The sequence below is a fragment of the Augochlora pura genome, chromosome 3, assembly GCF_028453695.1.
Source record: "Augochlora pura isolate Apur16 chromosome 3, APUR_v2.2.1, whole genome shotgun sequence".
Lineage (NCBI taxonomy): Eukaryota > Metazoa > Arthropoda > Insecta > Hymenoptera > Halictidae > Augochlora > Augochlora pura.
In genome coordinates, this window is record NC_135774.1 from 13,258,934 (window position 1) to 13,331,022 (window position 72,089).

A 72,089-nucleotide genomic window follows, 5' to 3' on the forward strand; every position below is an offset into this window, starting at 1 on the left:
CTATCGCAACACTTCGTGTACACAATGCCGGCACGATTGACACCGAGTGTATCCTGTTCTCCGATTCCCAATTACTCTCGGCTAGTGGGAACTGCCCCGCAGAGAACCAGCCGGACTTGTCCGATCGGAATGCCCGACTGTCATAATGCTTTGACTATTTCGCCCCGGCGCTCGTAAAACAACGGGCGCGATCGTGGACTGCGATTGTTTCGCCGATGCTGAATTATCGTACGTGTAACTGGCTCCAATTTCATCACCTTGTTCGTAACAACGTTTTATTTGCCGAATCGTTTTTAACGCTGTTACGCTCGGCATTCCGCGTGCTCTTATTTTAGGGGATGATTCGGGATTTTCTTTTCCGTGGAATTGTGAGACTTCTTTTGATAGACGAATTTTTTATTGAAATAAGGTAGTTAATAGGGTGCTTTGCAATTTGAGAATTTTTTATTTAAGAATTTGTGGACGGTTTAATTATGGAAAGATATCGTTATTTTTTCAAAACTGTAGGATTTGTGGAAAATAAATTTTTATTTACGGTGGTGTATAATGAAGTATCTTTTTATTGATTGAAATTATTTCCATATATATATATACTATTTACTCTATATTTTCTATTATTTCTATATATTATGTATATAATATAGAATATAGTATACAGTATAAAGTGTAATATAGTACATATAATAATTATACATTAATATAGAAATATGCGAAAACAATTGTCAAGTTTGCGTTTAAATACCACGAAAAATATGAAAGCAGCTCGCAGCCCATAATTATTCACACAACAATAAACCCTTCGATTCGTCATGGCCCTAAACGGTCAGGGCCCTTCCAAATAAACCCAGAGTTCGGAAAAAACGCCGGGTCTCCAGAATACAGCCAATGGTATTCGGCAAGTTGGAATTCCACGGTACCAGGAGAGCAGATCCCGCAGGATGCAGCCCCCGAATGGAAAACTCTTTTCAAGAGTTTCCACGATTGCCACGAGCCCGAGCAGCCTGGAGGAGGTCCGCGCAGCTCGATAGCACTCGAGACGTTTGTGAATCAGCGCGGCGGAGCGCAGGGTGGATCTGTCATCGAGGATCTCGGCGTTCGAGTGTCGGGGGCGAGTGCTCGAGGAACGTTCCGATGACGCAAACTGGGATAAGGCGCGTTGATGGCGTTTTTCGAATTGATGTTCTTTTTTGACGCGATGTTTCCTTTTGGGAGCGATGTTGGTTTTTCGCGACGACGTTTCTTTTTCGAGTCGACGTTCTTTTTCGAGTCGACGTTCTTTTTCGCGTCGACGTTTTTTTCGTGGCTCTCACGCGTTAATGTTCTATTTCGCGTTGACGTTCCTTCTTGAATCGATTTTCTTTCTCGCGTCGACGTTTCTTTTCAAATCAATGTTCCTTCTCGACTTTCCTTTTCGAATCAACATTTCTTCTGGAATCGACGTTCCTTCTTTTTATTGATGTTACTCCTCGCGTCGACGTCCCTTCTTATATTGACGTTTCTTCTCGCGACAACGTTATTTCTTGCGTCACCGTCCTTTCTCTCGTCGACCTTCCATCTCGCGTCAACATTCTTTCTGCCGTCAACGACTCTTCTCCAATCGTTGTTCCTCCTCCCGTCAACGTTCCTTCTCCCATCGACGTTCCTCCGTCAGCCACCCGAGATTCCCAGATCCGAATCTCCGAGCCGCCGCCGTTAGTCACCGCCCTCTCCTCGCTCCGTTTACGCGTTCTCTTTCTCCGCTCTCGTCTCTTTTTTTTCTACTCTCATTTTTGTCGTTCGGCTCGATTTTCGCAACCGACAATTTCACCCGTCGACGCACGCCGCGGCGTACGCAACTCGCGCGCGCACTCGCATGATCGAGCCCGCGGAGCCATTGTCTCTGCCGCACGGAGAAAGTGTGACCCTAATAGCCGCGGGAATGATTAGAGGAATCGCTGTGCTCCAATCAGCATGCGCCGTCGCACCCACTCGCACGCACGCGATACCGAATCCTTTCTCTGAAACCGCGGCCCGATAACCGTCGACGATCTTTTTCACCGTTTCTAAGCTGTTCGCGCGAAATAAGAATTATTTGGGTCGATTACAGGAGATAGGGATCGAGAATAGTGATCTCTCGATTTTTAATTATTTTTGTTGATTGGAAGTAGTGTGTTCGAATTTTCTAATTTATTTAATTTTGTGGTATTTTTATGGTATGATTATTCGATGAATGGATTAGATTGGCAATATACTCATCGCTGTATGATTTTTGTGAAAATAATATTTTTTGTAGTTTATTAAATCTAAGAAAATATCTGACAAATAACACATTTTCTTCATACAGATATTTTCGAATTTTTGAGATAGGTATAAATTTTCTATTGAGTAGATATAACTTAGATATAGTTCTTGTAGCATCACGTTAATTTCTGATAAGTATTATGATAATTTCTGATAAATAATTTTGACAATATGCAAAGATTAAGTAGGAGAAACAAAATTTATTAATTCTATTTTAAGATTGAGATATATGTAACGCAATAATACGTTTTAATTTTATGTAGAATTAATTAAAATAAATATAGTATAGCTTTGGTAACTGAGAGAACAGATATGCGACAGCAAAAGGCTGAGTATAATCATAAATTATATTATAATAATTGAGACGTGATAAAAATTAATTTTGTTAACTAGGATCTCCTACAAAGGACATAGAAAATATATAACATTAATTCTCGTAAAACCTTCTACTTAAACAAATTAAAAAAAATATTACAAAGAATGTTAACTTAATTCTACAGGTACAATTATTTTCTTTACCTTCTTGATTTCGATTAGGCTCGTTCCAGACTGTTCCATGCAGCATCGATCGTAACCGGCGACTTTTTCCTACACCGTGCACACTTTCTACGTCCCCCGTGTATGGTGGACTAAAACGGGCACCTCCAATGAATTTGAGGGCGTCGTTTTCTATGGGTATACTGATTACGAAAAATCCTCGGCCGCATTGTGCATGTGACACAATTCCGCGCGCGGTGTCATTCAGCTTTTGTAGTAACGCGGGCATTGTCGCGAAGAAGGATAGGATCCTTTCTTCGGCGACGGCCAAGAGAATGCTAAAGTTGATCTTTAATCTGATATGACAAACGAAACACCGCGTGCAAATCGTATATTACTTGTTCATGTAAACATTACGAAACACGGTATATCTGTCGCAATCGAACACTTACACGAGTGATTCTCATGCGCTCCCTACCCCTCCTACCCCCCCTCCGGCCCTCCCTTGGTAAAAATCGATCCTGTGAAAATCGTGTTTTTCAAGCCTCGTCGCTAACTCCTTTCATACGGTATTATTATACGATTCTGTTGTGTTATGCGTATAGGCTGAGTCATAGGACAAGTCACTCCGATCGCTCCTACAACTTTCCAGGTACGAACTTTTAATACCAACGGAGAGATGATTTATTATGTTATGGTGATCGGTTTTAGTGAAATTTTTCATGTCTTTAGAAAATTTCAGAATTTTTTTCGTCGACTTCAATCTATATGGATTTGAAGATCGAAGCTTTCTTTGTAAAATTAGGTGATTGAAATTTGTGAGCAGATGTTCGTTCTTTATTGTTTTATTGTATTTTAATTGAAACTCTGCAATTAAGTGCAGTGTCAAAATCACACTTTTAATAGGTCATATTTTAGCAACTGTATAAAGCTGAAAAAATTTTGTATCAGGTTCAAACTGTATCAAATATGAAGATTGAAGCCTCTTTTTTAAAATGAGTTAAACAAAATTGATATACAATTTTTTAGCATCATTTTACAATATTTTAAATGGAGCACTGAACAGTAGCAAAAATTCATGATAAAATAATCCGCACATAATATTTCATATTCTGGCATCTATATAAAACTGACAAAATTTTTTTACCAGATTAAAATTATACTGAATTTACAGCTTGAATCCTCCTTTTTAAAATGGGTTAAAAAAAATTGGTATACGATTTTTTAGCATCATTTTACAATATTTTAAATGGAGCACTGATCATTAGCAAAAATTCGTATCTATGGTATCTTCTAGTATCTATATAAAGCTGAAGAAATTTTTCTTTGAACTCAAACTGCAGTAGATTCGAAGACTGAACTTTCCTCTTCAAAAAGAGTCGAAAAAGGTCGAGCTACGATTTTTTCTTACCGATTTACGGCACTTAAAACATGCCCCTAAATCTAGTACTCTTGCTGCATACTTTTTTCGCTGCATCCACGCGCATCCTCCAAAATTCCAAATTAAAATCTTCCCCAACAACATCTCGCTTTGAATCTCTTCTTCAACGAACTCTCCATCAACAAAATTCCTACACAATTCAATAAAAAAAGCTCCTCTCAATTAAACCAGGCAGACGCTGCAACTTTCTCGAGGCAGGCACGCGCGTCGCTGGTAAAAATCAATCACGATGCCCGCGAACTAATCTAAACAGCGTGAGCGCAGAAACAGAGTAGAAACGAGTACGGGTAGATGTCGTACGGTCTTGTAATTTTGTTTGGCGCTGCAGAAACGTCGGTCGCGGAGAAAACTGCTCCGTTTCCGTCCAATTAATCGCCAGGTTGGCCGGCGTTCTTCGCAGCACGGCCGGTTGATACGTCCGAAAATGAAATTAGTGCGTGAGCACGCGGGTGGGTAGCCGAGAAGCGCCCCCACTGCTTCTGCCGGTCGGTGGTCCCCGGCGGGCATACATTAAATAAATAATCTCGATCCTCTCTCGATATAACGTGACCGCTTAGAACACACCGGCGAGAAGGCTACCGGGGCCGGGGTCCGGGGGGCCCAGGGCCCACCTCCTTGCGCAACTGTCGGCCGGTCGTTTCAATTAATTAGCATCGCGGCATAAAAGACGAGTCTCATCATCTTTTCCTGTTGCTCGTTTCGTGCGGCCTGCGCGCAACAGCCACGGTCAGATTATTCAAAACGACTCTCGCGTCGGGGGAGCGGCACCGGCTCCGGTCTACGCTCCGGCGCGCACAGGCTCTTCTCCTGACCGACCCGCGCCCGACCCGGCCCGACCCGGCCCGCCGCGTTATTCATCCGCGCTGGTATCGTACGTGCGTGCTCCACGTCCTAGAAAACTTATTAGTAATTCATGCCGTTGTCCAGTTCGTAGATTTCACCGGGTGCGTCGTTTATCCTGGCGAACGTCGCCGCGACGCACGACACGCGGCCATTCGGTGTTGAACGCCCGAGACCGGTACTCGACGCCGATCGCGACGTTTTCGCGGCGGAGGGTTGTCTTATTAGGCGGCGGCCGTGTCTGACTCGGTGCACGAGCGCATCACTCGATCACTCGGTTCACTCGGTGATCTTCGTTGAAAACAAAAATTCTCTGCATCGAATCCAAAGGAATGTGACTGTTAATTATCAGTATTGATATAATTGAAGTGTTACTAAGGGGGCACGTTAACGTAGTGCAAGGGATTGATCGTCGTTTCTTTGTATTTTTGGCACTGCCATTTTATTTGTAACTTTCAAGTGTCGGTGACAGAGAAATTAAAGCGTTTGGACAAGATTTTATTAATTCTTTGTATTTATCGTACATTCATATAAATTTTAATTCTTAAATATCGAAAGGGTGTAATAGAGATCTTTACTATACGTCACGTTTTTATAGTACAGTAATAATAATTACTTTACAATTACATTTTATATTAATAGTAATTACATTTAGATAGACTAGATCCTGTATTAAAACAATTTTAATAAAATTCTATTTTAAATACCGCGTGATCCAAAAATCGTTCAAATATAATCTACATATACATATATTTGTCTTTATTAGAGATTTTAACCATTTTAACAATTTCAATAAAATTCTATTTTAAACAGTGCGTGATCTAAAAATCATTCAAATATAATCTACATATACATATATTTATCTTTATCAGAGATTTACAAATCAGAAATATTGAACATTCGTAGACTCGCGAAAAATAATCTCCTCGTATCATCCATTGAAGCTGCCCCCAAGAAATCCTTCAAATCGAGAAACCACCGATAATCGTAACCGGGAAGAAAATGAGACGACGGCTAAAATAATGGTCAGATCGACGTCGAAATGCATCAGAGTCCTCGGATCGTTTCGCGCGTCGCCGCGCGCAATGTTCGCGTCTACCGGTTTCTGGTTCAACGAATGTAAAACGGGTAGAACCGTATCCCCGTCGGATTCGTCGTCGCTCCGAGGAAGTCCCTGACTTATGGAAATGAGAAGGCGCTTCTCAATCCACGGGGCCTCGTCCCCGTGGGCATATTCTAGCGCCGATGTAAACTTAATGAGTTATGATTCCCCCGGTGTTGTACGTTATAGGAAGTTACGGTCGCCCCGTCTATTTCTGTCGTGGCTGTTTAAAAATAGTCCCGGCGAGCTCGGAATGCACCATCGAACGGTGAATATTAATAGTGACACTCTCGCATCGTGGAATATCATTTGCCCCGGGGGCGTTCGCAGTTAATCCGTAACACCGCGCGCGCTCGCGCGAGGGACGCTGTTCCTCTTTCGCGCCGCGCGAGGCGCGCACCTATCAATTTCGACGTTTTATGGTCACAGGGATAATATCGATCGCGTTCAATAACGACTCAATTACCGCGGGCCTGACGGATCAATCCTGTTCCAATCGGGGACGGCTCGGCACCGACCGCGATACAGTCGTTAGCGTGTTCGCATCGTTCGTTATCATAACCAGATTTTCTAATAACACGTATCCATAGCGGGCCCGAGACGCGCACCGACGAGCTAGACGATAATGGCCGTCAATTTCTTCGCCGTGTGCAAACACCTGCCGCGGTAACCGGCTACCAGGTTGTCTTTAAGTAACTCGCGATCCGGATCGACCGATCTCCAATCAGCGTGTTTATTTTGGCGATCGATCCCGGGGTGGGTCGATCGTTTGCCACAGGAGTCGATCGTTTGCCACAGGAGTCGATCCTCTTCCACTGGACATTGTAATTTGTTTAATGCTCGACCTGGATTATGATGTTTAAGCAGCCGGTTTGAACTGTCGGCTATTTGCATTACGTTCTATGAGGAGTTATAATGATCTTGGAGGGAGGGGGGTATAAGATAAATTCCTGTTCGATTTTATCAACGCTCGAGATTATATGCTTTTATTTATTTTAATTTCTTTTTGTGGAAAAAGGACTGTGTTCGAAGAGAAACTTGTTCGGATTTCTTTATCGATGTAATGTGTATCGCGGAAGATATTGAGTTACCACACCCTTAAATATAAGTGTAGTAGAGAAGCTGTACGATTTTTCTATACAAAGTAGAACTTCGAAAAGTCGATCATTTTTAAGCTCAATATCCTTCAATTTTAATAAGTGCAATAATATCGTGTAAAATAACACGGCAGACAAATCGTCTCTAAATTACATCAACCAAAGGAAGCAATTAATAAGTCCAAAAACGGAAAAAATAAAATAGACACAACAAACACAAAAAATCGACTAAAAATAGACACCTTGTCCTTAAAAATAAGCATAAAAAGACCTTCAAACGATATTCTTACACAAAGTTATAAAATAACAAAAATCGACTATTTTCCAACTGCAGAATCCTTGAATTCAATCAAGTACAATGACGAAATATAAACCAACAAATCATGGTTGTTTTTTTTTTAAAGAACATTATGCTATTTAACAGGAAATGCGAGCAGTATTTCAGCAGATGCCTAATGTAAACGGCGTACAAATCGTTTCGTTATTAGATTAGCGAGAGGTCTTCATCCAGGTCGGAGGGCGTCGACGAAGGACGACGGATCAGGAGGGGAAGTACGCGGAGGAGGATGACGGCCGGTAGAGGGAGCAAGGTAGCCCATAAACGACGGGGCGACGGGTCGATCCGCGGAGGGATGGGTAGCACGGTAGTTGGCGGGCCGCGTTGACGGCAGCATTTTTTAAGGCAGATGATATCGGCCCCCGGGGGACCAAAGACTAATGCGTCGAGATAGCGGCAGTAAATCAAACGGGAATTCCAGGTCGTACGCGTACGGATGTTTATGCTCAGCTCGCGACCTCGCGCGGCTGCTCGCCTCTCCTCCTGCCACCGAGCGGAGATTTACTTTCTACTGGCCCCTCTCGAATCGAAGAGATAACTGCGATCGCCAGCGCCCGCGCGATAAAATATTAACGGCCCTGGATGCTCCACTTATCCTTGGTCCACCGGCGTACAGCCTTCCTTTGATTGCTATTGCATTAGGCCGTGCCTCTGCTGCGCTTTCTTCGACTTCCTTTGCCGCGTGGCAAAATTTATTATTGAAATTGTTTATTAACGTAGCTACGTTCGTGGATTTATTCTAATGTGTTTGTCTAGTGTTACTTTGTAAATCGGTTAAAAAATCGTCCTCTGTATTTTATAACACTATCATATATGAAAATACCAGAAATGACTAGGAGATTCTTGTTTTATAATATAAATATACAACATGTTGCACAAATCTCTTGCAATAGGGAATAAACGGTGCCTGAGGTGATTTTAAGTAACTCTTTCCTTTACAACAATTTTCTCCGAGGCATCATTAAGGAATTATTAACGAAAAACATCAACCAATGACAGACGAGCTTGGCGGACGTTAGTTAGATCTTATCTCTCATTGGTCAGTGTTTTATCTTAATAACTCCTGAACGAAGGCGCGGATTGCAATTTCGCTGAGGAAAAATTTATTTGAAATCCTGACACCTTGTACATTTCCTGTCTTAAAATATAGTCAAATGAAACATCTTTACCAATAACAATAAATAAACCTTCTATGCAAAAATGTATGTATTTCACAATAATAAAATCGACTTAAAAATTTCTGTCCTTCTCCACTAACTTTAAAAAGTAAAATATAATGTATACCATCCAAATTTTCTTAAATTAATTCTAATTAAAAAATTAATACTACAATTTTCATTATCAGTAGACAATCACCGATAAATAAGAACTCATTCGGCAGAAAATTGAATTTATATCGATTCCTTTAAACCAAGAGCTGTCCCCTCTGAATTTATTCGAAGGAACACGAGCCCCCAACGCCGAAAACTACAAAGTCGAGCAGTTTCAGAGGAACCGTGTTTTCCTTACAAACAATCCCGTCAATGGCCCAGACACTTTGGCTCCGCTGCGGCTTTGTAAAGTCGTGTGATAGCCGACAAGCCTCGCCGCCACCCTCTTCCGTTCTTATTTCTGAAACTGGTCTCCCTCCCCTCCCTGTATCCAGCAGGAACAAAATCGTCCCGAGACGTGCTCGTCCAGTCGGCGATCGTCTTATGCTCGCGACGATGTGAGAAAATTCGGTAGCCTGCCCCTTTCAGGCCAAATCCACGAGGATGATTCCCTCCCCTTTTCTCTTTTTTTTCCCCGTCTTTCTTCCCGCGCATTAACCGGGATTCCTAGCTGGCCGAGACGTTCCTGAATCGGGAACGAGTCCGGTTTACCTTCTCTCAACCACCTCCGCCACCTACGCCGGTGAATTCTGTGGCCGATCCTCACGATCCTGCGTGTTTTTCTCTATCCGCGCCTATATACTGCGTGTATCCTCCTTCATCCTCCTTCATCCTCCTCCTTTTTCCTCCGCCTTCATCCTCCGCCTTCTCTTCCTTCGCGGCGTCGCCTTCCTTCTTCCTTTTCTTCGAACAGTGCTTCTTCACGAGGGCCAGGGCTCATTGTACCATTGACGAGATGCGTGTACGCCTTGTCGACGCTGATTATGAACGCACCCGTAAGCTTCGCCATCAGCGTGCACACACGAGACGCGGAACAGAGCCGATGCATTTTTTTCTGGACGGTGAAACGGGCCTCTGCACTCCTTTTAGTGCACGATGCAACGGGAGCTGCAGTTCCTCTTTGCCGAGTTGTGATATGGTAGATTATTTTTTCTAGGACGAACGGCGATAGGGATGTCGATTGAAAAATTCAGGTGTGTGGGTGAAAGTACATAGAAGTGATAGGAAAATTGTCAAATTGTTGCTTTTTGTTTTTAGGTGGAAATATAATAATTATTTGGTAGTGGTTCGAAACGGTATGGATATTGCATTACGATGTACTTTGGTGTGTAAGGATAACAGTTTTTCTCTACGATATAGTATGTTACTATTACCAACGAAAAAATTCCTGTGGACAGTTAAAAGTACGTATATTGTTCACAAAAATCGTCAAGCAGTGATACTTTGTAGTTCTTTGTTAATAAAATAATAATGTCGCCCCGATATTGTCACCTTGCGTTACGCTTCAGTCAATCATGCCATTCGTGCTCATATACATACAATTATTCCCTCCACCAACAATGTTACTAACACTAACTAAAAAATTCCTATATAATGTTGAAGGTATCTTCTACCAATATAAAAATCGTCAAACGATTGCCGCCCATACTAACCGCGTAAAAAATGATTAACGCCGCCGAATTCTGCTAGGCGTAGAAGTTCGAAAATCGCGACGTTAAAGCGCGCGGCTGTGAACGGCACGGCTGCGATTGCGTTGCGGCCTGGTCGAATAAAGAACCGATCGTAGTCACGATATCGGAGCGAGGGTGATCGGTCGGTCGCTCGCGTTCCAGTTCGTGTCGATAAATCGTTGAAATTTCGAAGCGCGACGCGTAACAGCCCGCGCGAACCGGCCCTCTCTCGCAACGGCCCCGATGTAATACAGGTCCGGGGGCTTTTATGCCGACGCACGTGCACGCACACACCGTTGCACCCACGATCGCCCGCGGCCATCCAGATATTGTTATCAAGCAAACGCGTACCGCGTATCAGATTGAGATAGCCGATCCAGGGCGGCGGCACTGTCGCAACACGGTGAAAGTGTATCGGGTGGCCCCCCCCCCCCCCCCCCCCCACGATACGAGAGCCCAATTGAAATTAATTTAATTAAGCAAGCCCCCACGATCGGCTCCCCGGACCTGCGCCAACGAAGGCGCCTTGCTCCCGGACCAGCACACCCGGTGATTCGATCATAATCGAGGCGGCTCTTACCTGGTCGCCGATCGCAAGACAAAAAAAAAATCGTTGCGTGGTTTCGCGTGTTCTAGGCCAAGCGATTTTTCAGTTGTCCGTTGCCCCATTGTGTTACGATCGATCTTTCTCCTATAGGGAAATGCTTCGATCTTTCTTTCTTATTGGTAGCCAAAGCGTGCTATCGTTGGCTTTGTTTAAATAAATATGGGGCATATGTGAATTTAATAAATATATTGGTTGTAAATGTAAATTAAGATTATTAATTCTTTCGATAATTTCTGCTCTTTTTATTTCGTGTCGCAAGGAAAGGTTCCTGTGGAGATTACTAAATAAATAATAGAAGTTTTATAATTTTTTAAAACAATATATTAAAATATATTGTGCATACTCTATACCTTGATACATTCATCCATTCAAACTTGTTCAATTATGAATTGAATTATTGTTAAATATTCAAAAGCTATGTCCTGGAAGAATTTTTACAGAGACCCTTATCATTTAAAACATTTTATCCTGTCAAGATGCTATGGTTCGATGATATATTTTTTTTAAAAAAACTGTGCCATTTTTTAAAACTTCTAAGTTACTTTAATGCAGTATTAAACTATCGACCAGATTTATTTCACACAGAAAATAACATTAAAGTATGAAATAAAAATTTTAATTACCTGACCTATCAATATCGGAATTATCGTCGACTAACGAGTATGAAATTCTATACAATATCAATCAGTATATTATTACAATACTGCCGTCTCAACAAGCAAAATAAATGGAAAATGTCTCTATTAATTTTAGAATCGCCAAAATTCTATTTTGCCAAGGGAAACTCGAGGGAAACTCCAATTAATTCTCGGAGCAGATTTCAGCCCGCGGCATGTCACAACAATTACCGGGGGACGCGGCTGCCGAGGATCAGATAAAGCGTGGCCTGCGTGAGGTCCCTGTCAAAAGGACAAGAGCTACTTCATCGGCGTTGGCCGGTACAACAATAATGATCAACGTGTCGCGTCCCGTTCGAAGGAAAACAAGAGCGCCGGTCAGAAAAATATAAAAGTCGAAGTCTCTCCGTCCCGCGTGATGCATCGGCCATGGTCCACGTCTCACCCTAATAGCCGATCAGATAAAGGCTGTGCTCGTCCCGGTGGTCCTGAAGAGATCATATCGCGTTCGCACGCTCTCGCACCCTAGGACGTGTCCTGTGATGTCATTATAGGGACCGGCCGATTCGGTAAACGTGCGCTGCCTGAAAGAGTCGCCCGATGTTGAAGCGTTACAGACAGGAACAGAGACGGAGACAGAGTCAAAGAGAGAGAGAGAGAGAGAGAGAGAGAGAGAGAGACAGAGAGAGAGAGAAAGAGAGAGAGATCGGACGCGTCTTAATTGACGACTGACGTGGCACGCTCGAGTGGCCACTTCGTGGGATTTCGGTGTTTGTCCGGATCCATTCGATGCCACTTGGAACGATCGAGATGGCGTCGATCCTGCCGGCTACAGAAATCCTGCACGAAAATTAACAAACCTCTGCTCTGAGAAGTTTGTTTGTATTTTAGAGTATCTTCCGAGATAAATGCAACTCTAACAGAATTTATTGTTCTTGGAAATTGAAATTTTTTGGATAGGGGAGAGTATATTTGTAATTCCTGCGATCAAGAGGTGCATGACGTATGTATATTGCAGTATACAAAGTTGACAAAGAATAGTCTGTCTAACAAAAAGGATATATCTGTTTAATTATATGTTATATTTAGTTTGATTGAGGCACTGTGTTTTAACAGTGAATATTATATTTAATTCTTCAGGTTGCACTGCTACATGAAGTCTACAATAAAACAATTGAAGTATATCAATTTTCGAATCAGATAGAAATTAGTTTAAACATTGATCTAAGAATAGAAATGGCACATATTGATAAAAATATTTCTGCGTTAATATGAGTAATATTTAATACAATATAAAATTTATAAACTAAATCTTAAAAATACAGGTGTGAACTAGAAATATTTCTACATTAATATCAGTAATTTCCAGTTCATTATAAAATTTACAAAATAGATCTCTAGAATGCAGGTGTGAACTAGACATTTCTTTGAAGCCTAAAATTACGGTGCGGTAGGTTTATAATAAAATGTAACATTTCTGAGGTCAGACAAATGATTTTTCGGTGGGTCCAGGCGGGTTTTACGAGCAGAAAGACAGAGGTTTTGGTCATCTGGTCCACTCCGTCACCTGCCCGCCCTTGAAACGAACCCCCCGATGGGCACGCGCTTCCTCTCCTGCCAAAAACGAAAATCGGCCCGGCGAACTGACCATATGCCGTGTTCCCGGAAAAACGATCTGCGGCGGCCTTATCGATACGGATTAACGAGGTCGACTGTTTTCCAGGCTGTTGCTCGACGTTTACAGTCCCTGTTAACCTGGACCTATCGATTCCATCTCGGGACATCAGCTTCTCGAAGAACAGCGGGCCCTTTGCACCCTGGAAATCTGGAGCATGGTCCAGAGCATAAGTATTGAACAGGATAAACTAAATTTTATAGTTAAATTATACGATAGTCATGGAATAAGTTAAATATGATAAATTAAGTATAATGAATTAAATATAATAAATTAAATATAGTAAATTAAATATAGTAAATGAAATATAGTAAATTAAATATAATAAATGAAATATAGTAAATTAAATATAATAAATTAGATATAACAAATTAGATAACAATGCTTACACTATCATAAATAAATTGGCAGTAATAAATCTAATCCTGAGCAACCGAATTTCTTTCTTTTATTTTTACATTTACACCCTTGTACCTTTGCGCCCTTAATCTCTTCTATTTTTAGTTCCACTATACGAACCAAAAATAGTTCTTTTCATTTACATTGTTCGTAAAGTAATGTCACTTTTTAAACAAAAACTTTAGAATTAACTTCATTAAAAATTAACTAAATTAACTCAATATTTCTCTAATAAAATAAAGTACAGAAAAATGTCAAAAACTTACCCAACAATCATTAAACAATATTTATACTAAACATTAAAGTATCGTCTTTCCTTTTCTCATAAGAGAATAAAATTACAACGTAACGTGTCCTTGTTTATTACAGGATGGTGAGGCTCTCGAAGAGATCCCGCCTCGGCAAAAAACAGCTAATGGAAAAGGAAAAGCCGGGAGTGGAAAAAGAAATTTCCAAATATTTGAGAAGAGGAGTCCAGAAGCCGGCCAAGGACAGAGATAGCGCGGCCGCGGCATACGGAGGGCGAAACGTTTTATTTGACGCGCTAATAATAGACTAAACGCGATGAAACGTCCGGTCGGGTAGGATCGCCGGGGACCCCCATGCGTTTCTGGAAAACTCTGGAGAGTTGCCACGCGCCCCCGGTATCAGCTGTCCCGTTCTTCCAGGAGACAGATGTTTGAAGACGGCGTTTGCTACATTCGCGTTCCGGGGATTCGCACCCTGCTCCCGAGAGCTTTTCAAGCGTCGATTTTTCGTCGGCCGCAGGTGAACGGTCTCGTGAACGCGTCGGAACGCAGGTTTTCGACCGTTTAGGGGCACGCGGAAAATCGATATCCTCGTACGGGAGGATCGCAGCCTCCTTCCTCGAACGTTGAAAGGATCTATGGAGCCTCGTCGAACTTTTATTTTGTCCAACTCTTGGCCTTTCTTACCATTTTATAACAAGATATTCTATTTTTATAATAAGAAGGTGAACAAATTTAGACGATGAAATAAGAAGTCTTGTCTTTGAAAATATGTTTAAATAAATTGATGGATATTATAGTTGTCTGTATTATCGTTAAAAATTTGGAACAATATTGTAGAACTTGTCAGGGTTGAAAAATATATTTAAAGGGGATTGTACGCATGGAGTTAGCTCACAATGGTCCTGCGTCACGTGCTGCCCTCTATGACGAGCCACGAAGCTTTAATTCTCGAGGGTCTACCAAATATTGTATCGCTTTAATAAATCAGTACGAGACCCTACAGTAACTGATACAATTTTATTACATCACTAAAATATACTAGATTAATTTTTTTATAAAAATCTACAATTTCGAAGACTTATTTTTGAAAGACTTTTTAACTTATTGCTTTTTTTCAAAATAGCTTGAAATTAGGAGAAAAATAAGTATCTATTTACACTATTAAAAAAATGGAATAAGGTTAAACAAAGCAATGTTCATCCCCTAATTTTAACTCCTACTGTAGGAAATAAATTCATTCAATTTAGTATAAATAAAATTTTGTTTCATAGTGTGGTGTAATGTAGTAATGTAATATGGCATAAAGTATAAAACAGTATAATGTAGCATAATATTGTATAATACAGTATAATGTAGCATAATATGGTCTGGTATAATATAATGTAATATAATATGATATAATATTGGATAATAAAATATAATATAGTATAATAAAATCGAAATATAGTATAATATAACATAATAAAATAAAATATAGTATAATATAGTGCAATACACTATAATTTTGATATTAATGATCCAATTAATCATCGCAACAAATCCACGGGATCATCTAAAATTGCAACAACGAATCAAAATAGTACCACCATACTAATCAGACGAAATCGAACGGTTCCGTTGCAGCGAGAGATGACGTAGATAGGGAAAGTTGGTACTCGGAAGGTAAAAATTGCTGCAGCAGGTCCCCGGTGCACCCGGTTGCACAAAGAACAAGTACTGGGCTTTACGTCCCTGACCGAGGACTTAAAGAGAGCCAGTGATTCTTTGAGATTTCGGCACAATGGGGATGGGGCCTTGCGCTGACTGGGCGCTATTCACTGCGGATCGAAGAAGGAGAGAAAATGAGAGGAAAAACTTCCCATTCACAATCAAACGGAATATCCGACGTCTCCTCTGGGTGCAGTGGCTCTCTGGATCACCGTCTAGGCGATCCCGTGGATCTCGATCTATATATTTTAGGGAGACTGAGAAACCCTGACAATGGGATCAGGACACTTCTGGATGCGTTCGCAGCAAGCGTAAGTGGATTTTATTCACGAAATTACTCGTGTGGATCGAGGTGATCGCTTTTGGTGCTTAAGAAGATGGGAAAACATCGCTATTTGGGAGCTATGTGTCCGGAATCTACAGTGGTGCGTCGAAATGTATTTTTCTGTGGAAGATCATTGCGCTTATTGGGTTTTAACCCTTTATATTTGGATTTACTTTTTTGTGAGACGAGAGCGAAATATTGTGGATAATTGTGGTATTTTCGTGATTAAATATTGTTGTGGGTGATGGTAGGATTTTACTAGTTAAGAATTATTCCAAAAGATTGTTATTTTATAGTTTAGTCGAAGTGTTGTAACATTTAGGTGCTACTTAGCTAATAAATAATTTTTAATAAGATTGTGGAAAATTCTCACAGTGCAATCTTGAATAAATGCTTCTAGACGATTCAATGTACAATGTGCAATATTGTATTTTAACAAACTTTAAATAATTGCCTCTGGATAATAATACTAAGTTTAATATACAATTTTAAACCAACCTCGACCATTCTAATCTGAATTAAATATCACCGAGTGCAATAAAATATTACTAAGTACCCTACCAAATACTCTATTCTAAAGAAGAGCGAAACAATTTTTCACCCAGCATAATTTCATCCATTTCAGCCTAAACATTGCACCACAAAAACTACGTAAAGCATAGGATGCTCACCGAGTTCCCGATAGACATTGCCGTCCCAGCAAAATGGCTTCGATTCACAGTTGTTAACCAGGTCCGAAGAGAAATCTGCACCTGTGCCGGGGTATCCGTTTCGAGGATGAATGACAGGAGGCTCGCGATGATCAGACCCACGTACTAAAGACACTTTAAGGACCTTCCACAGGATCCCCGCGAAGACGCCCATTGGTCACGGATTGCAGGCAATAGGCCAGGCTTCAATGAAACGGGTCCCTTCTTCGCGGACCTGCCATTCTCGTGCAGTTTCTTTCAAGACAATGTTCCGAAGCTGGAGCGGAAGGTGACTCCATGGCGCGTCCAATGGCGATCACCTCGGCACGGTAATTGTGAACCAGGCTTGAACCGCCTTGGTGGTTCAATGGAGATGACTTCGCCGTTCAGTTTCTTCACACTTCGGGAATTGTTATGGGGACGCTTTCGAGGGCTGCTGAAAGGAGTTGCAGAGAATGATAGTCCGGGGAGCATGGTGTTTATGTAGATGGTGTCCTGTAGACGATGCTTCCAGGGAACTGGGATATTTCTGTTATTTAAGATAAAATGTTTATTTCTCTTTATCAATAGTCCTACCTTTTATTTATTCAGCTTATGGAATTTTATGATATTTCTGTGATAAATACGTAAATTCTATAAATCAATAAATATAGAATTAAATTTCTTGAAATTGTGTTTACAAAAATCACCGATTTTTATTATTATTAATGAGAATACTATATTGTTACAGAGGTACCTGCAATTTTATAATTATTAAAATGTCCCCCAGGAAATTTATTTGACAATTCGAACGTCGATTGCTATTTAAAAGAAAATTAATCGTAGTACTCGAGGCCGAAGTAATTTTGTTTGGCCCGGAAAATTGTCTCCGGCAGACGCGGCTAAAAAACAAGCCGGTGAACGTCGAGTTGAAAAATAAACGTCCGCGTGGCTCTCGAAACAGTTGGACGAGGATGCGCGCAGGACAAAAGGATTCACGTAGCCAGGTATCGAATGGAGGACAATGGGGCTGCGGGATCCCGTAGGATCCGGGGAGGCTTTGCCAGTGGGTTGCTCAGGTACTTTGTTTGCAACCTGATTATCTCGGTTGTTAATAACCATGTAAACAAGCCCGGCAAAACAAAAACCGTGGAGACATCGCACACTTGGAAGTGAGACGCGCGCCGGCATTGAAACTTCCGAGGATGCAACCTGGGAGTCATCTGCCAAACGAACGCGTGTCGTACGTACGCTTCGCTGTTTTCATAAACAGTTGTGTCAAGATTATGACGAAGCTCTAAGAGTACTAATAATACTTGTTTTTCAAACAACTATCTCGTGGAAATATTTACCGGGGCAGGGAAGTATCCTTTTATCAGAGTTTGATGTGGAACTTGGATTCTTGGTTGCAGTTTTTGGATTTTGGAGGTTAATATAGCTATTTGAGATCATTTGAGGTAGAGAAGAAAGCGTAAACAATTTTTTAGGACCTCGACTTTGTATAATAATGGAATATTGAATCGTTTATTAGCTAATTAAGAAAAATAAGAAAAATGTATAGTAAATCCTTTTTATTGTCCCACAGTGTGTGAACAAAAATGGACGGATTGAGAAGATTTTATATAGTTATTAAAAATTGGTGGCTCTAAAAATAAACATCGAGACTCCAATAATTGTATCTACATTTCCAAAATTGCCCATTTTTGTTCACAACCTGATGGACAATTAGAGAGAGTATAAACTTAACATTCACTTAACAAACTTAACATAACATAGTTGCCTAATATTCATAAAAAAAATAACAATTTTTGTAGCCGTCATTTTCTCACTGGAATCGAAAATAAAAATCGCAAATAATTTGAGAACGATTTATGTTATTGTTCGATGACGTCACGAGCATCCGAGCACATTTTCTCCGCAAAGCGAGCGGTCGCCGGCGCGTCGGACGAGCCTCGTCCGTGGAAAATTCGAAAATTCTCTGTCAGCAAACACGGAGCCGCGCAATGACGCATCCGGGAATGCACCAGGCGCAACGGTATGCAGATAAGCGGATAGACGGAATAACAAATCCGTAACGCGGAGCGATAAGACAGCCCCGGTGACTTGTCGGCACATTTTGGAGCAGCACCGACAAACAAGTCGACCTTTCCGGCAATTGTCAATACGGCGTTACTCATCGGAGGGAATATCTGCGCTATGATCGCGATACGTGGTGCAACAATGACGCTAGTCCACCTAGGTTCGATCCGAAGCCTAGTATCTGTTGATAAGAATGACGCGAACCTAACGGCGAGGCTCCGAAGGAGGACGGCAAACATCGTTAACAGGCACGGAAAGGCAATATTTGTCTGAAGAAACATCCCTTGCTGTTTTCCACATTGTCCGAAAATTTTAATGAGCTTTCACGTTCACCGAAAATGTGGAAATTGGTGAGCTGTCATTCTGTTAATTGGAGAAGTAATTAACGCATGCTGCTCTAAGTTTAATTTTGTAGGACTTTAATTTCCTATTTCAAATATTGCAAAATTTATTTTGCTGCAGTTTGAGTGCAGTGTTGAGTTCAAGTGTCATGTTGCAAATATTAGATTATAATATGCATTTACTGGAATATTGTTCTTTATGAGAAATAAATAGATTGTGCAGGAACAAAATAAAAATTTAGTTCTTCAATTAGTAATTTTATTATGTTAATAATAATATTCCTTCTTAATCCAAAAATATGGTTAACGCTGTGCCAATATCGTTCTATAGATTTAAATAATAAATGCAAAAGATTAAAAAATAAAATACACAGAGACTGTAATATTTTATATAAAAAATTTTAAATTACCTTATAATATTATATATTTTCTATCTAAATAATATTATATATAAATAGACTGCGAATATAATTACATAAAAACGTATATATTATTCAAATTGACAGCATTAAAATTATATATTAACTGCATAGCATATTTCAATCAACTAAAACTAATTAAAAGAATAACTTAATAAAATTGAAACTTATTATGCGCTAATAAATAAATTATTTAGCCATCAAAAATGTCTCTACTTCAGTTATTCAATGTCATCGTCATTGTCAACTGCTCTCTCCATAATGAATATTGAACTTGGCACAGTCCAAAGATCAGGTATCATAAATATTAATAAAAACGATGAATCACGTACGCAGTGAAAGGAGAAGGTGTGCTTTTCCGTGGTCAGCCAGCTCCCGAGCTATTGTTTCAGTCGCGCGAGCCGGGTTATTGTCACAGCGCGAGGCTTTTCTTTCACGAATCTTCGCGGCTGATGTCACACATTCTGCCCAGTGAATCAGTGAATGACTAAACGTCCCATTCACGCTTGCACGGCAGTACCTGCACGATTGTCCCTAATTAGCCGAGCGCTGAAGAGAGAAAGAGAGAGAAAGAGAGAATGAGAGTAAGAGAGAGAGAGAGAGAGAGAGAGAGCCTTGAGGCAGGGCCATAAATGCAGGTGTTTCGCCATTGTTGCCCTACCAATTTCCCGCCGCTTAAGTCGCTTGCCAAAAGAGGTACCCTCCCTCCGTCTTCGAGGTAAATGACTGGTGGCTGCCCGGCAGCATTCTGCAAAACACTCGTTCATGCTCATTCATTCAGTTTCCACAGTCCATTATGCGAGGGATGGAAGGATGGCCTATGGGATTACTCGGGAAAACTGTGTTAGTCATAGAGATCGCTTTGATGAATTTTGTCGAACGATTTAATTGAAAATGGCGTTTGTATTGTTTAGGGTGAAGAAAAGGTTAGGGAAAATGGAAATTAATGAATCTGAATAATAGCAATAGTAATAGTTAGTAAGATTAGGGATGATAGGGATGTAATAATTAATAGAAGTAAAAATTAATTGAAATAAAAATGAATGAAAGTAAAAATTAATAGAAGTAAAAATAAATGATAGTAAAAATGAACGAAGCTAAAAATGTATAAAACTAAAAACTATAACAAAGTACAGTAAAAATCATAATAACATATACAATAAAATTTGAAACGCTCATGGTCACACAATTCTACAAAAATGACTAAATAAACTATAAAACCAGTACGTAAAAGAGTTGAATAAAATAATAATAAAATACATTTTACATTTTACTATAATCTAATTAGAATTATAATAAATCAACAGTCTCTAAAAATTCTCTAAATCTCGTAAACAATTTCTACAGAAAACAAAGTGATCTTTTAAATAACTACGTCATTCAGGGATATTGAAGAACATGATTCTAGAGGACCCCCAAGGAAATTATCATGGTGTCTTAACCAGCGTAGCAGGATAGCCGAAATGGCAAATAGTCAGTTTTATCGTGGACAAACTGGATGACAAAGGTCATCCCGTGCAATTCATCGTTCACTGAGTCATGTCGAGGATCTGCCGGATATGTATATACATATATACTGTCATCAGGCATTCGCTTCACGATGGAAAGTGTCAATATTGATGCGTTTGTTCAACTACTGATGGACAGTTTAGATTGAGATAAAGGGGCACTGAATCACGTGGGATGAAAGCCAGTGTTTGAGCTCGCATTCGGAGCTAACCCTTGTACCTAAATTGGCTCCGACTGACCCAAAATGGAGCTACAAATCCTTATTTCTCCGTTACGAAGCCATTATTTTATTTTATATTTTTATATTTTAGTAATTGTGTCAAAAATATATTTTTTTTTCTCTTTTTATATTTTCTCTCATTTTTGGTTTTGAAGGCTATAGTTAAAGCTATAAACGTTGTTAAGGCTATAGTTAAAGCTATAAACGTTGTTAAGGCTATAATTTTTGTCATATTAATACAATAAATTACAATAATAATTTTTGACGAAGCTTTTTCATATCAACAAATATATGATAAATATTAACAACGTTTATAGAAAGAAAAGTAATTTCCAATGTATTTTTAACATCAATGATTTTTACTATTGTAAAATATTATATATATAAAATATTATAAATATATAAATACAATATAAAAATTATGAGACAGAATTGATCCACTATAATTGTACAATACCCATTTTAAACTTTGTTACATAATCGTCAAACATGATTTAAATAACATTACGTATATCTAAATTATACTGTATAACCCTGCTACACAAGTAAAAAATAATAAATTGCAACAATTAAACAAATCAAATCTATACCCTATTCCAAACAAATATTGAGTCAACCTGATTTAACTTAACCAATCCTTAACACAAATTATAAAAATATTAAAAAAATCTTCTAACAAATGAAATACAGAATTCCTTCGAAAATTCTATTTTATTTTATAAAATCATAGTAATCAAATCTCAAAGCTAAAAAGTAAAGTTTGTACATTCAACAAAGCCTACTTTCCACGAAAGACGTCCAATTTCCCGCGGCCGAACGAATCGCCGCGTGAATAATGCGACGCGGGCCATGATTTATCGAGACCGCAAGGTAGATAGCGCGTTACCATTTTCGCCGGCGCGTCTCGGGAGTCAAGTACCATCTTGTCCGAAGCCTGCGCGAACAAAGTGACGTGTCCCGCCATTGGTCCGTGGAAAATTCGAAGCCGAGCCCTGTGAAGACCAGTTTCGATGGCACGAGAGAGAAGAGGAAACAGGGTTCTGTTCTCCCTCCCCTATTTGGTGTACCGTGCACATGCCCTAGGGATCGCCGAGGCCCCAAAAATGGGTCCGCTAGTCTCGGTGGGGCCAGTCGCATATGGTGGCACGTATATCTATACATACAAATACACATACATATATACGTATATACATTCATTCATATATACATTTAAACGTATATACATTCATACGTATACACGTTCATACATATGTACATCCATACATATATACATCCTTACATCCATCCGTACATACATACATATATATATAAAACATCCAGTGGTAATAGCCAGGTGTTTCAAAGGTGAGGCTATGGGGCGCCCCTCGCTCCTCGAGGCGGCACAACAAAAAAATAAACCAGCTTCCTTCCGATGGGGCTACCTCGGGCCCCCAAAAGAGGCGGGGTGGGGGGCCACCCGTTACACACGCACGTCGCAATAATTATACAGATTTATTCGGCCGGCCGTAATCGCAACCGGTAGGATACGTATGTATATGAGGACTAGTTAAAAGTTTCGAATCCAACGTCGTCGCGCGACGAAATTCTGGGGTAACACCGGTCACACCTTTCGTTGCCTTTCAACTCGCCCTGTAATTTACAGCGCTGGAAATTTTGTGGAATCGAGGCCGGACGGATTCGCGCGGTCTTCGAGGTGGTCGACGATCTCTCCCAATTAGATCGATTTTATATCGCAATATTTCGAGGTCGGAGGCTATTTTTGCAATCATTGATTGGTTAGATGTTTGTAAAATTTTATAAATTGGAGGGGTATAATGTTTGTTCGGCTGCGAAATTTAATAATTTTTATATAGTTGAACCCTTTGCGGTGTTGTGTTAGGTCAGAATTTTACAGCAGTTGTTCCTTATTTTTCTAAGATTTATGCAAGATTGATGGTATTACCGTGATTCGTTGATATATAAATAAAGTCAATTAGTATCTTACAACTGTGCTATTATCTAATAAGCGATGGAGTTAATGTTAATATCTTTCAACGAACGAATATTACAGCGAACAGTTTTTCTTACTAAAATAAAAAATTCTTCTTTCTTATATTTATTTTATAAACTTACACATATGTCCAATGCACAAAATTTCACTACAATAAATTACATTTATGCTATGTATATTTGCACCTTCCCATATATCTTTTATTTCACATACGAAATTTATCGTATTTCGTAAATGGAATTTTATTCAGCAATAACTGCGCTACACATTTGGTAGCATTATGTTGCAACGAATTAATGCTATAACAAATGGTTTTTAATAATCTAATTACGAACATGGTCGAAGACATTCGACAGTAGCCATACAGTTGCAAAGACAGTTTCCATTATTCCCAGCTAATAAATTCGTTCGAGAGCGTCCACCCGGTGACACTCGACCCTTGCCGGCAACCCTTGAGACCGTTTCGAGGCACGGTTCCCCAAGAAAAGGGTAAAAATAAAACGAAAAATGCTGTCGTAGGATCAAACGAGTTTCCAGGGCAGAGTTCCCGAAGCGAACCAGTGCAAATGAAATCAAAAATACTGTCGAAGAATCAAACGAGTTCCCCCGGAGCCACACGGTTCCCTAATAAGAAGTGTACACACCGCGTATCGGTGAATCGAAACCAGTTTCGAAGTACAGTTTCGGCGGAAAGAAGTAAAAATAACAACAGAAGTGTAGAAGAATTAAACGAGTTTTCCCGTACCGCTTTCCCTCTCTCTCTCTCTCTCTCTCTCTCTTTGCAGGGAATCGGCGAATCCGTGTACAGTTTCCGATGCAAGGAACAAAGAAAAATGCTCGTAATCTTAAGTTGAGATCAAAGGAGTTGGGAAGTATGGTTGTCGAAGGGACACCGGGCGAAGAACTGTCGAAAAGTGAAACGAGTTTCGAAGTACATTTCCTCGAGCTATTGTGTAGAATGCTTGGAAGCGTGGTTCTGGAAAAATGCCGTGGAAATAAAATGTAAAACTAAGAGGACAACTTATATCAATATACTATATTAATATACTAAAATTTATTTATATTAATATTTTCTCAAAGAAGAAAACGGAATATTTCTAGGCACAATTATGGAATTAATGAGCAAAAATAAGAATCGAATGAGCAATTCTTTAAAATAATTTTCGACAGAACTAAGCGATTTTTTGTTGCAAGTAGAATAATATTCAAAGTGTATTTGTGAGAGTAAAACATAATTGAAGAATTAAATCAGTTTCGAAATTTCAATTGCCGTAGGAGTGAAGCAGATTACTGTCTAAAAGTGGGATTAATTTCGAAGTGAATTTTCTGAAGAAATGCATCAGGATGGAATAAAAATATTTGCCTAGAAATGAAGTTAATTTCCAATTATGTATTTTGAAGAAAATTAAAATCGAAGAATTGAAGTACTTTTTGAAGCAATATGGCGTGATGGTGTCTCAAATGGAATGAGTTTTTAGAAGTGCATTTTCTAAAGAAATGTCTCAAGATAAAATAAAAAAATTATAATCTAAATTACAATTGAATTAATAAACAATTTTGAAAGCAATAAGGTAAATTCTTCTTAAAGAAACGCATTTCTTAAAATTAAACAGAATACATGCCTCTGTCTGGAGATGAAACTTCCAACTGTTCCTCGAAATAACGATAGATACTACATATCTCATACCAAACTGACGCATAATCGTCACGTTCATCGTACCAGTACAGCGATCTCGGTACGAGGAACGTACCGGCGTATCGAACCTGTCACACCGGGGGCAAGCGTCCGTAAAAAAGTGGCATTTTTCGAGCAACCTGCGAATACCCGAAATACAGGAAGGGCGAGGTGCGGTTCCCGTGCATTCCCTCTCGTCGCAACGCGCATCGTCCCCGAGCGAGAAAAAGCCGATAGAGAGAGCGAGAGAGTGAGAGAGAGAGAGAGAGAGAGGATCGGGTCCTTGTATTTGATATAATTTAGGAGCATTTTTCGTGGAGTCTCGACGAAGGGAACCGGGATACGCGCGGCATACCGGAACACACCGGCGTGTTAGCTACCGGAATAACCGGCCCGCGGTGCAGGTCTTCCTCTAGCTGTGCTTCTTTTCCGTCTCGCTTCTTTTTTCGGGCGCCGGGACCCGGGCGAAATGGGAAAAGGGTTGCCCCGGTCCTGTGCGAGACAGATAGCCGGGCCTCTCCTTGTAACGGAGCGTTTAAAATGCGCACTCGCCCGGGAGACCGACGCAGGTAGATTATTTTTCGCCGGTGCACGGATTCATTCTTCTTCGCCTGCCCCGTCTCGTTGCTTTCTTTTCGCGCGTTCCCGGCACCGAGCGAAGAAAAAAAGAGAGAGATCGTGTAACCGAAGAACCACGGCCGGTGGATTAACCGGGAATCATCGGATCCAAAAGGGATCCGATCGATGCACCCTTTCCCTCGCGATGCGCATTTATCAAGAACGAAAGGGTTGATCTGCGGATTCGGTCGAACTTCGGCCCAGGCGGCAGGTACCCGGAGGATTTCGACAATGGTCGTTGAACTGCCGCGAATTTTTCGATTCGAATTTCTGGGCGAGTTTCGAAGAGCTGTTGCGAGTGTATTGCGGTGGTATATTAATAGCGTGGTATATTCGGTGTAGAAAATGATTTTGTCAATGGTGGCGGTAAAAGAGATTGAGAGAAAAGGGGGTTATTAATATTAAGTGTGGTCTACTGTATTTTATAGTAATATAAAATGTTCCCTGTTTTTTGGGAACAGAAGTGAGAGTATTTTAATTTATTGTATATGCAGTTTATTTATGGTTACTATATTTTATGTATTTTATAGCCGAAGTACCATTAAATTGTACATTTTATATTCAGTTAAATAAATAAATATTACCTTTACCTCAAATAAATCAAATATTACCTTTACACCCTTAAAATACTAACAGGCGTGAACCTCTGAACCAATAAATATTCATAATATAATAATTTAACCATATCTGAGCTGCCAATTATATAAATATTCATGACAAAAATAAACTCATAAAATTTGAAACAGTAAAAGCTCATAAACCAAGCAAATGAACTGATGTCAAAGAAGAGTACGCAATCAATTTCGAGTTCAATTATGATTGCCTCTCAATGAACAAATTTCGGAGCACCCTTCAAAGCATCACAGGCACCGCCTACTACCATAAACCATCGATTATTACCTCGGACAATGTTACAAACAGGTGGCTTATTATTCTACCGTCATATTGCATTCAATTGAACGATCAAGGTCACTTCTCGGTCCGACAATGGCGACAGGGGACTGCGAGTGCTGGGGAAGGGTGGACGTCGAAGCTGGTGGGTGTAACCCGCATGAACCAAACCATCGAATCGATCTAATCCGACTATAGTCATCCTTCGACGTCGGGATAATCCAAATTCTGCGCTGTTCATTCCTAAATCGTCTGTGCGCTACTATTCTTTACAACCATCGAATAAACAACTATTTTAACCGATTAAGAATCGTTAAGAATTTAAGAAAAGAGTCTATACAATTTATGCAATTTATGCAATTTGTGTAATTTATGTAATTTATGTAATTTGTGTAATTTATGTAATTTATGCAATTTATGTAATTTATGAAATTTATGTAATTTATGCAATTTTTTGAATTCGTAACAAATACGTATAAAATCAAATATGAAGAAATAAAAATTATTAAAAAATATCTCCGACGAAATATCTACGTCGAAGAATTTAAATATTTCAACGTGCAAACGGTGAATACCTAAAACAATAAATTCGACCATAGAAAATACAACAAAGCTCGCCTCGTATTTCTCTAAACAAAATCGTCGTCGCGCGGAATAAAACTCCGTTATCGTTCGCGACGCGTTTCGCAGGCGCCGTTCGAAGAAACCCGCGCCGAGAGAAACCGGAAGGGGTTACGACGTGGAAGCGGAGGCTTCTCCGAACGGTCGAGTAATTGTTTCGCTCCGCTCGAATCGAGTTACTTGTCGCGCGTGATATAAATTGTTATTGGTCTGATGACTCGCGGTGCGCGTGCTGAGTCAACGGAGCATATCCGCTGCGTCGGCTCGTCTCAAACCCCGATGACCGGTGCTCTTGTTTGTCGTCCCTTTGATCGTCGGCCGTGTGACAAGACACTTTTACAAGGCTTGTGTTCCCCCTTGTGCCCGTGGGTGTCGATGAGATAAGAGGACACGAGACGCGAGGGGCGGGGGAGGGAAGGGGAGAGAGGACGGACCGCGGCGCGATTTCTGCGAGAGGGCCATTCTGATGACCGAGTGACTCAAACCTTTATACCTGCGACGGAGCGTCGTCGGGATTTCCCCAACTAGCATATACGCCGCCATAAACATGCAATTGTCCGCGACTGGTATATCGTAAAATGCTAATTGAGATGTATTAGACTGCTCTTCGTTGTTTGTCACGGCTGCTTTGTGCCATTTATGGCGCGTAGACTGTTGTTGAGTACATGTGTTTTGGGGGACCATTAACGATGCCCTTTTTTATGGGACGATTTTCTGGTCAATTGAATTCTCGCCGCGGTGATCTAATATGGTTTCCAGAAGTACAGTGGGTTTTGCTTGAAGGTATACAGCTTATTTGTGACCATTGAAAATAACTTTTGCAAGGGACTCTTTATAGTTTGGATTAATTTTTAATATTCGACTGGCAAATACGAACATTTCCAATAAAAATGTACCCATATGTATATAGTATATGTACATACATAGACACACAAATATACAAATATAGACGAATTTTTGTATCATGTATTACTCACTTTTCACCCTGTTTTTCCTTTCAGTTATTATTTAGAATTCTTCTGTGACCAATGTAACATTTTCAAGAGGCAATTTCACACTTACGAAACGTGTTTTTAATCCTCGCACTAGAACATATAATGTTCTTCTCGCTCCATCGGTTGATAGAAAATAACATTAAAAATTTCGTTCGAAGCGTACTCTAATTACTTAAAAACAGCTCGACCATCCACGACGGCACGAAGGAAGACCTTCGCGTTTATCGAGCGAAGGACCGGCGCAACACCGTGGCTCATCTATTATTCGAATAAAATGGCGGTCCGGCCGTGGACCGCGCGGTCCACTTGTGTAAGGACAGAGTTCGCGTGTACGGACAGCGTTGTAGCCGGCCCGGTGTCGTGGGTGTCGATGAGATAAGCGAGCGTACCGTCGAGGGAGCCCGGGACGCGAGAAAATGGAGCAACGCGGTTTCTGTGGTAGGAACAAGAGCCCGGGCGACGAGTGATTCGAATCGTCCGGTGCCACGGCGTCTTGCGACCGGTCGTCGGAATAGTTCGCCGAGGAGTCCGGTTATCGGCACGCGAATCGAGCTCTCTGTCGCTCCTTAACGATCCGAGAAATTTATAACGCGACGGGGCTCGCCGACGGGGCCGACGATTTCGACTAATGCGTCCTGTATAAACGTCGCCGCGGCCTGCCCGTCGATAATGCAACCGCGGAGAGCCACGAGGTGGACTTTTTCTGCCGCGGTCTTGACGACCGATCGCCCGATAAATCAACCGGCGGCGATAACAACGGCTTTATATAGAACCGGCCGCGAGAAACTGCCCTCTTGATTTACGTTGATATCATTGTTTAGACCCGGCCGAGATTAAGACGCTGGAAATGGAGCAGGAGCGGTCTTGATCCACGCGGAAGTTCCGCACGGCGTTCACGCTACCTAATCGTCAAATACTGCGATGATTTTTCGGCGAATATTTGCTTCGACGATCAATTATTTTAATAATATTTTCCTTTAAAGTCAGCTTCTCTATAAAAGAATTTTTATTGTAATAATTTGATCTCTCTTGTCTAGGTTGTATTAAGTTGACAGAAAAATTCGCGCGGTTTTTGGCAATGTATGTCCTTAATTTTATTAGTCGGAAAATTGAATGAACTCTTGGCTAATGCAAGAAGAAAATTAAGAAAGTTCAATAAAAAATAGAACGATAAAAATAATCATAATTAAATGAATAGATACATAGTTCATTCTTAATGGTCGTAGGACACAAATTATACAGCGAAAGGTGCACAGAAAGAATTGAAAAATGAAAAAAGGGAAGGCGCTCTCGTAGAACAGGAGCTGCGCGCATATATCTAGATTAAAGAGATTCTTAATGCTCGCATTACCGCGTAAAAACGCGAGCAGGCGTTGCAACGGTTGTACAATATATTTTTCCTGTGGCGCGAGATCGATCAGAAAATACCGGGGTCCCTTTATTACGAAATAAACCGAACGAACGATCGTCGTGTCGCTCGGGCCCCGAGGACCGGAGAGCGTTACGGGAACGAGCTGTTTACGAGGACAAGTACAAGGGTCCTTCATCAAAAAATGGCGAATGCGCGGACCGCGTGTACCGGTCTACGGCCGCACACGGGGTTTATCGTTTCTCAATCGGCCCGATTCGAACGATCCCGTCTCGCGCGGTGATAACCTGATTTAGCGCCGGTGACACATCGGCGAATGAAACGGAAAATCGATCGAGCGGAATGCCCGAGCGCTCCTTTGTCTCGTAAATTAAGCGACAAGTCAACGTTCGCCGGGCGCGGGTCTCGAACCGTTTCGTTTCGTTTCGTTTCGTTACGTTTCGTCTCGCATCGGCTACCGCTATCTTGCGAGCTCGGTTCGGCAACCGGGCTTCGCGCGTTTTTCGGTCCGCGCTCGCGCTCGCGCGGGTTTCAAGGACCGTAACGACGCATTGTTCTTGCGAAGCCGCGAACGAATCCGTGAAACGCGATAAGCTGTCCGCGGGATTTTTACGGTCGGTGATTGCCGACCGGAATAATGGCCGCCTGTCATCGACTCGGTAAACGACGCTTCGCTGGTGAATTCGGGAGCTCGGTCATGGCGATCGAAATTCAATGGGGGATACGCGCTAGACTTGCCGTTTGATTCGATGGAAATGGCATCGTATAATGAGACTTGATTTTTTTTATAGATTTTGCGGTATTTTTATTATATTTTTATCAGAAATGCAATAGATTTAGATAAAGAGTAAATATTATACAGACATAAGTACTATTTTCTTCACAATTACTATGATCAGAATCTTTTCGAGCGCACTAATTTCTTAGAAGAAAGAGGAATTTTACATTTATTGTGTACTTACATTTACTTGAATGTTTAAATATTGGTGACAAGAGAATAAAATTGGATTCTTAAAGGTTAAACTTTTATATCTAACAGCCTATTATTAAAAATTTCGATCGCGAGTTTGACTCGTCAAAGTACGGCAAAGGGTTAATGATGCTAGCATGTATGAATTGAAAGTTACAGATCTCCGTAAGACAGAATATTAAATAAAAACTACTGAAAATTACTAATATTTCAATATTCTTAATATTCCTGTTGCAAGCTAGTAGAATAGACCAACCGACGAACGAATCGGTTTCAAGTTTCACCGAAGCATTGCAGCTCTACAGATCATAAAGAAGCGAATTTCTAACCGATCATCGGCGGGGAAGATAATGCAGCGGCGCGTGCTCCATTTCCGAGAAGCTCGCACAAAGCGTGTATCGGCCGGATCTCGGCGTGTGCCACGTGTCGGGATCATTAATAGACGGTCCAGATCCGTTGCAGCCTCCCCCGCTCGCAAAAATGCCAGGCAGGAAGGCGTCGGATCGGTGAATCCTGCGCGCGAGGACTCTCTAGGGGGAGAAGAAGCACGGTGGAATCGTGCCTGGCCAGGACACGCGTGCTTCCGCGCGTATGTGTGCGCGCTCGCGCGCGTCTGCGTGCGCCTGTCTGTGTGGGTTCGAGCACGCGTGGGCGATGCTGTGGCACGCGACACGACCGTTACGTTCGAAACGGAGCCGGGCGGTGGGGGTAGGAAAGGCGAGAAAGGGGGGGGGGGGGGGGGGGGGAGGAGGAGGATAGAGGGGTGAAATTCAGAAGGGGGACCACGGGCGGATTGCGGTGCCCTCGTGATCGCGGAGAGAGACCAACACCGCGGCGCTCCTACGTCCGTGTACACGTGAAAAGACGGCTGACGTGTAAAAAAAAAAGAGCGGCAGCCGAAGCGACACACTCGACGGTAACGCACGGACACATCGACGATCGACTCTTCCCCGAGAAAGACGGACACGGAGAGGGGGAGAGGAGTTTCAGGTAGACGAAACGGAAATTCGAATAGAAAAATACGGGGCCCTTTCGAGGGGGGAGTAGCCGACGAACGGGCGCGCGCGCGCGCGAGCGCAGAAATGTGCGGACACATAGAGAGTACAGAGGGCAGAGAGAGAGAGGGAGAGAGAGAGAGAGAGAGAGAGAGAGAAACGTGTTCACGAATCGATGGTGCATGTGCACCGACGACGGTAGAGGTGACGGGTCGTTGGGCCAGGTCTCAAACGGCGTGGGGTGGCAAAGAGGGGTGGGGAGCGGCTCGCGGAGGGGCCCAGCATCTGCTCCATACAACAACGCAACGCGCGGTGTAACAGAGCGCAAAGAGAAAAAGAGGAGGACGGTTGATCCGCGTCGGAGAAAGAGACGGCCGGTGAAAAAGGGGGAAAGAGAGGTGAAAAAAGGGGGAGCGAGAGAGAACAAGGGGGAAAGAGAAAGAGAGAGAGAGAGAGAGGGAGAGAGAAGTTTGAGCGCAGAGAGGAGCGCAGCAGGATAATCGCGTCGCACTCACGAACATCCTGCACCTCCTGTTGTTGCATAGAAAGCGATGGTGGGGGGCTACGCGAGCCGGCGGAACAGATGCCTGCGCTCCGATTGGACGACGGCCCGCGACCGGCCGTCCCCTATTGGCGCGCAGCGCGGGGCCCGCGGGCCTGCATTGGTCGGACAGCACGTGCGGGCCACCTGCACCTGGCCGGTGGGGTGACCTCTTATAAAAGGCCCTGGCGCACCCCCCTGCCAGTCAGAGACCGGCTTGCAGCCGAACCGTTTTCAGAGTTACGAGTTCGTTGGTTCCCCATCTCGACGAGAGCCCCCCTATACGGATCCTTTAACCCCGGTCCCGGTCGAACAGTCAGTTCAGTTCAGATCCGACCATCGTACCGTGTGGATCGTTCGACAGTGTGCTCCGGCCAGCGATATACGTTATTTTTTTTGTGGATTTTCGACGCGCCTGCCAGGAAGACAACACTGGACTTTATATTAATTGTTTCGCATCCATGTGTGACGCAAGTGAAGTGAAGTCTCTCTGGGATTTACTTTGACAATCGTCGCCGTTTCTCGATCACCGAGATCATCCTTGTGATTTTTTGATCAGTGCGTGCTTTGAGAAACTGTAACAGACTACGGCAACCGCAACAATTGGATTACGAACTGCGGTTGCGGCTTCGCGGTGTTCCGTGCCTGCGAAGAGCCGACTTTGATTCGAAGTTCGCGGACGTGCGAGGATCGTCAACCATGCTCGTCGACGAGATGCCGCGCAGCTTCGTCAAGAAGAACAACAGCTACAGCCACTGCCCGCTGAAAAAGCGGCCGGTGCACGTATTGCCCTCCGAGGAAGTTACCGAAGCGATTAAAGGTGAGTCTCGACAGCCTTGCAAAATCGTTCTCCAAAATATTCCCCGAAAAAAGTAATTCCACGATACAAATTTCCGCGAGAAGAACCTGAACGCGTAAAAATTTCCTTCGCTCAATACTCTTCGTAGTTTCTCTAAACGGAGTCGAATCGATGATTTTATTAATCTTAAAATTCGGAAGATGTAAAGATTACGCGAAACGCATAGCTTCCGTCTGCACACGCAAAGTTTCTTTTGAAAAAATCGAGCCAGTTCCGAGAGATAAGAGTTCAGCAGAACCGCAGTCTAAACGTAGACATGATTTTTTGTTATAGAAGAGATAATCGACGTCGTGATGGACGATATCCCCGAGCCCGAGAACCTCAGCACAAAGCCCGAGGATCTGAGCCGAAACGCGGAGCGCCAACAGCATCAGCCGCCCGCGTCTCGTTCTCCGTCACCTGTCATCAAAGTCTCCCAGTCGCCGCCGCTGACGACGCAGCCCGCGTCGCCGACGCTGCACCAGGTCCACCCTGTGCACCATCTTCACCAGCCCTATCCAACGAAGCCGGTGACACCGCCGGTGGGAATCGCTCCGATTCACCCGGTGGCGAAGAAGGCCCGCGTGGAGGTGATCCAGCACGAGAACTCGACGTCGACGGCCTCGGCGGTGACGGCGGCGTCGGCGCCGTTGCATTTCATGGCCAGCAAGGCGCCGCTGGAGCCTCTGAACCTGAACACGCCCGTGGAGCCGTTGGCGCACTACGCGACGCCAGCATGGGCTCGCACGGCACCTCTGTACCCGCCGCACTATCTGCCTTATCCGGCGGCTTATCACCGCTATCACCACGCGGGCGCGGAGCTGTACCCGTCTTACCCGATGCCGGCGTACCCTCACTCGTCGCCGGAGCATCATCCGTCAGTGTCTCCGCCGCCGCACAGCTCCCTGACCTGCCCAACGATCCAGAGACCGATCGCCAGGAGCTACGCGCACTGGGCCAGCAGTCCCGATCATTGCGGCCTGTCGCCCACAAGCTCCCTCGGCTCGGGATCGCTGAGGTCGCCGCCACCGGTCACCCCGGAAGATCTCTCCTCACCCGGAAGCGACAGCGGAAGATCATCCGCGGGAAGCACGTCGACGGGACCGACGATCGTGAACCCGAAGATCGAGAAGACAGTGACCAGTGGTTCGACCGTGTCCCTCTCGTCCACCTCGTCCTCCTCCTCCTCCTCGTCGTCGTCGACGTCGCCGAGGTACCAGTGTCCGGACTGTGGCAAATCGTACTCCACCTATTCCGGCCTGTCCAAGCACCAGCAGTTCCACTGCGCGGCTGCCGAGGGCCAGGCCAAGAAGTCGTTCTCGTGCAAGTACTGCGAGAAGGTGTACGTCAGCCTGGGCGCCCTCAAGATGCACATCAGGACGCACACGTTGCCCTGCAAGTGCCACCTCTGCGGCAAGGCGTTCTCCAGGCCGTGGCTGCTCCAGGGCCACATCAGGACCCACACCGGCGAGAAACCGTTCAGCTGTCAACACTGCAACAGGGCGTTCGCCGACAGGAGTAACCTGAGGGCGCACCTCCAGACGCACAGCGACGTGAAGAAGTACTCGTGCACGTCGTGCAGCAAGACCTTCAGCAGGATGTCCCTGCTGACGAAGCACCAGGAAGGTGGCTGTCCAGGAGTCGCCGTACCGATCGGCTACGGTTGCTGAAGCGGTTCCACAAAGGCTCGGGAAAAATTAATCACAGTTTTCCTTGCTACGTACGTTCCTTGCTTCTGTAGTCTCTTCGTCCACTTTCGATCCGCTGAGAAGTGCCTTATAGATCCGGAGTACAAACGACTTAGAGAGTAGGAAGGGGTGTACAAAAGGGGCACCGAGGCCGGGTCCAGTTTCTCGGTTACAGTCTCATCCGTGCGAGAGAGAGAGAGAGAGAGAGAGAGAGAGCATCGTCGGAGCAGTACCTGGCTTTCGATTAAAATTCATGTCCTCTCTATGCGATTGAATTTTAAACGAGATCGATATGCGACCGAGCAACTGGACTCCTCCCTCGCCGCCCCCCGAGGGGAGAAAGGGTCACCGGGAGGACGCTGTGGCGGTCGGGAAGATATCTCGATCGGACCTACCGATGGTTGTGCATATTACTCTTTTTCTTTGTTTCCTTTTTCCTTTCATATATATATATGTATATAGAGAGAGAAAGATATATATATATTCCACCGTCGGTGAACCCTTTCTTCTCCACCCGGCTGCGCTGTAAATAGTTTCGGGTTGTGTGCGTGCGACGTGCAGCGAGAATCAGGGCACGACTGTACTTAGTACCGGTGCCCTATCCGTGGGGCTCGACGAGAAAAGCTTTTCTGGTTCGCGAGTGACCATATTCGGGGGTGGGAAGGGGGGGGCGAAAATAAAAGTCGAGGCGATATGCGACCGTTCGACGCGGTCCCGTGAAACTTGCCGTGCCATTTTTTCCATATTATCTCCGCAAGATCGTTTCGTTACTTTTGCGCGCTCGGATAAGAAATCATCGTTCTGATCCTCGGTCTTGTAGGTTTTTTTCTTCTCCTTTTTCTTCTTTTTTTTTTCTTCTTCTTTTTGTTTTGTTGTTCGAGGCGTGCGTCGACACCCGTGCACCAAAGTGCCATTTTTCTTTCTGTCCGAAACCGACTGTAAATAAGCAATCTCGCGACGAACGTAGCTGTTAAGGCACGCACGAAACGAAGTATTACGATTTCGCCATAACGAGACACAGAGAGAAAGACCGAGAGTGTATGCGTGCGAGAGAGTGAGAGAGAGAGAGAGAAGTGTATTTAATGATTGTCCGGTGCCTGAATGTTTCGTTTCCCTTCTCTTTTCTCTATTTTTTTTCCCTTTATTTTTCTTTTTTTTTTTTTTTTCTTTCTCAATCTTATCATCGTTTGATGTACTTGGGACGCGCGAACGTAAACGTTGCGGGAGAGAATGGTAATCCTACGTTTCTTTTTGTCTTTCCGTTTTTTTTGTACTTTTCTATGCGGTTTTTTTTGTAAATCTCACTGTAAGTTACTCGAAGAAACTAGTCATTGTACAATAACGAACGTTTGCGAGGAATTAACGAGAGATTCGCTGCGAGGAGGACTACTACGACGCTCCGGACTCTGGTCTTTTGCTGTTCTTCGCGAGGGGGGGGGAAGTCACTCGAAAAAAGATTATATTAATTAATTAATTAAACGAAAAAAAAAACGAGCCGGCGCCGCGTGAAACCGTGTAAAACTGTCCGCGTGTAATTAATTGATTTTGTACGGCGCGCCGCGGCTCGAGGGCGAGTACCACTCTTTCTAGTTCTTTTTTTTGTAAAGAAAGTAAACTACTATTTGAGATACAGATATCACCTATATATAGAGATATTTTATACGAAATAAATTACTTGGAGTTTAAACCTTACATCTGTCTTCGTGATTTGCTCGAAACCCCAACGAACCCATAATATTCCCACCATTATTCTACCCATCGAAATTATTCTGTTCGTCGTCTCAAAAGAACAATTATTATAAAATTACCTAAAGAGATCAAAAACACATTTTCGAACAATTATTTTTAAATAATCATTTACGAATTGAAAGTCAAGTCTACAGAATTTACGAATTAAAAGAAATAGTTTGCGTCACTTAATCGAGTCGATTTAAATTCTTGCGATGGATGTAAGTTTAATTTTCAATCGAATGTTTAAGAGAGCCGCGATACTCGAATACCGAGTTATGAAAAGAAGTCTTTTTTTAGTATCTTACTGTCACACGATCCGATGGAACTTTGCATCTGATTAGAATAAGAAAGCGCGAGTCTAGTTTGACTACGGGCGGCTGTCTTTAATTCTATTTCGAGGCGGAAGATTCAAATTCTTGCAAAGTGGTTGATTGAAGTTCTTTTTATAGTAGTCGGTGTAGTAATTCATTGTTTCTGAGAGCAGTGAGCGAAGGTGTGATCAATACTCTCACACGATGAACGCAACAGGTAGTCGAGAAAAATATGTTTCCCTTGTGGTTAATACAATTGGAGAAAAGACATACTTAGACTGCGAATTTTATGCAATTAACAAGCGTCTACGTATTGCATTTATTGTACTAAAATTGTTAAAGAATAATATTTCCTGTAGTTTTGGTATCTCGCAATTAATGAAGACAATTTCTTGCACAAAACTTCGCAGCCTATATCAATCAACAGGTAATGTTTGACTACAATTTTTCAGATTTAAAATATTCATAAATGTCAATGTACTAGTTTCAGTTTATTAAAAATGTTTGTAAAAAGCAGAGATACTTTTTAAGTTACTTCAAATTCCTTGTTCTACAAGCTCTTGTAATTGGAGCTTAAGACGTCTGAATCATGCGAATACGTTCCACAGATTCCCCAGGTTCTTGCAACATGAATTTTGCATGCAAATAATATTTCAAGTTCACTATAATTTTCCCAATAAACAATATTAAAAAACGTGAATATACCAGTTTCAATTCATTAGAAACATCTATCAAAATCGAAATAAATTTTTAAATCAGCTTCTCATTGTGGATGTACTGTGGATGCTTGCAGGTTCCCAAGTTCCCCCCTTTTTCTTTTGCAGCGGCGGCGTTATGATCGGCGCACCGTGATTAACATATCAAAAGGCGAGGATAAAACGTCGACTTGGGGAGAGGGGGGTGGATCGATTCCCGATTTTTTTTCAGCCGGTCGTGCTCGTTACGGTCGCTGTACGTAATTAATGAAGGACCGATCAGTCGAACGGCCGATAAGAAATCAATCGGTCGAAAATGTATGGAGGTCGGGCCCGGGCAACGGCGAAGGTGGAGGAGATGTAATCGGCGAGACACCTCGAATATCGGCGGCGAGGCAGCTCGTTATCGGTCGGCCGCGGAACAACGCATAACTTTCGTCGACGTGCATAATAACGCGCTTTGTCTTTCGACAAACAACGGCTCTCCGGCCGCGGCCGGGGTTTATCTCTCCATCCGAGGCGATCAGCGGGCCCCGTTCGCCCGATCGTTGTTGCCCGCTCTTGCCTCTCCTCGAAGGGGGCCCCGAGAGGGAAGGAGGGGAGGGGGGAGAGGCGCGCACACACCGTGCTCACGATAAAAGTAATTGTTGGTGGCCGGAGCCCGGTTCGAGACGAATCGATTCGATTCGAGGCAAGATCCGACGGACAAGCGGGACCACGGTCCGGAGCACGGGCTCCGGCTATCGGCGGCGCACGGTGCCGCGCACGCCGCGATCGTTCCGGGAGAACCGTTCCCCCGGAGTAATTATACTCCGAGGCGACAGATTTGCCGTGTTAACGATAGATAAATCTATCGAGCCGGCCGGGGCACGGACGGTTTTTCTGGCACGAATCGTGCCCGCTCTCGCGTGGTCAGATGTGTTCCGGAGGCAGTTTCGAGACCTTTGCACGTGGTATTTTAGAGCGGCTCCCCTTTTTATTCGTCGCCACCGGGTTGCGTGGAAATGTCAGGACGGCGAGAGAAGGACCCTGAGCCGGCTCTGGCCGCGCAGGCCGCTGATACTGCGATTTTTCGAGGCGGTGGATCGTTTCGCGCGAGCTGCGGATTTTATGGATTTATGAGAAAAATTAATAGAGGAAATTGTAGAGAAATTTAAGAGAGAATAGATTTTTATGAGTTACATACTAATAAATTATTAATTCATTTTTCGAAATTAGAATTCTTGATAAGGTTTTGCAAACTTTCTTTTTTAATATGAGCACAAGTACAATGTTGTAAGATTTTTCTATAACGAATAACAAAAATTCAAAGATCGACGATGTATATTCGCTAAAACTGTAATAATTACTGTCTATAGCAGGAAGGATGAAGATCTTTGGGCAAGATAAAAATCGTCAAGATTAATTTGAAGTAACATGAATTAAATAAAAACGTTTCCTTTCTTAATAGTTTAAAAAAGCTTGAAATAATATAAAAATATTCTTAAATGCTTCTAATGGATCTACGTTATTGTATTATTCGACTTGTTATAAATGCATTTTAGTTTTTGATTCCTCGACATAAAATCGCATCCTAAGAACTAGATCAAAAAAAGAAATAAAAATATAATACGTTTGTAATGTTTTACAAGTAATTACACCTCGAATACCACATTGTAGGATTAATCAATAACACGAAAATCATGATGTAGCACTGCACCCTGAGCTAACGCAACGCAAACACCATGGTTCCCAAAGGGCCAAACGAGGCGTACAATCCCCACAAGATTATTTTACTCGAAATTACAAGAGTTCAAAGGTCAGCAATTTCCCGCGATAACCCAGCGATCCCCTAATTCAGCGGAGTAGCACGCGAGTATAGCGGGTAGCGTGAGATATCCCGTTTCACCCCCGGGGTTCATTCAGGGAGTGTCAGAACGCGCGCAAACGCACAATGGTCTTTTAGCGAGGCAAACAACATATGGCGTGCAAAGCGCGTGTTCGGAACGCGTCCAATTCATTGGCCAGCGACGACGACGGCGGTGGGCTACCTGCTCGTAGTATTAAGTCCCACGCGCTTTCGCCGCGAACGCAACCGGGCCGATTCTGCCAACAAGCTTTTTCGGGCTTTTTGTTCGACGCCGGTCTCGCCCATATGGGCCACCGTGGAACGATCTAATTCTCCCTCGTCACTCTGTATCAACCACGTCAAATATTTGCCCGACGGTTTCTCGTTAAACGGGCATTTATACGTCGCGACGCTCTCTTCCACTCGGCCGTCGATTAAGATCGATCGATCGGACACCGTGTAATCCTTTACAGAGTTTCGGCGACGTCTATTTCTCTAACGGCTGAAATCGATGCGGCGGCGCCCGAAATTGCCGGTGAAAGCAAAGGTGGGCGGGGACGACCTGTCCCACGCGTATTTGGTAGCGAAATTTTCGTCTGTTTATATGGTTGTTCTTGATACGTCGTTCAGGATGTACATTTTTCGGGAATTGTTTTTTTATTTGTATTTTCTGCTTTTGGAATTCTTGATCTTGATACGTCGTTCAGGATGTACGTTTTTTGGGCAATTGTTATTTTATTTGTATTTTTTGGTTTTGTGATTCTTGATCTTTAATTAGACTGATCTTTAACCGTGGCGATTTCGCAAAAATTTGAACGAGTTATTATTAATATATTATGGGATTTTACCGAGATAAGCGTTTCTGTGGGTCAGTGACTAAAATCCCACAATGTTATTTAATATATTATATCTCATAATTATCCTATATTATATCCTACATTTCGTTGTACTTCCTTTACATATTATATTATATATCTTATATTACATTATACATTTCATTACGCTCTTATTCCACTTGAATGTCCAAAATTGAATAATAAAATTTCCTTATATTTTCCACAATAATATCTCCTTTCACATTGCTTCAATTAATTTCAAAAGACAAATATCGTCTCTAAAATTCTTCCATCGATTTTTACGCATTTCTACACAGTTTACGCGTTGAATAATCACCTACATAAAAATCGCCTTAGATCTTACCTCTTTGACGCACAAAATTTCAAGAAATAAATAGACCTATGAGCACAGAAACTTTGGTCTTTAATTAAACAAAATTAGCATATTTTCATCGAAAGCATATAAAACTATGAACAAGTAATAATTCGATCGCATTACAGTCTATAAAAAAGATACGACATATTTAATCCAACCATGCCCTAAAGAGTCACAAGCTATAGTAACATGAACCGCAGCAGCAGCCTCGCCGCAAGAAAGTTCTGGTCTCGCCTTTTAAAAGCCGTGCCGAGACTCTTCCGCAAAATCTGGCTGTTACGTCCGGCGGATGACGGGCGCCGGGATTCGACAGGAAATTTCTCTGGTCCGCGATGAGGACAGGTGCTCGTTCACTTTCGAGTAACGCGTCTCTCCCTTCGGCCGCGGCGCGGCGGCGCGACGGGTCCGGGGGCTCTCTTGCGCGTGTGCAAGCGGTGCAAGAAAGTGTGGAAGCAAAAGCTACCTTGGCCTCTGGGCTTTTATGGCGACTGGTCCGATCGAACAGGTGCGCCACGCCGCCACGGCCTCTCTGCGTGTACACGCGCTACCCGGGTAAGAGGTTCCATTATTCCGCGCCCGGTGTGTTATAGCTGCGGGGATACGCGCGGACGCTCTTTCGGCAAACCGTGGATAAAGGTACAGGAGATGTCGCGTTGATGGCGGAACTCTCGTCGAAAGGAGGAAGGAAAGGGTCACGTTTTACGTCGCGAACGGGGTCGTGGCTGAGTTTTGTACCTCGCCGACGCGGAAACTCCATTTTGGCCGAACGTCGACGCCCGCAGGTCAACGACTCCGGGGGATCTGGCTTTCATGACTCCATCCGAGCGAACCAACGGCTCCGCACTTTCACTGCGAACGGGTATCGATTACGTTTTCGATGCCCACTAGCCCGGAAACCGTCCGGCCCTCGGCTTTCCTCGGAAATTTCCTCCGACTCGGTGAGATCGCTTGCGAGAACGCCGTCGACACATATAGAGATTTTATAAGCGAATTCAATTTTAGAGGGTTCTCATCGAAATTTGTTCAATTATAAGAAGCCTTTTACAGTTTTAATAGTTTCAAAATGCAAGATAAAACCTCAAGAAATGAGCTTTTTAATTATTATAATGGGGTTATCGATGATAATTTCTCTTGGTAGAACGAGACATTTTTCCTTTAATATGTATTAAATTATTAGACTGAGGATCTTAATACAATATAAAAATTGTCTGCATTTATTACAAGTATTAAAAGTTAATCAGAGACTTCATTTATTCTTTAAACACTTTTACAAGTCAGAAATAGACTTTTTTCGTCATAAATGTATAAAATCCAAAGTCTAGCCATTACATAGCTTTACAGCTACATTTTCCTAAAAGAAAAATCAAACTTAATCTTAAAAGAGATTAAGATATTCCTAAGAGATTTAATAACATATTCAGCGAACTAAACACATGGAAGCTTGATCACAGAAATTGTTCATACAGTTCAAGAGGTTAACGAGGGAGTAAAGACATGTTTTGCGCAGAAGCACCCGCAACCCCGTCCCTCTGCAAACAGACACATCAAAGAGCAGAAGCAATACCCCGGATCGATACTATCAAGCAATTACCAATTCGTGAAAGCCCGTGGCAATGGGCGCGCAGCACGTAGCCCGTCCGCGGCTGAATGAGAGCGCGACAATGGCCGCGGCAAAAAAAGCCCATAGGCCACATTGACCCGAGACATAAAACTGGTCCCCGGTTCCGTACGGGCCCCGGCACACCTGACCGACCAGGGAATCGAGCTCTTTCATCACTTCCCGGAAGACTCTCGTCTTCTTGCAACCCTTTGCTCCGCGGTGGTACGTGTCCTATTGTGTCAGCCGGAGGAGATCGGAGCTCCGGGGGCCCCCGAGGACCAGGTGCACAGAGAGAGAGAGAGAGAGAGAGAGAGAGGGAGAGAGGTTCACGGGCCCCCCCTCCCTCCCCATCCCCGATAATGCGACGATTTTGGTGCGCCAAATTACGCGGTCCCGCGATCGCGCGCTCCGAGGCGAATCCCCTAAAAACGTCGCATAAAATGGAAAAACCGAGGAGGGCGGCGGCGTGCGTTGCATTCGAGGGGTTTCGTCTTCGTGGAGAAAAAGGAGGCCGTTCCGGGCTCGCTCCGATATCCAGAAAGAATGGCTCATTAGACCCGCGGACGATCTTTACGGCCGGACAAAACAATCTCGGCCGCTACCTCGAGCAACCTGTTACCCGGGCCCTTAAGGCGGCGTGCACAACAGATGGCCCGCGGCACGACCCTGCAGATTCCACCTGCTGCCCCGGGACGGACCTTCTTCTGACCCGATGGGCTCTTTACCGAGCCCGGATTCGGCGCGTCGATCCCGATTTAGCCGAGTTTCGTTGATCCGTGGATCTCCTTCGCTCCGAGGTTCTGCGAGCGTTCGAACCTGTTCGATTTCTTCGATGTGTTTTTCTAATTTGTCAGCTGTGGAACGAACTTGGACGGTTATAGGTAGATAGTATAACATTTCTTTTATTATATAAATTAATGAACCGTTCTGTAAAATATTTTCTAGACGTAGGAAGGCAAAGTAAGTATAATTATATTGATGTTAGTTCTCGAATGATGAAACCTTTAGAGAAAAGTATGATAGATCGTTTATAATTTTTGTTGAGCATTATTTTTCAATATATATTATTTAAAGTACACTTTACAAACACGTTATATTTTTTTTAGATCTTTACTGTCATTTTTGCAAATTATTTATATGGCTTAAAGACAATTGATTTACTTGAAGCTATCGAATATAAAAACGTATATATAATTTTTAATAAAACCGAATCTAGTCTAATATGTGCTAATTAAAATGAAAAATCTTCTTCTTTATAAAGAAAAAAATATTTCTACCACATCATTGATAAAAATGAAGACACAGTGAAATAACAATGATAAAGCAGTACAGATGACTTCAAAGATCTACACAGGAGGTTAACCTAACATTTGAAAATTTAAATTAATTCTGAGTAACTAGGTATAATAATATCATAAAAAACTTCGATAATAGTAATAAAAGTGAACAATATTTTTCAGTAGAAAAACAACATACTTTTGAGCAATTTAAAAATTGTTTTCTCTGACAAGAAATGCGCGTTTCGAGCCGGTTCTGTGATTCATAGATCAAAGAGGATCTGGAGCAAGGCCGCAGGAAATTAGAAAAACTTTTCATTTCTGGCAATGCATCATTTAACGCTCAAACGTGAATTAGTGTGGGAAGCTGTGGCAAACCAGAGACGACGACACGTGCACACCATCTTGTTTATAAATGTCCGCGTATCTATCACAGCGAGAACTAGATGCGTTATAATAACTAAGAGTAATTAATTTCGCCTCTGATTAATCCTAGGAAATTGCCGGTCTCTCTCTCTCTCTCTCTCTCTCTCTCTCTCTCTCGGGTTGAATTTCGATGACTAATACAGAAAGGCTGTTAAGCTTTTTCTACGCACAGGTAGCCGGATCACCCTTTCAAGGGCTGTCCTTTTCGTATCAGTAACGCCTGTCCTATCTCTAGGGACGCGTCAGATGGCTACCGTTCGATACTTTCGGAAGCTTCCTTACCTATCGGCCTAATTTTCTACTCGACGTCGAACCTGTAATTTACCTTCCAGTCACCGCAGTCGTGACGAACGAATTAGCCACTCGAATTTGTTATTCCGTGGGCCAATAGTCAATTAATAGAGAAATTCTCCAAAATTCGAATGTGGTCAATTAATCATTTGCATTTTTGGACATTTTTTGAAGTATAATAACTTTCTCCAAATTGAATAGAATCTTTTGGCTAAATTTGTATAAATTCTTTGAAATATTAGCATAGAAATTGTTAATATCAAAAATTGCAATTGGTTAGGATAACAAATAAAATAAAGAAATTTCTTTATATAGCTAGTATTGGTTTTAGTACTAGTCACAGTAATGGTAATATTAATATTAATATAATTCTAACAATTACATAAACAATTTTGTATAATAACACGATATAATAGTAACACAATTCTTTTCTATGTAATCTAATGAACTATTATAAGAAATAAATTAGACAACTGCAAAGGGTTAATTTTCTATTAGCTCTGATTTATTCCTCGACGTCAGCTCAAATTAAATTCGGCTAATGGAAACAGACTTCCTCCATTATTTATTCAAATAATTACAACGTTTTTTACGTTTCTAATGTGGGCAAGAGTTGCCAGAGGGTTAATTAAGTGTAGCAGGTTAAAAATGATTTCCCCTCGCCGCGATCCTTTAATTTCCTCTTCAAGGAGCTGTTGCCTCGACGGGAGGAAGCGTATACCTCACCAAAACCATATGCGCGACGACACGAAAGGGTTCATTCCGACTCGTCCAAGCGACGCTGTCTTATATACAGTTTCTCGAGTGGTTAATATTATTTATTATTTTTCATTATTATTCATTATGTGTCTCGATCGGAGGGATGAGTTCGAAACCATCCACCTTGGTTCACACGTGATGGCTCGCATAGGTGGACCACCCACCCGCGCGTCTCAACATTGCCACACCTTGGATAATGACGCGCGGCGAATTACTCGAATTCGCTGACTCCATTTGATGACTGGTTAGCATAATAACGACTGGGAACCGGGTGGACGCTTAGCCCTTTCTCACAGCTTCGTTGTCCCGCGATTTTTCGCGCGGAGCGTCCACACCGTTTCTTGCTGAAAACTAACAATTGTCCACCCTGTGTTCATCGTTCTATTTCCTGCAAAATTTTATTCATGGTGCAAGATAAAATATTGAACAATAACGAAAAATGTAGTAAATTATTTTCTAGAGATTCGAACGATTTTTTAAATCGAATGGAGAATTGTTAGAAATCGCTTTTGACTTAAGTATTTGTTTAGTTAAATTTGACGACGGCGACTTGAATATTATTGTTATAAGTTTCTATTTTGCTAAGCATTATGTAATTTATTTATCGAAAACAGCGCTTAGTATTTTTCAACATTCAAAAAATGCACTAAAATCAATTATCTTGAACACAATAATTTTATTAAACCTGTTTGCTCAATCCACTGAAATGCCATTTTCTGTTTCCATTTATAATTCTTAATATTTTCACTATTATTTATCCTAAATATTTCTAGCATTATCTATGAAACCAAATACATAAATTACAGCAATGAACGTCAATCTTCGTGACCACAATACTTTTATCCACTTTTTTACAGCGTCGGCGCAGTGCCGTTTTAAAAAGTCGTCGGAACACCGAGGACAAAAGCGATACTCCCGAAAAAGCAAGACGGCGAGCAAGAGGCAATTAAAGCGGGGCCTTTCTTCGAGAACAGCCCGACGAAAGAAAGAGAGAGAGAGAGAGAGAGAGAGAGAGAGAGCGTCTCCCTTCACGCCCTTCGTCACGGACACGAGTATTTCGAGCAGCACATGGCTCGGACAAGTGTTGCGCCGCGCCGTCCATTTCCCGGTGGATTCCACGCATTCTAAGTACCGTGACATCCGCCTCCGTCGAGGCCTCACCGAAATTCCAACGCGGACGAAACCGGCGCGGCGAACGATTTATAATACCCCACGTAAAACCGGCCGATACCACGGGGCCCACTGGGCCTATTCCGAATTAATTAACGCGCCGTTTCCCGGACCGATTTCCACTGTCTCCCGGGCCACGATTTAGACGTACCGTGTAACATGCCTTCTAACGACTTCTCTATTCGATGGACATCGATTAAAGAGTGTCACGATCCGTGGAACATCGTGCTGCGACATCGTTCCCGCGTAGGTGTCCCGGGACATTAATTTCACGCGCCACGGGCAGCTTACTTTCTTCGGGCGGCGATCGCCCTTCGATCCATTCCGATGTCTCTCGACGCCACCTCTTTCTCTACAGATTTTTCGGCGACTACAAGACGGTGACGAGTACTCGGCGCACAGCTCTCACTTTTGGATATTCGAATTTCCGACGAATTTTATTGAGATACAATGCTTATAAATTGAGATAATAATTTTGTATGTCGGAGGAAGAGAAGGGATGATGAACTCTTAGGAGCGTAATTAAAAAATAATTGAATAATTAAATAACTAGCTAGAAATTAAATTTAACATGTATTGTTCTATTATTTTTAATTATTGCCTTTAGCTTTCGATTCTCTTGGCATTTATTTTATATTTCTCATCATTATCGAGATTATTTTTTCGCTAATCTTATTATTTATCCCTAATCTTATTGTAATTTTATTTTAGATAAATAATTTAGATCTACAATCTTGTTACTATATTTTTACATCGATTAATATAATAAAATAATTTATATAAAATATTTCAAGTAATTTACCTTGAAATATTATAGGAAATATAATGTATATAGGAAAGTAAGTTACCTTGAAATATTATAAATATATAAACATACAAACCTAAGCAGAATTGATTCTTAACAGAGCGAAGGCGACGATAGGGTTTCGAAAAGCCTAGCCCCGAAGCGCAGACATGTCGCAAGCACGCGCGCCGCTCAGGGCGCGGTTAATTATGCGTGACGAGGAGCACTTCCTGCGGATCGTCATAATTCTATCCGCACAGCTGGTCCCTCGGCTACGTCGCAGGTGCAAAATCCTTCGCAGTGGCATTGCACCCAAGGTCAAACACGCTGCACCAACGGAGAGTATCCTCTCTCTCCTTCTCTCTCTCTCTCTCTCTCTCTCTTTTCTGCGAGGTCTCGGATCTCGAGGGAGATATCGTGCGAGATTACGAAAGCATTATCTTAATTGCTGGCCAGGAAGCTGCAACCGGTGAACGGGGGTTGGGCTGACAGGGTGCGAATGATGGAGAAAGAGGACGGAGGAGGAAAAGAGAGAGAGAGAGAGAGAGTGTAAGAAAGAGTAAGAGAAAGAGAGAGAGGATAAGAGAGATAAAGAGAGAGGGTAGGAGAGCTAAAGAGAGAGTGTAAGAGAGAGAGAGAGAGAGAGAGAGAGAGAGGGTATGAGGAGAGACGCGGCAGGATCGATAGATCGGCCGTCCAGTCCGCGATTCGATCGATGACAAGAGATCGGCCACGAACAATCACCGTGACTCGCTTTAATTACCGATGGCATGGGGCCATCCGGGGTCTCCCATAGAGAGGGACGACGGCGGCGTATAGCTGTCGGGACCACCGGCCGCACAGTATGCCAACTATGCCCCCGCGTCGAACTATGCGATGTTACCGAGGCCCGATGACGACGGCTCGTTAGCAGACGAAACGCCGCCCACCGACACGGTCCGGCACTGTTCGATAATTAAAATCGCCGTGCCCGACGACCCCGGCCGCGTCGCCGATTTCGATCGCCTTCGCGTCGACCGGTTACGCAATATTCGTGAGGTGTCAACCGTGTCACCTAATGGCCGACCGTGACTCGACAGAATTTCACCGAAACCGTGGCTCGTCGACGCGTTCGCGGTTCAAGCGTTGCGGTCGCCGATCAGGAATTAATATTCGACGCTGTTTCGGCTTGGCTCTGGTCGAACGACGCGAGAGGTTATTTTCGTTCGGTGATTCCATTGTTGCTTAACCCTTCCATGAGGACGGCTGAGTTAATCTTGACCTGGAGAATCGATCGCTCAATTAGTTAATTTTCAGCAATTGAATAAAATAGATTTAGAATAAAATAGATTGAATAAAATAGATTTAGAATAAAATAGATGGAATAAAACAGATTTAGAATAAAATAGATGGAATAAAACAGATTTAGAATAAAATAGATTGAGTAAAACAGATTTAGAATAAAATAGATGGAATAATAATTAATTGAATAAAATAGATTGCTGTTACTGTAGGAACTTTTGTGCAGAGTATAAATTGTCTACATTAATTGTACGATATAGGATTTATCATTTCAATGTGGTGGAACTAATATAACAGCGTTCTTAGGTTTTCTTAATCTTAGATCGAATAATGACAATTTTCTCTTCGTGATTATATGGAAACGAATTTAAAAACTCATTCACAGTTCCAAAGAGACAAGTATTCTGAAGTGACACGTATGAATAAAGATATTAGTGCATTAAGGGATAATGGCGCGAGAAAATGCGACGAAGAGATCGTTTCTAAAGATTATCACCACTCCGAACAGGTTTTCCTTTTACACATTTTTCCGTCTACACATATCATTAAATCGAGCAAAGGTACTTAATTGAAAATCTTAGAACACTTGTCCTGTATAATTGCTCAACCAGCACTCCATTATAGTTCCCACAATCTAGAATAATTCAAGAACCAGCCGGCATAATAAATGCGACCCGTTCGCACTGCGACGCGAACAAACACCGTCATTCTGTTACATTTCGCGGCGATCGTTCGACGGTCAACCTGCGAACGGCTCTGAAATTTCTATCTCAGCCAGCACGCGGTATCAGCGAACCGTTTACGAAGGAAGACGGCGCGCGAGGGGTTAAAGGATCCGCGGTGCCCTCGCGGTTCCCCGTCGATAGATCGCGAAACGTTGCCCGCGATTCTTTCTCCTAGGAAACGCCGTTGCCGCGTGATTAATTATCGTCGATTGTTAGCAGTGCCGCATCGAACGTGAGAGAAGAATCGGGGTAATGAGAATTCTCAGGGTTCCAGTCATCGATCAACGCGTGCCCGCTAATTACCGATCGAGCAACGAACGATCCGTGTGACTGCGAGCCGCGCGAAGGGAAACGGGGGGCGTCCGCGCACCCTATAATTTATCCGGGTTGATGGTTTATTGCTGTTCGATAGTTTTTTTTCTTATTCCGCTCGGAGCGTGTCGATACGGCCGCGGATCGATCGCGTACCCCGTTGACACGGGCACTGTATATATCAGTCGAGGATCTATCGATCGGAGCCGGCACTATCGATCGCGTCCGATAAACTGGCAAACGGCGGCGCGCGCGCGCGCGGGCGACCGCGCCATCGAATGGTTTCCAGGAACGGCACGGAGCGAACCACCCTGTTGGCCGACGCTGTGTGTGTGTGTGTGTGTCGTAATCGCGAAATAGTCACCGGAGGGGACACCTGTTGCGAGCCGGCTCGCTTCGCGTGACGCGAATGCAGTCCATCGCGATAAGTAAACACACACCGGGCCCGGATTTTTACCGGTCGACGAACGGCCAGATCGATCTCGTGTGATTTACTCGATCGGCGGGAACACCTACTACCGGTGAAATCGACACCGGATCGAAAACGGAACGATTTTTACCGGGCGACGATCTACCCCGTCGCACTCTCGCTATCCGCCGTTGTATCGCTTGCTGAAAGATATTTAACCGGGAAACGATTTTTTCGCGACGGCTTGATTGAGATACGTCCCGCCGGCAATTAAGATCCGTCGCTATAACGCCTTCAACGTTTCAGCCGGTTCGCGATGATTTACGTGGGAACGAGTCGCTGATTTTCTGACAGTCTCAATCGACGCAATGACCTGTTCGATGGAAGAAATGCTGTAGGTTTGTTGGAACAAGCGTTGTTTAATCCTTTGATTGGTTTTACCGTGAGTAAGCTGTTTCACGATCGCGGGAGACCGATACCGATGCCGTCACCTGTGCGTCAGTTTGTGACAGCTGCGACGGAATGGAGGAAATATGTGTATTCACGCAGAGATATACACGAAGTGGTGATTCTATATAGATAGAAGGGTGTATAGTATAGATAGGTATATCACTGTGCACGTCGCATATAGTCATGTATTTTAGCAGTGAGTAAAATAGCAAGTTTAAATTATTATAAAATAAGTGGATGTTATATTAGAGAACGCCATCGACGTGATTGCTTTATTTCTTATCATTAACATATCATTAATAGTCCAATAATAATAATAGTCAAAAATATATCTCGCAATTAATAAATCTATGATTTTACACAAATTTAATCCAATGAATCTATAGTTTAACAAACCTATAGTTCTACAAAGTAGCACAAGGTATCCTTACAATTTGATATAAAATTGAAAAATATTATTCCAACGTTTTTATCTAACAAAAGAATCTTCGTTTCTAATCTACATTCTCAGCAAAGGAGAACATTCTTTCGAAAAGGGAACGGAGTATTCCCGGTTGTTTCGCTATTCATAATCTCAGAAAAAACTCGCCATAGTAACACCATACTAACAAGGAACTTAACACAGAGCTAACTGTCCCCGGCTCCCAATAAATCTCTTCGCCTGGAAGGTGAATGCTCTTGTAAATCAATCCCGGTATGGTTCGCGAGCCGTTTTCAGTTTCGAAAGACGTTTAACAATCGAAGGAACGCGGCGAACCCCGCAATTTCACGGTGACTCAGTTCACGTAGCTGGAAAAACGCGTTTCGACCAGCACGGCCAGTGGATCCTTTTTCTAGAGAAAGACCATCCATTAACTCGGTTCTTTCATCGTTAATCCGGCCCCACCGGAGGCCCGTTTTATCTCCATCTGCGTGCAGCGACCAACCCCCTAACTCTCGCTCGAACAAACAACTTTCGTTCGCTACCAAACCGAGAGCGCGTTCAGGTGCAATGAGTCACGGCCGATCGCGGCGGCATTGTATAAAGCGACGCGGAAAACGCGGAATTCGCGGTTAAAAACCGTGGATGGTTTTTTTTTCTCCGTTTCGAGCGGTCGCCGACGCCGCGCGCACGTGGCCGCGCCGGTGGATTTCCGTCGAGTCCCCAACGAGCGACGTTCACCGGAGAGAGTACCCCCTCCCTCCGCGGCGCGATTATTCGCGGCGCGCGGTTTGCCCGTAGGACGAAAGCACGGCACACGATTGGTTCGCGCCACCACCCGGTGATCTGTCTCGCTCTCTCGCGCCCGCGAGCGCAGCCGCGTGTGCGTGATGCGGCGCGCGAGCGCGCTCGATGCGCGCCCGGAGACGCCCAAGTGGGTTAACACCGACAATTACGCGGCTTGTGCGTCCGCCCATACGCGAAGAAATCTTCTTAATTCCGTTAGCCGTGAGCCGGGGGGGCTCACCCCGGAACTGCTTTTCGATATTTATCGGCGATTTTCGCGATCGAAAAACACGATTGCGAACGTCCGCGAAATTTTAGCCGGCACGCGAAATTGTCTTTTGTTGCGTCGAATAGCATGCGTTGGAGGGAATAGCAATTTTTCTGTAACTTTGAGGCGTGTTGGATAATTGTTAGGTGTTTCGTAAGACGATTGATAATTTATTAGTAATGGCAGGTGATTTCAACGCCTGATAAATCGTCACGTTGCTAGGTTATTTAGTTATTTGAAGCAATTTTCGTTTACTAAAGCAATTTAGTTTGCATATTAGTTAGCAATTTCAGTTAGCATCTGTTATTTAGGTTGATATTTAGTATATTTAGGTTGTTATTTAGTAAGTTGAACAATCCTGTGTACTTCGCAAGACGATTAGAAATTAAGTGATCGGTGGCACGTGGCAAGACTTTGTGCTAGTTTATTTAACTCTTTAAAAGCAACGATTGCTTATTACTGTGAATAATTTAAATTTCAAATAAGAATAGGAATTTTTCTATATTTATAGAGCGAATATAATATTTTTCTCAGTGATTGCAAAAATTAATTGAGAATAATCAATGAAATAGGTATCTGACGCACTTTAAGCGCTTTTCGCTTCCTAGTGCAAATAATATAAATTGCAAACGAAAATAACAGTTCTCCTTTCAATCTTATAATAAATTATAACATGTACGAATATTTCCACATATTTTGCAAAGCGATTGTTGAGTTCTTCCAGAACAGTTCCGCGTAGACCGTCTTTAATCCGCTCGGCCGGATTCTAGGTGTCGCCGGTGACTTCAACGCCCGCAGAGACGTGTCGCGGCTATTACGCGACGATATATCTCCGTTATGACAACTATTGAGACATTCACGGTGCCCCGGGCATTGTAAAACGCGGGTCGAAATGATTCTAAAATTGAATCTCTTTACGAGAGTCGCCGGCCAATATCTTCCTACAAACATTAAAATTGCAAAACCACGGGGCGACGTGTAACGATCGTGACCGGGCGGTTCTTCCATTCGCGTCGCCCGTTAACGACGTCCCTCAATTTCGTTCACTTCCTCCACCCACGGGGTCCGGTGTGCTGCGATTGCTTGTCAACCACGATTCGATACCTCCAGCAAAGCGGCGGACGTTTCCGGTCGATAAATCATCGATAACGGTCCGCTGGGGAAACGGCGCGATCGGGAAATTGATGCATGGCCGGTCGGGGGCGAAGGTTGCAACCCGGCCGTGTTTGACTAATCACAAGCTAATCCGTGCCCGAAACCGACGACGTGACCAATCGGCGAGCGTAGATCCGCGAGACGGTGTCAAAACGCTTTCGCGGAACGGAAATGGAAAAATGAAGCCGATTGGCAACGGCGGAGAACGGAGGATATACGTCGATCGATCGAGGATTTCGCAACTTTGCGAATCTATGGGAAGTGTATTTTTTCGTGGACGATAGTGTGACCCTCAAAGTTCAACCCTTAATTCTGAGTAATGGGGGATGGTAAACAATCTCATCAATAGACGGATGACGAGGGCAATGACAATTATATCCTGTCTAGGTTGGGGGTGGGACGTTATCTTGTAATGAAATAATAATGAAATAATAATGAAATAATAATGAAATATTAATGAAATAATAATGAAATAAATAATGAATATAATAATGTCTATTCAGCTATTCGGCAAAGCACATACCTCGAAATACCAATGGACATACGGCGTTGCTTGCGTGGGGTACTAGACACCCGACACTGCATTTCGCCGAATTTTTACTCCATTGCCCATCGGTGCGTATGAAGGTACTAGTCACCCGCCCGACGGATGAAAAATTCATTCGATCGAAAACTAAGCTGGATTAAAATCGCATAGAGTAATCTGACCAATTTGACGAAAAGATAAGTAATCCCCGCTTGCATGCCGCAACCCGTTTAATACCCTGTGGAATGCAGCAAAAGGGAACACACGTGAAATTGCGGCGAGAATGTGAGCGACGTGCAATCACCCGCCTCTGCGATAATCGATGTTTTTTAAAAGATTGTATCTTTGTTGAAAATAGCACTAGCGCAATGAACCTTTGTTAATTTTAAAGGAGAAAGTGTGTTTTTTAACTGAGGATCCGTTAGGTTGAATCAATATCGTTATGTAATTTATTATTGCATTTCTTATGACAATGTTAGATTTTTGTAAAAATTCAACTTTACAGGCATGTGTGGGGCGCGATAAATTTTTTTCTCAAACGGCACTAAAATGGTCTTAAAAAGCGAAGTTTTTTCTTTCCAACACGCGCAGAGCCATTGTTCTACGATTTTTTTACGCCATTTTATGACTCTATGAATCAGATAAGTGCCGTGTGCTTGAATATCAGTGCTCCTAGAAAAGTCGATTTTTCTGTGAACTTTAAAAAGCTATAACTTTGTTAAAAATTACCACATTGAGGTGCACCTTCTGTCATATTAAAGAACAAAGTATGCACTACAATAAACACCAATTTATTTTATCCGAACATCAACTGTTATAGTCTCAATCCCGCTTCTAAAATCAAAGTTAATTTTTACCAAAATATGAACCTTACAGACCGCTGGAAAATTGAACGAAATAAATAAATCAAATGAAAGTCTAAATTAAATAAAATTTAAAGGCTTGTAACTAATACCAGAGCAAGCTGTTAAATGTATACCGTCGGCCTCTTCCAGCTCCCCGATTTTTCCCGTTGGCCGCGGTAGTCCGCGAGAGAGCCCCGACCACCGTGCGGCGTCGCGAGATCCGTGATCATTGATTTACGAGATCCGGGCTTATTGTGCGGGGGACGTGCCACTTATTCGCGTGACGGTTTGCGCCGCATTGAAAAGTGCTTATGAATCGAGGCGCCTGGCTCGGCAAGGGCGCGACACCGGTTGAGCCGTGATTGCGATTGGACAGGCGGCGGCGGCGGCGGCGGCTGGGGTCCGCGCGGGTCCGCGGCAACGGCCGCACGACTTCTCGCGGAGGAGAATTATGGCGGTCGACATTTATTCACGTCGTCGATAGGCGCCTCGGCGACCTGTCCGTGCCCGCTAATGATTCATTGACCTGACAGGGGCCCCGCTAATGCTGCACCCACGTCGCCGCGCTACCGTTTTCCAACGGAGGACGCCGCGCACCGCCGGGAATAACGAATATGGATTAGCTCCCCGAACGGTAGAAAGCTAGCCGGATGACTGGACAACAAGCCACCTAATCACGCGCGGATTTGCATAAGCAGCGGAGCGACGCCCGGCGCGACAGAGAATTAAGAGCCATCGAAGAATGGGCCCTTTGATGAGGACCCGACAAGCCTTTTCGGGGGACATGCTGACGGCTCCGGATACCGGGCGCAGGATGCGTGTGTCTGATAATGGCCGGACCGACCGTGTCCTCCTGCGATGCAGGAAACGGCGACCTTTTCACGGGGAATTACGGGGCCCACCAGGGTCCGGGATTTTCTTCGTAATCTAATTAAAGGTGAATTTTATTCGTTCCTTTAACTCATGGTCGACGGACCATTTTTATGCGTATATAAAACCTTCCTAGAATTTTCAAAGTGTACCAGATATATAAATATTTTTATGAAAAATGCAAGTTTGATGTTTCTATTGTAAATGGATCTGCATCAGTCAGGTGTTGGATATATATTTAATTATTTCTGTTATTATTTTAACAAGTTAAAAGTGGTCATTGATACTGCCTAATTATTCAGCTTGATCACTGTTTTAAATTATCTATATTCGATTTTGATAAATGAATAGAATTCCACAGTATTCTTGTGATCATTTTCAGAATTATTCATCTGTTTCTCGACACGTATTTTTACGATTCTAGTGTAGTAACAATTCATTTTCATTGCCAAAAATTGAATAATTAAATGGCGATTCCAACTTACACACGGTGAATTAAAATGATTATTAAAATTAGAGAGTTACATCGAAATAAAATTTGATTCTTCTGTTATCAAAATCAAGGGATGAAAAATTACTTATATAAGAAAGAAAAGAAGCCTCTTCTTGCTAGAAAAATTACTATTAAATTAATTAAATAATATTTAAATTATTAACGCAGACGTAAAGACACTGAGACGCGAAAGGCTTCGTATAATAGTAATCAGATATTAAACAGCGAACTTATTTACGACAAAAGTGAGCAATCAAGCGTTCCAGCGTTCAAGTAGTCAAATATTCCACTATTCAAATAGTCAACTATTTTCCGGTCACTCGTAACAATCTCGTAAAATCTCGACAGAGCCAAGCGCAAAGTCCGCAGCCCACTTATTAATTTCCACCGTGCGGCGCGCTATCAAGATCTCCCCGCGTTTTCCCTCGGATGACCGCACACGTGACCGCGTATCGACCGTTATACTCCATAGATCGATTGAATAGCGTTTTTTTTCTTCCTCCCCGGAACAGGGCGAAACGTGTTCCCTATATAATTTTATTATTTAACCGGAGGCGAAACCGTTCGGTCCGCGCGCCGGCCGGTGCTCGCCGATCCCAGACACCGGCGGTATCGGCGGATCGCCCGTAGCGGTGGACACGGTTTGCTCGTGATCGACGAAACGATCCCCCCCGGAGATCTCTCGAGCGATCCGAAAGGGGGGAAGGGCCCCCTCCGCCTAACCTGGAAGACACGTCGCGGCCCGACAGGTTCTTACCGGTGGAGGAAGCTTATTAGACGGCGCGGTTGCATAACCGGGGGCGTTTAAGTGGACCTATCAGAGTCGACTGTTAACCCGGCGAGGCCCCGAACGTGCCGTGGGGCCCAAGCTCGTGACCCAACCTGTCCGATCTACCGACGGGCCCCGCCGATCTTCGCCGGCCGTGCCATATTTCGCGGCTACGAGATCGCTGCGATCGTTAGACACTTCCGTGCTCCTATCTTGTCGGTGGCGGGGACGATCTTTTTCCAATCGTGTCGGGGGACCTGGTTCGTCCTGTTACGGCTACCGATCCGATCCCCGGTACCGCAGCGGACCTTTTTGACCATTTACAGCGCGGATAACACGCCCGGATCGGTTGACGCCGATGTCGTGGACCGATCTCGACGTTCTGATTCGATCGCGAGGTTTCTCAGCTCTTCTCCAGGATGTATATACTTCTTCTTCAGCAGTCTACCTAATTTTAATACTTGCTTCTGATGTAGTTTGTCCATTTACAAATTTGAAAATAGTTTCATTATTAATATTGTATTAAGTATCGTTATTAAATTAAAGGCTTGTGTGCATAGTCAAAATTGTACAGGAATTAAGTAGACATATCTTACTTTCCTTAATCATTTTATTCAGTTGAAAATAATGCAACAACAAATGGTTCGTGATCGATGCACTTATTTTTGTCATAAAAGCACTAAATCTGCAATCGAATTATAACATGGCAGAACATAAATCCTACTTCGCTTGCTCACTATGATATTTTAAGAAGCACTTAGTGGCCTAACAAATACTAATATATTACAAAATGTAACAATTCAGCGATCCTGCATACAGATAGAAAAACTGCGTGTTTTATCGTGAGTTTACAGGTGTATCTAACAATAGCCCATACCGAAAGAATACTATATCATAGAATTGAACTCATAATACCACAAAGGGCCCGATGGAACCTGTGAATCTGCGATCTTCAATGTCGCAAACTATAGCAAACCTGAGGCACGGAATCGAAGCGGTCCACCTCGCTCTTTCGTTATCTCGCGTGGCGAATCATGTCCGAACGTCTGCGCCCAGATGGAGCATTTTCCAGGAACAGAAGAGTCTCTCCTGGCAGCACGCTCGTCCTCGACACCAACGGCTTCGAGTGTGTTTGAACAGTCTGAAGTGGCTCGCGTCTCGAGGTTTCGCCTCGGCTCGTGATCTCGCCGGATTTTTGCTTCCCGCGGAAGGACACCGCGCGGATTCCATTCTATGGAAACGCGGCGCAACGGTAACACTATCGGCAACTATCGGCTATATATTTCTCGGCAAGGTGGAGGAGCCGCCACGGGTCTCGATTGTTACAGCTGGTTTTCCGTGTCGCGGCGATTTAGCCGAGCGCGCGCGCGCGCGCAACGGAGGGCGTCGCGGTGGGCACAATAAAAGGGGAAGAGGCGTTGTTTCTATATTAAGCGGGCTCTCGATTGTGATCCCCAACAATGGTTTTTTTCGCCGTCTGGGTCCCTCGCTGCGAAACGAAACGAAACGAGTCGTTCCACCGGTACTTGAATTCTTTCGTTCCTTTTTTGCGGAGGAGGAGGTACACCAGTCGGAATTGGACGCGGCGCCGAGGAGGGGCCCGCGAGGGCGGAGGGTACGACCGACAGCGGGACGATATTAAAAATCACAATGCGGCATATTAACTTGACCCACTATCGGTGCACCAGGAAGAACGGTGGAGCGCGCTCGTTTAAAAAAAGAAAAAAAAGAGAAAAAGAGAAAAAGAAAGAAAAAGCGCTCCACCGAAACGTACGTGTCCTCGTACCGTGAAATAATGCGCACGTGGGTGCGCGACGACGCGACGCGTGTGCTGCGGACCACGAAACAACGGGCCCCGAATAATGAGGGCCACGAGGATCCAAATTATATTGTGCCCGACGCGATTCCAGTCCGGGGTGGTCTACGCCGGGACAATAGACCGCGTTTTATTCAGCAAATTCCATCTGCGATGGGCCAACGAATTGTTTTCTGCTTTTTGTCGGCGCCGCGACTTTTTGGCGGATACTGACTTCGCGGTGACGACGACAGGGTTATGTTATTGTGTTAGCCGTGGGTGCTGCCATAGTTTGATCGTTTGCTATAGGTAGGTACGACGAGATCTATTTCTGCTGTGTTCTAATTAGTACTAGAATTTATAATGAATTTCTAAGGAAATTTACATTCATCTTGACTTCTTGTCATTTTTACTGTTATTAATATGCGATGCAATTTTGAGGAAATTGTTTTGAGAAAAATCGAAGATTCTTCATGAAAATTTCAGGAATAATTATTAAGTATGAACTAAAAGCGATTAATCATTTGAACCCTTCTGCTAGCTTTATTCTTAATTGAGTATTATTTAGTATTAATTGACGATAAACTCGTGATACATTTTCAGCACTGTATTAAAATAATTCGTAGATCATTAAATTCATATACTATTAAATTCAGTCATACTTAAATAGTGTGACTGTCGCATGAGCCACAAGACTCAGTTTCACACGCATGAAATGTAAGTCACGCGTTCAACGAAAGGGTTGAACGATCAAGGAATATTTATCAAAAAATGTTCCCCGGACTTACACTTCACTCAGAGTTAAAACGACTTCAATTACAAAGGGTTAGCCCTCGAATAACACCGAAAAACATAACCGAGACACATTAGGGCGTTTTATAATTTTCATTTCACCACCCCAAGCGAGTACCTTCGGTTCGCCGACCCCTGTACGGTAGCAGCCGTCGCCGGGAGTTCATTGGGAGCATCGGAAATGGGGCAGGGTGCCAAGGGCCGGGGTTCCGGCAGTGACAAGTCGCGCGTAATCACGTGCATCCGTGTCAGGCCCCGGCGCAGTCGCCCTCGCTTTTACGACGGCCAAAACTTTACTGCGGCCGTGAGCGACCGCAACGGCGGAATTAGCAATTGTAATGTTATAAGGCAACCGGTGGAGGAGGATGGTAGGGAGGTCTGGCAACAACGGGGTGGAGAGGACGACGGTATATATAGGTGGGTGGGTGGAGGAGAGAAGAAGAAGAGGAGGAAGAAGAAGAGGAAGAAGGTAGGCCCGGCCGAGGGATAAAGAATGCGGGAGCCACGGGGTCACGAGGATTTCATTTGACGGAATAACGTGGCGTTTAAGAGTCGGTACCGTTATCACGCTCGTTGTATATAGGTAAGAACCGGCAGGATCCGACGACCTCCCACCTTCCTCCGCGGGCATTATACTCGGGAAGAATCGAAGACGAGAAGCGAGGGGGGGGACCCGTGGTTTTGCTGCCGTCAGCCACCGTCACCGGCCAGCCGCCGCCGCCGCCGCGCGTCGCGTGATTTATTCTATTTAATTATCGTAGAGACCCGAGCGGATAATTAACTCCTTCGTTGCGTGTCCTCTTGCCGGGGACGCGTCACCTCGTAATGGCCACTTCCGTCTCGGAAAGGGTTACCGATTAAGTGCCGCGCCGTAGAGATCTCCGCCGATCGTTCGACGCCGAACGCGGTGATTTCAATGCGCGTGGTTTGTGTAGCTGATTTCTATGGACAACCGGTTTTTACTGCGGAGTCGTAAAACTTTGATACATTGTTAGCCGGTTAGCTGACTACGAGGAGATATCTTCGACGCAGTCATTGTTCCTTTCGCTGATTTTATACACGAGACGGGAGTTTTACCGGCTTCGGGTTTCTATTGGCTATGGCGGACTTCCTACTTGCGTCGGCGATGCTTTCAGTTCTGTGTGTTTCTTGGATTCGTTCAACGCGGTGATCGTTTTCCGATGTACTTGCTTGTTGCGCGGACTGTTTCGAAATTAATCGGAACAGATTGTCTGTGCTCGATCGAGAACCTCTGTTTCGTAATAAAAATTAGAGAGATGCTTACGTGCGAACTTTGTTTTAGCAACCCTCAATCTATCCTACTTTGCAAATCAATTTGACGCATCTATTTCGTACCAAAGGTGTGTGATTAATTATTTTAGAAATGAACAATAGAGTAGAGCATGGAAACTGTTCGAAACAATTGCGAACAGTAGGAAATAAATAACCATTAATTAATATTTCCATTGATTGGATATGTAGATTGTAATAAGTAGTTTAAAGAGTTAAAAAATACTGTTACTGTCCTATCAAAATCATTTAGAATTAATGTTTATTTAGCTCTGGTACCTTGTAAGTAATTCATACAATTTTTATTTTTCATTTAAATCTACTTTATTTAAAAATCTAAATTAATGTAACATAATTTTTAAATTCTTCTATGTATCTGACCTATTAATTTTTCTGATAATGTTTTTAATCTAATCGTATATCACATTTCATATCAATAATTCAATTCAAGTTTACCCTTTATAACCCTTTGCTCCTGAAATCATTTTAACTCTAAATTCAAGATCGTTAATCTCACCTACAATATTCTAATTTTATATATGCTCAATATAGCAGTATTTCCAAATATAAACAAATTTAATAATATAATAATCGTTTATAAATGAGATAGATATATAAGATATTCAAGATAGACAGATATAACAATTTTTATTAACGTTTTTCACGATCGCCACTCGAGCGTAAGAAATTGATTTATAAAAAGGGGATGACCCCATCGATTTGTAACAAATCGTCGGAGCTTTGAAATTGAATATCCCCGGTTTTCGGCTACGGCGTCGATCCGACCGCCCCCATAAGATCAGTGGACACCCTTCCCGGGATCATCAAAGTGTACCATAATGAGCGGCTCGCGCACCGGGGTCGCGGGTCACGTGGTAATGAATTGTTTTGCACCTCGCGGGCAAACCCGGCTCGGCCAACCTTCCGTAAGGCCCTCTTCCGTAGGGCCCCGCGCGCGCGCGCGCGCATACACAATTTACATGCGTCGGAGGAGGACTAATGTCCGTGGAAGACACTCGAGGCGGCCTCCGCTCGTATCACGAGTGGGCAGCGGTCTCCTCACCGAGGTCCTAAAGGGCGAGTCCTGCGTGGCCCGGCCCCGGCCACGATGTCGAAAAGGTCGACGACTTATGGTAACCGATCAATCAGGTTGCCGCTGCGCCTTATTGGTGCCCCCGACGGTCCCTGTTCTCGAAAATTCCTCGCGATGCAGATGCAGATGCAGCGACGATCCGTTCGCTTCCCTGGTGCATCGTGGATGCTCTTCGATCATGGTGCCGTTTGTTATTTATTGTGGCTGTAATTAGGTCCATTAACACTTTGATTGCATTTTTGAAAAATGCTGTGAAACAGATGTAACTTAGTAGATCGCTGATTTTAGGTATTTTCAATCGAAATAATTGAATGAAATGTCAAAGTGTAGGCAAATTTAAGGATCTAAGGATTAACTTTCACTGTATTTATAAATAATTATATAAATGGACAAAGAAACTAGAAAATACATGTATGCCTTTGGAAAATATATTATGATATAATGACTTCAAATTTATTGTTTTAGAGGATACAATAATTACTATGAAAGTGTAAAAGAAAGTAAAAACGTGTCAACTGAATTTAATAGACTCCAGTAAAAGGGTAATTAAAATAATTAAAACAAAATTGTGAAATTTCAGGCAAGAAATATTTATACATTATAAAAAGCTGCTTTACAGAGGGAGAAAGAGACTGAGAATTATTTTATTTAACACTCTCCAGTTAAGAATAATACAATAATTTGCAAATTTTCTTTACCTAAATAACAAACAGATCTTCTTGTATGAAAATAGATCACATAAAGACCATTAAAAACTCATTCATTTCTCTAACAATTTAAATCGCCTAAAAATAATAAGGCACCCTTAAAATTGTTCTGCCACGTCCTAAAATAATTTGTATGCCAACAAAATTTAAATATAAAAAATGGTTAAGTAGTAAAACTGTTGATACGAGTCACAAGGATCAATATCTGAAATTCAAACATTAAAATCTAAATTCTACTATCCAGGAAAATTATTACAGATTTACCATTAAAACATCTTCGGGTGCAAAGGGTTAAATTGTCAGAAATTCTAATAACTGAAATTAGAAATTCTGATAATTTAAATTAGAAATTCTTATAATTTAAATTGGTTAAATTTTGTCACGACTACGTTGAATTTGCGACTTTCTATCGAAAATAAAAATTCTATCGGGGTGCGAAAAGTGGAGCGGCGTCACGAAATGGGTTCGATGCTCGCGCAGGAAGAACGATCAGGTGCCAATGGGTTAAAGAACGCAGCCAGTCGAATCCGTCGCAGCGTGGGCACGAGCCAGTCTAAACCGACGTTTGATTATCTCTGTTACACGCTTCCAGGGAGGCATTCACGACGAAAGGGATTACCACCTCGTACCATTCCTCTTCCATCGCGCGCGATGGTGGTCCCGCGGAAATTATTGCTGCGTTACCGACGCCGTAATGGGACACCCATTGAATAGAGGTAATAAGAGATTAAAAAAAACGAGCGAGATGAACGATGGAAAAAAAGAGTCGGGGAGTCCCCACCGGCCGAGCGCGGCGCCGCGATATTCGTCCGACTTGAAAAGGTGGGAAGAGGACAGCGCGAGGGAGTCGACTTCAAGAATGCGACTAGTCAAGGGCACAAAAGTCATTTTCTAGCTGTTGCTCACGGCTCGATCTTCTGTCCGGTCATTGTGGCCAGACCGCGGGACGCTCGAAAATCCTACTTTCGGATGACATAGTGTTATTTTATACGCCTCGCTCCTGGAGAGGTCCTTTCTCTGTTTTATGTTACCCGGCGTCCACCGGCGGTGGGTGTCGTCTTTCGCCCGGCGTCTGCCTTCTTGTCCCATTTAACCGCACGCGCTGCTAATCAATTTTCATCTGGTCCCAAAGCTTTCTTACAAACTGTATACTAGCTCTAAAAATTACTATATTACTATATTTTCGATTTTTCATAATTGACTGTGTTTAATGGTACACACTGGAAGCAATAAAGTACCATTTTGGAATCAATCATCGTCGATATTTGAACTGCTATAATTTAGGAACAAAAAATCGTACTTTAATAAATTTGGACTCATTTTAAAGCTTGAAGTCTCTACTTCCATTATCCATAGTTCATTTTTTGCTAAAAAATTTGTTGTCGACTTGACAGCTGGGAAACTGAAGACCTGTATATTGTCAAAAGAGGTACAAATTCGAACGTCTTCAGAAACTTTAGAAAATTTTTATAATGAATGGCTCTATATGGGATTTGAAGTATAAAGCTTCCCCTTTCCAACGAGTACCAAAGAATTAATGTACGATTTTTTTTAGCCATTTTATTAAATGAAAGGTACAGTGAGAATTGTGACATGAGGTATATTGAGATTTAGAAGACCTGAGTTATTTAGATAATAGAAATAGTTCTTAAAAATAGAAAATACAAGTTAAAAATAGAAACCAGAATTATTTATACAATGTAATTATTAATATAAAAATATTCCAAATAGTGAATCACCATACAAAATAAAAATCATTCTACGACAATAGTCAAAAACAGTCAAAAACTTTTAATAATTCTAGTAACTCAAAAATAAAAAATAAAATAACGCTAGAAAACTATAGTAAATAGTACAACTATTTTGATTATAATGCCGAAGATCCGCGGTTCAATTACGATCCATTCATAAATTACGAGCGATCATAGTACCATTCGAAGCCGATGATCGGCGTACGTCCAATGGCTTTTGTCAAGCATTAACCCAGAACGTTCAAGGCCGAGGTCCCGAGTTAACGATCCCATCGATCCCGGGACGTCTAACAAATCGCCGGGGGATCTGGCGCCATCGGGAATGCCGAAAAAACGATCCCCCTCGGGGGACAATTAGTTTTTCCCCCGTGACGCAACGTCGGTGGCTGGGGAGCATCTTCGTTCGCGAACCCGAAGGTGATGAGAGAACCGACTCTGCTCGACGTCCTAAAACAAGATAAAAGCAAATAAATAAACACGGAGGTAGGGGGAGGGGGGAGCGAGCGATGGTAACAAATGACACTCATCAATAAGGAATTAGCATGTCCCGCGGTACGGTGGATCCGTTGTGGGAAGCGAATTCGACTTCATCGTCGAACAGAATCGATGCGTGCCTTCACTTGTGCCGATGGATAAGGATGCGCCCGAGGCGATCGTGCCTAACGAGGATAACCGCGTGAAACCAGCCGTAAGGACCTGTGCGACCCAGTTTTCCGACGCGGCTGACGGATGGATTTTGTTTCGGCCGAGTGTGCCACTTGTCAGCGAAAGTGTTTTTGGTCAGGTGCCAACTATTTGTTATCGCCTGACGATTTTTTTCGAAGTTTCGTTTTCTGTATCCTTGCTGAATGCTGTTGGTGCTGTGATGCAATTTTTGATGTATTCTTCAGAGAATTTTTGGGACGATTTTTTGGATCGATATCAGCTATTTAATTATTATAGATTTTACTTTTTGAGTTGGTATCGGCTATTTAATTATCGTAGATTTTATTTTTCGAATTAGTATCGATTATTTTATTATTATAGATTTTACTTTTTGGATCGGTATCGGCTATTTAATTATCATAGATTTTATTTTTCGAATTAGTATCGATTTTACTTTTTGAGTTGGTATCGGTTATTTAATTATCATAGATTTTACTTTAAAAATTAAATAGATCATTGACACTAAATTGATGCATATTCTATTTCGTTAAATTTCTAATACACTGTTCTAAATTATATTTATTTTAAGGAATATAAAAGTGTTACTGTAATTAAGTAAAAATAATATACTTTATTTTAAAAGGAAATACAGTCATGAAGAAATATTTTTAGATATTTTTTGAAACAGAGTGACTTTTTTCAAATTCGATGAAAGGAGTTCAATTCTCCGAGACTTTAGAAAGGGTGCTTTGCTATAAAATATAAAAAAACATTTTTAGAAAAATAATAAATCGTTGAGAATGTCTTAAAAAGTATCCACACCTGATACAACAATATTTAATACACACGTCTGAACAATAATTAAATCGCAGAAATTCGCACGTGAATTTCTCAAATATATCAAGCGCATCGAAAGCAATTTTCACGTCTAAAATCAAAATTTTGCATTCATTGCAGCTTTTAGCGAACCAACTATAAAACAGGGAGCTTCTAGAAGATTCTAGGCCCGGTAATGACGGCACTCTAAATCAGATGATTACAGAATCGGGTCCCGGTGAACGGCGACGGTCGCGCCGGGTCGGGTCCTCCAGATGGAGGCGCGGGGGCCTCATCAAAGAGGGCCCCGGCAAAGTGAACCGTGGCAACTCGGCCGACTGCTCGGCGTCCACGGATAATATATACGTATTACGTATACAATGTGCGGTATCTTATCAACTAATCGAGCAAGAAATCCCGTGGCCGGGAGAGAAAGAGATGCATCGTCGCCGGGTCCACACCGGGTTGGACCTTATATCCGAGTTACCGTTGCGATCGCATTAAAACGAACGTGCATCCAGGGTGAGATGTATGTACGACCCGGTACGATCCCGCCGCCGCTGGCACCGTTGATCTACATCGGTAGTGATCTACCGATCTTGTGTATAACTCGCGCGCGAATCGTGATCAGCCTTTGGGCATCAGAAGTGCAATCGTCCGGAATGGCCGTGGCCGGTGCTCGTTCCAGGGCCAGGATATACCGTTTTCTCCGTGTTAGAGAGTCCGTCTGCCCTATTCCGCGGATGGAAACCGAGAGATCCACGATCCATATTCCCACAGACTGCTGCGGATCGCTTTGCCACTGCCGAGGGATGGCTCTCAGGAGGCGATAGATCCTCCATCGATCGTCCAACGACGGCTAGATACCTGTAATTGATGCGGTCTATTTTTACAATTAGGGTCGAATATTGTTCCTTTCTTAGATCTAATTTGTTGGAAAATGATGTTTCAATTTCATTAGAATTTAGTGCATGTATAAGCGTGTACTGTAGCGTATATTACTCTTTAATAGATGCGACTGTTTATTAATTTAATTATTAGAATCTGGTGAAGTTGGATGTAATTTTTAAATTTTAAATATATTTATTTGGGAACCTATATTTCTGAAAATAATTATTAAGGTGTAGGAAGATTATGGGCATCTTGTGAATATGTAATTCTATCCATTTAAACAGATATTTATTTTGTAATTGGAAAGAAAAATGTCTAGGTGGTAATTAAGGCAGTAAAAGAATTGAAATATAATTGCTAATTTGCTAACATTTAGAAAAGAATTAAATGACTGTTGCATATTTTTCTACTGTATAAAAATGTCTAATTACATATTTTCTTTGCCTTTTATTAATTCAGTATATAGTAAATTTTCCTAAATCGTCCAGCAGGTTCTAAACAAAAATAGACAATATCAGAAGAAGAGATACGATTATTAATACCCTGTCGCTCGTTTTTATAATATTGAAAATATAAAAAACGATTGCCCATTTTTATTTACCAACTCAAAGACATTTACGAAGAATTTACTATACATCCACGACTTTTTAAGACCAACCAACAAATTCCATATAATCATGAATATATATTTTCAATCTGCCAAACGTAAAATGATAGAAAAATCCGAAAATCATGCGAGCCCGAAGAGTCGATTCAACCGTATCTCTCCGACTCCTACATCATGCGAACATTAGCATAAAGATCCGCAATCCGCCGCTCACGTATCTACTCGAAGAAAAACGCGGACAGTCTGCCATACAAAATCATCGCCGTAGAAAAGATCAGAAAATCGAGCAAATCTGAGCAGCTCTCGATCGTATCGCGATCGATCAGAAAGTGTCTCCGATCGGTACACAATCCCTCGCGCTCGATCTCCAGATGGAGCACGTCAGCCACAAAGTTCTCGATCGGCCAGAATAGAGTAATATACATAATCAGTCAAAGCGAAACCACTTTAAACCAGTTAAGCTCATTACCATCGGCCGTCGAGCCTCCACGCAAGAGCGGGCCGGGTCGCCCGGGTCTATTGTTATCTAACAGCGAAACCGATCGCTCGTGAAATCATTTATCTCTCTGGTCTCCGGGGTGGCCCGTCATCCGAATCGTCCATTAAGTCCCGGTAATGGGTCTCCTACCAGAAAACGGTCCGCGGGTAGCTTAAGGATCGATGGTATTCCGATCTTATTATCCTCGACGGAACAACAGTCTCGGCGGTGTATACCGGCGGAGAGTGAGAGAGAGCGAGAGAGAGAATCGTGGAATTATTCGGTGGCCTGGAAGGCAGAAATTTAGCGAGCGACATTTTTGCCGGCGCGCGGCCGTATTACCGGAGCTTTTATTGGCTCATCAGGGCCCGGCCGCTCGGGCCCCGGAGATAAAATGATGAAATGGCAGGATAATGGCACACCACGTGCTAACCAACGAGGGAGCGTTTTTGCTATTACGGCCGGAGCCGCGGGAATTCGTCTCTCGTCTGTCGTTGCCACGGCGGGATCATGCGAACGACTATGCCCGAAAGGACAGCCGCCGTTCCGCATGCGGTCCGCGCAACACCGCGGCGGCGCGGATTGTAACGATCCGTATTTTACGGGCAAACCCCTCGCGCCTTTTCGAACGCGACTTTACGTCCGAAAAGTCCCCGGGGCCCGATACGGGGCCCCGCGTGTCCGCGAGGCTTATCTTAATTCCAGGCCCGGCCACGAACAGTTACGTACTTTGTGTAGTTTACGGCCCGTTTAGATTTCCCGGTCGAGAAACGGCTCGTATGTGGCGACCAGGCCAGAGCCCCACGGGAACAAAGGGCCCTCGATAGCGACGTTTCATTGCCGATTAACCCCGCGGCCGTCGGATCCGCGAATAAAAACAGTTTACGAGCGGCCGCGCTACGCGCAGCGGTAGGTAGCTCGTTGCCGGAGCGCCGCGCCGCGATGGCGTCCGGTTGATGAGTGTCATTCCGAGCGCCTTAGATCCTCTTCTTGCCGAGAGCTAGAATCGCCGAGATCTGAAAACATCGGGTTTGCCGTGGATCCATAAAACGCGCGGTCTAGAAATTAATTAACTACATCGTGTTAGCCGTAATTGAAAAATGGTACGAAATCGAACTTTTCTATTTGAAAATAATTCGAAACGGAGCTCGGTTTGCATAAAGATTATAGTCTACTCTTTAGTTACCTTAACAATTCAAGTCAGCAAAAATATATTAAATAGATCAATTAAACCACAATTAAAAGAAAAATAGAAAAACAGATAAATTAATAGATATCAGCGTGACTAAATAAATTCTTTATCCGATCTCTAAAGCTCGAACAGAAATCTACGAAAAATTGACTTTAATTAAAATTAATAACATTAAAAGCAATGTATATTTCCAGAAACCTCTTGAAAAATAATTAATAGCTCTCATAATAAATATAAAAGTTAATTTTTCAAAGTAAGTATCGGACAAGGAGAATAAAAATAACTATTGCTTACGAAAAAGTAATGTTGCTTCGAAGCCCGGGCCATTTCGGCCAAATTCGACGAGGAATCCGCGCGAATTGCTTTTCGGAGAGTGCTGCCAGCACGATATTGAATTTCACGGAAAAAGAATATAAAGATGGTTTCGGGGTGGTTCGAGTCCGGGCGCGCAGAAATTACAACGTGCGAACGATTTTTTTCGGCTTTAGCACCCTCGTGAAGGAGGACGCGCGGTTTATGTGGCCCCTCGTAGCATCCCGTAGACACCTACGGTCGTTCGCAACACCGTTACCGTTCCCGGGGGATGATAATGCTCGCAATTAAGGCTCGCCGTAAAGCGTTCGCGCGCTCGCCCATGCCACGACGCGGTGATGGCTCGTTGTCTCTTTGACGTCACCGCGCGGCCAGCCTTGTTTGTGTCGTGGTTCGCGGCAAGCGAGCATATCGCCGCTCCGTAAAATGCACACATAAATCAGAACGTTTTACCGTGTAATTTGGCAGACCCGGGGTCGCGTCGACTCGCAGAAAAGTCGTTCGCGCCGGGTTTATACGGTCCGGGTGGCTACGGCTTTGTCTTCGACTGCGTGATCCAGAGCGACGTTATGGATCCAAACGGTATCGTTGTACACAGTGTTACGGGAAAAGAATGATTTCGAAAGGTAGAAAATCGGTAGGATAATCAGGGAGGATTTTGAGAAAATTCTGTTCTCTTTTTTTAACCCTTTGTGGTCGTTTGTTTATTCTCAGCTAATAAGAAATTTTAAATTCGCTTTATTCTCATATTAAATTGGAGAATATTATTGTGATATATATATTTATATATATCTGAATTTTAAAATGAATTTGTTATTTTTTCTTCTTAATATTAAATATTATGTACTACAGTTCACATAACAAAAATTAATTCCACCTAGCATGACAGCTAAAGCGTATAAACTTGACACGACTGTAAAGGATTGGCACTGCCTGTTCATAGTGTTCTTAAAGACGAGGTTCTTTATAGTTTGCTATTTTATCTGGTTATTTTTCTTATATGTATATAAAATTCACAGACTAGAAATTCATTAATTAAGTCAGGGTAGTTACTGCTTAGTCAAATAATTAAAGGATAAGATGAACTTATAGGAAGATATTGTTCTTGGAAATTTATGGAGACACTGTTAACTTTGCATAAGGATATGCAGTCTACTTATTAGCTACCTTGCTGACGTCACATAGGCAGCTATCATAATTAACTCAGACGTCTTAGCACCCTTAGCAACACCAAATAATTCTAATAAAATAATTACCCCAAGGATATGGAGTCTACTCATTAGCTACCTTACTGACATCACATAGACAGCTATCATAGTTAACTCAGATATCTTAACACCCTTATCAACCCCAAACAATTCTAATATATGAATTACCATATCTAATTATCTATCTCAGTTAACTCAGATATCACAGTTACATTACTTACTCCAATCTGCTACCCTTATCATAGCTATCTCAATCACCTAGCATCCATACTTAGCTCTGCCATCTTAGCAACCTCAACTACTCCAGTCAGCTTTACTGTTACCTAGCTCAGCAGTCAAGCTACCTCAGCAGTCTAGCTACCTCAGTCGCCACAATATATCAGCTGTTTCAGCTATCTAACCACCATACTTTCCTGGAACATCTTAAGCATCTTTCAGCTCCAACAACCAAGCTACCATCGCTCATACGTCCGAGCTACCTCAGCTTCCGTGACCGGCACAGCGATCTCAACCAACCGAACAGTGATCACAACCATCCAAACAGTGATCTCAACCATCCAAACAGTTTCCATCCGCAGATCCATCACAAAAAGCAGCTCTTCGTCGAACGGTGTCGCAACGAAGCGAGGCGGCCGGGCTCGCCGAATCAGGGAGAGCATAAATATCCGCGGCAAGTATCTCCTGGCATTATTACACGCGTATCCACGCACACGTGACACACCGCGAAACGAACGAGAGAACCGTATGTATGTTACCCGATGTAACCGGGGGAGGGCCCCGCGCGAGCGCGCGCGAGAGCACGCACGAAAGAGAGACACGGTCTGCGTCGGACGCGAGCGCGGGGCCCCTCGGTGGGGGTTATACTGCTGCCAAATTACAGTGCCCGGCCACCCATAATGCGGCCACAGAGCCGGCCATGGTAATAATGTTGGTATTAACGGCGCGGTTACGTTCCCGCCGCTGAAATTATAGGTGTTAGGGGCGTGTTAATTTTTATGTTTATTGATTTTCATATTTTACCACCTACCTTCCGGACCGGGCCAACTAAGAAACCCGAAGGGGGTGGCGACGGGGGAGCAGAGGGTGCCACGGACGCAGCGCGCCGGCTTTTTCGACTCTCGAGTGTCCACCGGGTTGGATACCTAACGAGAGATTCGTGGGCTCTCGTCACCGGATACGCCGAGGTTTTACTGCCTCGCTGCCTGCGGTTTTCGACGAAACGGCCGGCTTGCGATTCGGATTTGCTCCGAGGAGAATATTTCGGTGGGCTTCGACTGCAGCTACTGCGATTGAAAAATTCGCTGGATGCGGACTGGCGAAGAGGTAAATTGTTTTAGATGGTTGGTAATTTGTGATGGAATTGTGTAAAGTAGGATGGAAACGTAAGAGGGAGATGGATTTTTAAATGTTTTATTTAGTATTAATAATATGGGAGATATTTTGAATGCAGTTAAATTAATTTGAGATGTGCAAGAAATTTACTATGATCGTTCTTTTTTAATAGTTTTCAGGGTGTCAGTATTTTATAGTCAATTATGTGCCTTGGTTAATGAGTTTAATGACAAAATATACATGACAGAAAGTGCATATTGCCTAACAAGACAATATTAAGGATTTATAGATTTTTGAAAAATAGTTACGGTAATTTAAATTATTTTTAACACACTTTCCATATCAATCTCATCATCTTTGTATGATCACTGAGATTAGAATGCTACAATCACTTACTTATCCATTACAAACTCTTTCGGATTCAATGGAGACACATAGCAGGTCAATCAAACCTCGACAAACTGTATCAAATTTAATCGAACTCCAACAAACTTTAACAAAGTCCAACGAACTATAAAATCTTGAGTAACCCTTTCTGCTGCCTTGTATCAAAATTAGAATCCACCAATGATTAACTGATACACAGCAGGCCAAACAAACCTCGATAGACTTCAACAAACTGTAAAAAATCAATAAAGTTGCAGTAAAATCTCGAAAAACCCTTTCTGCTGTGTCCTATCAATATTACAACCCTCCAATAATTAACTCATATCACTGCAACTTCTATTACATTTAACATAGACACATATCCGATCAAACAAACTTTGACAAACATAACCAAATTTAATCAAACTCCAGCAAACATTAACAACCTCCACCAAACCATAAAGAATCAATGAATCGTGCAGTAAAATCTCGCATAAGCCTTTCTGCCGGATCGCATCAAGCATGACAGAAGCCCGGCATCCGGCCGAAAAAAGAGGTCCACAGCGGCTATCACCGCGGAATCGTGCCGAACGACCTATCAATTAGTTTCTACACAGCTGCCGCGCATTCCTGCCGAATCCCGGCGACTTAATTGCGACCGGTCGATATAAACTCCCCCTTTACAACTTCATTATCCGGCCTGGCGGCGACCGGGCGACGCTTTGAGAGGGTACGCGCCGAAACGGGACCAGTATTTCTCCGGGACGGAGGGCTTTGACGCGGAAAGGCCTGGATACACGGGTGTCAGAGGTCGAAGGCGAGGAAGTCTCTCGGTAGGGTGTCGGGGTCGAAGGTGTCGGACAGGCCGCGGACGTTCGCGGCGAATTCCACGGGATTATTCCAGGAATCGAAAGATGTTTAATATAGCCGGACCGGGCGAGATATAAGGAGGCTAGCGGCGGCGCAGCTCGCGAGGACAGGAGCGGCTAAAACGTTGCCGTGCCGGGGGACCGTAGG

General features: G+C 43.1%; 1 protein-coding gene across 1 annotated transcript; it reads left to right on the forward strand.

Annotated features, from left to right (window-relative positions):
- The first annotated feature begins 32,576 nt into the window (after positions 1-32,576).
- Positions 32,577-34,385, forward strand: LOC144479106 (uncharacterized). The gene is made up of 2 exons (XM_078197621.1): positions 32,577-32,697; positions 33,010-34,385. Exons 1-2 carry the CDS (start codon positions 32,577-32,579, stop codon positions 34,383-34,385), a joined length of 1,497 nt encoding a protein of 498 aa, XP_078053747.1.
- Positions 34,386-72,089: the final 37,704 nt, after the last annotated feature.

What these genes read in the sequence shown, in the direction of transcription:
- LOC144479106 (XM_078197621.1), top strand. Translation starts at nt 32,577, where the DNA reads ATGCTCGTCGACGAGATGCCGCGCAGCTTCGTCAAGAAGAACAACAGC. An exon ending in AGTTACCGAAGCGATTAAAG is followed by an intron (nt 32,698 to 33,009) that starts GTGAGTCTCGAC and finishes TTTTTGTTATAG; the next exon opens with AAGAGATAATCGACGTCGTG.